This window comes from Tasmannia lanceolata, unplaced genomic scaffold (assembly GCF_043159265.1).
Source record: "Tasmannia lanceolata isolate RefF3 unplaced genomic scaffold, GAP_Taslan_0.1 ptg000003l, whole genome shotgun sequence".
In the NCBI taxonomy this organism is placed as follows: domain Eukaryota; kingdom Viridiplantae; phylum Streptophyta; class Magnoliopsida; order Canellales; family Winteraceae; genus Tasmannia; species Tasmannia lanceolata.
Genome location: NW_027518680.1, coordinates 60172841 through 60244479, shown reverse-complemented (window position 1 = coordinate 60244479; position 71639 = coordinate 60172841). Strand labels below are relative to the sequence as shown.

Here is a 71639-nt window from a genome sequence, read left to right as displayed (position 1 = left end):
CAATTTTGATTTACGTTGTCTCGTGACATTTGTACATGCAATTGGAAAGTGTCACTAGAATAGCTTTAAAACAGCACTCAATTATTGGTAACATGAGGCATCAACGAGTGCCTAAGACCCACTAAGACTGTTTACATATTAAAAACTTAATTTTCATATTCTTACAAAAAATGTCTTCAATCTACCAAGGATGCTTAGAAATAATTTTTCAGGGAGAACCAAAAGGTACTTTAGTTTCCATTCCCAAGACTTAAAAAGCAAAAAGAAAAATTCTTTTTTCCGTCCAGCTGTTCTTTCACCTAGTTTGAAATGCTTGCAAGATTTGAATGTAATCCAACTTTAATTCTACTCCGCCCTTAGATACCTTTGCTATAAAATTAATCACCAATTGTCATAGGAGACTTGACATCTTGGAAATTTAGTTTTTTTTCTCTGCTCATAGTTTCATTCTACTCTAGATTTCATTAATCTACTAGTGTCTTAAGTCATGGGAAGATCCCTTCACTGTAACTCACTGAGTAGACGGTCATCGAAAATGACAATGAGTCTGAACTGCTTGAATTTGAAGATGATTCTTCATCTTGAAGTTCTATTTCTCTTATCCTCTTCTTTGGTCTAACCAAGAATAGGTATCCAAACCCTCTTATAAATAAAGGTCAAATTTGTTGTTGCTTTCTGCTAGTGTGCGTAGATGTTACGGTGAACATGAACATGACCTCCCTAGATTCAACAGTGCATCTTCATTTCCTCTTGTTATCGAAATAATATTCATTTGAAATTGGAATGTGACTATAAGAAGGCCCATTGCAATTTTAGTACGATATAACACTTGATGTTTAAGGCAGTCTTTACTATGCAAGATACGTGTAACTTTTGTCAATGCTACCTAAAGTTTTTATATAATCCCTATATTCTTTTGCATTGAGTATGGACCTTGTTATCTCATTCTTTTGTACATTTTGAAACAGGTTCGAAGGATAATGGAAGGGAATCGTCGGATGGGAATGGTACGATATTCCTATTTTCCTTTTCTTCTTTGGTATATTAGAAGCTGAAACATCCTTTCATTGATTTCATGTAGTTTCCTCTTCTTTGTAGGTTGTCATTGACTCTGCAACAGGTTCCATAGCTGATTTTGCTTGCGAAGTGGAAATATTGGAGTGAGCATTGACCCTTTATATTATTTGCTCCAACTGTTCGTTATTATCCTTTCTATTGTTCTATTGATTGTTTTTGGTTGCTGCGGTCTTTCATATTGTCATATTTTGCCCTTTTACTTGAGCTCTATTTTCTGTTTATGTAGGTGCGAGCCTCTGCCAGATGGACGATTTTATTTAGAGGTGAATTGGAACTGCTAATCTTTCTCGGCACTCACGTTCATTATTTCTCTGTCTTAATCTTATGGCAGTATTGTTTCATCTTTGTTATGTAAAAATTAAAAATTTTGTTTCATGGTGGTATACATCTCTACTCTTTATATAGTCAATAATCTTTTGTAGATTCACCTAATCTTATTTACATATATAGTTATAGATATAGATTATCCCTAAATTCTTACATCTTTTGAAAAATAAATTCATGCATACAAATCAACAGACTGATGTACACACACACACACACACACACACACGGATATCTACATATATACACAAACTCTGACACTCACACATATTTTCATACACATGTACACACAGACATGCATTTATACATACACATACACACACAGAGACACATACACATACACACACACACACACACACAGACACACACACACACACATACACATATTTAGATGTGTTAAGATATGGTAATGTAGATAAGTAGGAGGAGAAAGAAGAGAATGCAAGAATGGAGAATCTATGAGGTTTAGAGTGCCCTATGAAAGTCCAAAAATATATCGTATATGTATTTTTTCCTCAATATTACAATTGCACTCATAAGTGATAACATAAAGATAGGACCCGTCGGTACATAATAAATGTAAGAGAGAAGTGAGCCCTACAATACGGTCCACTATACTCATGCACTTCAACACCCCCCCCCCCAGGCTGGAGCGTATGTATCACCCATGCTTCGCTTTGCACATAAAGATGAGAACAGATTAGGACCAAGAGCTTTAGTGAAAAATGCCACCCAACTGATTTTTGGACTTCACATATGGGGTGCCGGGTGCCTATCTTCTTGCTCATAGTTCCATCTTTGACAAAATGACAACCCACTACAACACAAAGATGTATCACCCATGCTCAACTTCGAACACAAAGATGAGAACGGACTACGAGCAAGAGCTTTAGGGTATGTTTGGATGTCACAAAAGAGGGAAAAAGTGGGAATGTAAAAGTAAATTTGGATTTTTTTTTGTGTAAAATGGGTTAACTGAGTATTTGGTTTACCAGGAAAGTAAATTTTGGAAATGTGCGTAATGCCTTGTCCCCTGCTTGTTGGCTGATGTGGCAGCAAATATTCCTACCATTAGTTTCAAAACTCACCCGCGTCCTCATGAACTCCCCCGAGTCGACTTCTTTTACCTTGGCCGAGCTCTTGTCTGAGTCTGCATTTTGCCTTAGAAAGTCAATCAAAACTCCTTTGACTCTCCCGAGTACTTGACAGCGTCATGCCGAGTCAACTAGGATTTGCTTTGGTTGAGTTTTGACCTGCTTCCGCATATTGAAACACCCGTATCAATCTCAAGTGCACTACTTACCCTCTACTCCTCCTTCCTCTCTTTCTTGTCATCTTATCTTTATCCTCTCTTCTTCTCCATTTCATGTTTAGCAATCTGTGAACAAAAGGGTATATAATAGTCTACAGAAGTGGCTTCTACATTTACCCAACCACAAACAATATGGGTGGAATTGCTTAGTTTTTTAGACGGAAGTAAAACTTCCTATATGTATATATAATTGTGTTTGTAATTTTTATTAGAAGAATCATGAAAGTTCTTTTTATTACTCAATATGAAATTTAGAGATGCTAATATCTTATATGTTGAAAGTCATTTCTAGTATTCTCTTGTAGGTTGAAGGTCGCCGACGGTTTCGTATACTTAGATATTGGGATCAAGATGGGTTAGTTTTTTGTTTAGTTGTTCAGTCTCATTTTTTTAATGGTAATTTTTTTGGCTAATCATATGCACTCCATTTTTCTACTTTGATGAATTGTTTTGTTGATGGACTTTGATGTCGTTTGTTTGTTTGTATAGTTATCGCGTTGCAAAAGTTGAATGGATTCAGGATAACTGTCCAGCGGAAGGGACGAGGGAGAGAGAAGATGTAAGCCTTCTTCCATCTTTTGCTTCTGTTAATTTTTTTTTTAAAATTTCCAAAAGATATTGGCAAGCCGTGAAGCAAACTAGGTGCTTTGGTCATGGATAGGGATGAAAAAAAAATAAGGATAGTATGCTTCATGTTAATATGTTATGGACTGAATATGCCTCCCAAGTGTAAGTGCGACATCCGGAGGCCTATATAAATTTTCAACGAAATATTTTAGTCTTACCACGTGCCATATGTTCCAATTTTAGATACTTCTGTCACCTGCCTACATGCAAGTGGCGCTATGTTGAAGATGGACTTACCTAGGATGAATTGTTCTTCCTAGTTCTAAACTACCTAATGGCTATGATTTGTGGACACGGACACGAGTGTCGCGTGTCGACACGGACAAGGAGTGTCAGACACGGCAAACCCCCAAACTTTAGAAATGGAGACACGGCTAAAATAGAAAGTATATGTAATCATGATTTGTGGATATGGATTCGTGTGTCCAGTTTCGGCATGCGTACGAGTTGTCTAAATGAGGTAAACACAATACTCAATAAAAAAATAGAATGTCACACTTGACACGGTACAGAAACATGTCCACACACCCACATTAAGTCTAACACTACCACCAATAGAAGTAAAAGTGCCCAAAGGAGTGTCGACACGTGTGGACATGTGTGTCGTGTCGGACACGGCAGGACACGGCAATAAATTCGAAGTGTCGGCCAAATCATAGCCTAATGGTAATTATGAAAAAGCTATGAGAGTAAACGTGCTTATTTGAGGCACTTATAAGCCCTGCTTGATGAGGCTCGGAGCTAAGATCTTTCTCATTTTTTATCTTTGTCAATGTAAAAGGAAAGAAGAAACTACTTGGAGGAGGCCACCCAAGTCGTGGGAAACAAACTAGAGAAGCATGAGAAGGAAGGAAAAGATGAAGGGAGAAGGGAGTTGATAAGATTGGAAGGTTCGTGGCGCGGCAATCAGCCCCTAAAGACGATGTTTCCTTCATTATTTAGACTAGCTGCAGACAAATGTCTTGGCTGGTCACAATTTAGAAAAAATGGTGAAATGACAGATTGGATTCCTTAGGAGAAATTTCCAATAATGGTAAATAGGAGCTGGTTTTCTTGAGGTTCTAAGTAAAATCTCCAATAATAGGAACCAAAGGATTCAAAATATGTGTAGCATGTGCTCAATCTCAGAAGAATCTCTTAATCATGTTCTCATCCGCTGTCCACTAGGAACAGCAGGAATCTGGATCTACATTTTCTCATTTTTATGTCAGTGGGTGAAGCCAGAGTCAATTTACATGTTTATTACAGCTTGGAAGGTTGGGTCTCGTTCGGCAAGGGATTTCTATTGAGTATTTGCCTTCCAGCAGCCCTTTGGACAATTTGGACAGAGAGGAATAAGGAATTTTTTGAAAGAAAAATACAGTTAATGAAAATCTAAAGAGGGTTATTGGTATATTGAGGAATGGGATGCAATGACTTGTTTATCGATTTGCAAGTTTCAGAGATTGGAAGGAAGTTGAGAAGCGGCATGCAAATGTTGGAGATTTAACTGTACAATAGTAGAAGCGTTGGAGTAAGTTTTCTCATGCCATTTTTCAGTTAAAGATTTGTACATTGGAGACTCTCCAAATGTGATCCCGATGGGTTTGAGAAGGAGCGGTCTTAGAAACTTGTGGACATGTTTGAAGAGGTGTTGGATAGACTCAAAGAACATCGCATTCACGTTGTGTCAAGAGGGAAGCCAATGCTGATAGGCTTGCAAATGAGAGCGTCTTTGGTTGAAATCATTTTAACAGACTATACAACTATTGTTCGTAGACCTTAGTAGATTCTGGTTGCTGCTAGCCTGCTGTTGCTGTTTTTTTTTTCTTTTTTCTTTTTTCTTGGGTTGATCTACTCAATTGGACCTTTTTTTAAAATTTATTTTTCTCTTTTTAATGAAGATTCCATTCCATCCTTCATTTTGATAGCTTTTTCTTTTTTACTGTTTCTTTTAATAATAACAGTTGCACCAAATGGCTAGTGGAGCAGCCGAACTGACTCGCACGTGGATAAGGCAGCTGAGAGAAGCAACAAGACCAGGTAAAACACATAATCAAGAAAACAGAAACAGTGTTTATGTTCTGTTCAGTTTTAGATGTGCATTAGCAAGATATTTATGTGGAATTGCTCTTCCCATTACATATCTGTATGCTAATTTTATATATGTTGCTTCTATCTTCATTGGTTGCTCCATGATTATCTGAAAGTAATTTCTACAGCTCACTAGAGTTCATGATAGAAAGCCTGATTTGCAGGTAGGAGGCCAAGGCGTTTGGAACAACTTCAAACTGAAGGAATGCCCCGACCGCAAGATACTGAGCGCTTTAGTTTCTGGGTATTCATTCGTTCGATCCTTCCGCTACATTTATTTTTCTGTGGACTTGTTAATTTAATCATTTTACTTGGTTGCATATCTGATTCCAGCTTGTCAATCTATTAAACTTGAGGCCATCCGAGCGATTGGAACTCCTGCGGTTATCAGATACAAGGGAGGTCTGTCTTCTCCACCGATAATTTGTTCTATTCTCTCAATTTTTACTCTCATTTTTTACACATTTGCCTTCTGTCATTTGCATTTCTAATTACAGAGGATATCCCGTGGGCTTATTCTTCTGAGAGCCGAAGAGCGAGGCTGTCGAGTCCAATAACAAAGATGCTGGTATAATTTCGACACTTCATAATCGTTAATATTCGTGAAGCTTAATTTCTTTGTAAGAAATCCTTATTCTTTTGATCCACATAATAAAGAATGTGGATGTTGTTTTCAATTGTAACTTGGTTTATACCCAGTCTATTAATGTCAAACACAACTTTTATAATGTTTTTTTTTTCAATTGTAACTTGGGTTGGGCCCAGTCTCTATTAATGTCAAACACAACTTTTCTAATTTGGCTCTTAAGGTAACTGAATTGTGCTTTCTTGCATCCATTTTTGTGATTGTGGACAAAAACAGGAAATAATACAAAAAAAATAAGCATAACCCTAAGCTTTCGAAAATCATGATAAAATCACAATATAATTAAAGTGACAGAGGTCGGGTCGGGTTTCCCAAGGCCTCAATCCTAACCCAATCCGCAATTAGATCAGGTTGGCTTTTCCCTACCATAACCCAAACCCAGCACAAGGAAATGCCAACCAAACCCAAGCCCAGATCCGGTTGAACACTTCGGGTTAAGCCGCACCCAAGTTGCACCCCTAGTACTAATATCTCTGGTGGATGACCAGGATTTTCTGTTACCTCAGGGAAGCATTGAAGACCAGAACCAGACCAAAATGTATCAGAGAATGGAATAGCGGAAAGTGTATATTTGCAGTCTTGCTTCTGTAGTCATTTGGTATTTTTTTTAATGATATGTAAAAAAACACTTTTTGTAGTCCCTTACTCCTTAAGTATTGTTTGGGTGTTCTACTAATTAGATTTTACTTTTCAGACTAATTTACGTACCAGAAACTAGTAGACAGAGTCGCACCACATAAAGAACAGAAGGGTACATGGTTGGGTCAGCCACTGGTTTTTTTTTTTTTTTTTTTTTTTTTTTTTTTGAAATTCAGAACCAATTGTTGTGTGCTTGGATCTATGAAAAAACTATGGAAAATAATATTTTCCATGAAAGAAATATTCTATGGAAAATAAAATTCTAGGATCCACAAGATTTACAGAAATTTCTGATTTTGGAAAAAAATCTATTGAAAATTTATTTTCCATGAAACGTTGGTTTGATAGTTTTCTTCTATAAAGCATATAATTAAGGCAATGTTTGGCGAGTAAGAAGGTTTTAATCCGTGGAATATTGGTTTAAAATGTGGTGGGAGAACAATTTTTTTTTTTTTTTTTAAATGTGGTGGGAGAAAGGCAAGGAAGGCGGGAGAGAGAAGCTAGTGGGCATGAACGAGGAGAGGGTGAGAAGTGGCTTGAAAACAGGGAAAAGAAAAACTACGCTCTCCCTTGCTGCCAGGAAATGTTTTTCCTTACAAATTGTCATCTCAAGTGTAAATTGAAGAGAAATCAGGAAACAAACACGTCTGGCTGCCAGGAAATGTTTTTCCTTACAAATCGTCATATCCAAGTGTAAATTGGAGAGAAATCATGAAACAAAATCCGGGAGACGACGTCTCGAGTGATGGAAAGATGCAAAAAATCTGGTAATTGAAATCTCTACTCAAAACCGATTCAATCCTTTCATGGTTTTTAAATCTCTACTCAAAACTGAATCAATCCTTTCATGGTTTTTAGCAACTTCTCGACGCCAGACTCATCGGTATTGGGATTTTGTTTGCAGATTTTTAGCAGCCTTCACCCTAATCTCCACTTGGAGATGGCGATTTGTCAGGAAAAACATTTCCTGGCAGCGAGGAGTGCCCTTAGTAAGCTAATTTTCTAAGAAAAAGAAATCATAGTAATGAATTTATGGTTTTACTTTATTGTATAGTGTGATAGGACCTAAATTGGAGTCCAATAATGATATGGATGAAGGAAATGATACATTCGCCCCTTTTTTTAATTGGCAAAGTCCCATCTAGTATAAAAGAGTAGTCATAAATATCTTAGAGGGGGCTGTCTCAAGTTTAAAAAAGGGGTAAATATATCACTTCCCATCAAATGAACGCTTTGGGTCATCCAAACAATGTGGGCCCGTACCCGAATCCAAACACCACCAAAAACACAGTGGGCCCGCATTGTTTGGATGATCCAAAGCATTTATTTGATGGGCCATGACATAGATATGGTGTGCCTAAAAAATCAGCTCCATCGGACCATCCTAACCCTTCAATCTGTAGCCGTCAACTGAGGGGGCCTACCTTATACAAATTGAAACTTAGGGGGGTGTAGTTGTCACGTTTTAAACTATAGAGGTAGAAGTGGATGTGTCAGAAACTAGAGTGGGTGTAAATGTAATTTTCCCAAAAAATAAAGCCAATCACTCAACCCTAACATCCATTGGTGTGTATTTTTTTCATGATAAATAGGTGTATCCAAGTGGTGAGAGAGGGGTAGGACAGTTGGAGGAGAGATATTGAGAGGGCATGATTGGGATGAGCCTGAAAAGTGGATAAAATCAGGAAAACGTCGTTCCAATTTGCAGTAGTGTTTTTTCTCTGTTGATTTTTTTGCCACTCCTTATCACCGGAGACATTAGTTTCCTAATTTTTGTTTCCTGATTTTTAGCATCTTCATCCTCATTTCCACTTGTAGACACTACTCAATCATGAAAAAAAAAATCCACTGTAGCTAAAATGTGCCCTTTAAGACTGCCAAATTACATGCATTATAAAGAGAACTAATATGGTGGATCGGGTGCATGCAAGTGCAGCCTAAAATTACAGCAGAGCCCACATTGTTTGGGTGATCCAAAACATTCATTTGTTACGCCTTGATGTAGGTAGTTTTTTTTTGGGAATGATACAATTCATTAAAAAAGACCGAGATGGTCAAAGATTACAAAGGAGAATTAAATATACAAATCAAGGGATAACAACATCAAGGAGGAAGAAAATCGTATTTCTCCAACGACTCCAAACCAACACCCCTCCTAGCTAGAGAATCCATCACTTCATTAGTCGACCTTCTAACATGCTTGAAAGCCATATGATTCTCTCCGATAATATCATAAATCTCGTTAAAAAAGTTCGCGAATCTCCTTGGGAACTTATGAGAGCCCGATAACATTAATGGAATCCCAATAGGACCGGCAAATGACCAAATTACCTCACCTTTATCGTCCCTTAAAACCCCTCCAATACCTGCCAGACCGGGATTACATAAGCTTGATCCATCAAAATTAAATGTCCACGAGCCATACTCCGGAGGAACCCAAGCTTGAACAATATTATTAAATGTAAATGCAAAAATGGTAAACAAAGTTGTGACGCCAAACCTGCCTCTAGAGCGGGGTCCCCTTCTCGCTCCAATACCCGCCGGACCAGGATTACCTAAGCTTGATCCATCAAAATTAAACTTCCACGAACCATACTCCGAAGGAACCCAAGCTTGAACAATATTATTACTCCTCTCAACACTTGAGCACACAGCTAACCACGCATACCATAAATCGTAGGTGGATACAAAATTAAAAAGAGGCAATGACTTAGTCAAAGATAGTCCCTAAGTCCTTTTGGGGTGAGGCGATTTTGACTTCCTGCTTCCTTGCGAATCGCCTTCCGTCATCTAATCTTCATGGTACTTCTCCATTTCAGGTCTTATACCTTCAGCAGGATCCTTTTCCACTCACACCTCGTGTCTTTGGGTGTGTCCAGTGACGGAGCTAGGATTTATACATAAGGGGGGCAAAATAAGATAATATATTCAATCCAAGCCGACCTAACCTGACCCGAGATAGTTTCTCGCGTAGGATAGGGTTTTGGAAAACCTGACCCGCCCGACCTGAGTTGCAACCCTAACATTAACATCCCCTAAAAGTTAGTAGTGAAAAAGCAATTATTTCCTTTCTTTTTTCTTGCCTATCAATTATCTGCCCAAAAACATAATATAAAATGGAAAATAAAGGTGGACCTCTAACCACCGTGGATTTTGTGGGCCAAAGTCCAAACGAAAAAATAGAGTTTTCTGGATTCTTCAAGTTTTAGGAGTAAAAATGCAGGGGCTTTTTAATCTAAAGTGCAAAAGAAAGCTAATTTAAAGGGCAAAAGAAAGCTAAATATATTAGAAAAAGAAAAATAAAACAAAAAAAATAAGTACTTGTGACTGTGAGGTTGTGATAGAGACACAAAGTCTTCTTCTTCTTCACGGGGCGGCAACGAAGACACGACAGGACAGCGAGCTGCTTCTTTCCTTCTTCTTCACAGGCCACGGGCACAACGAGGCGTTTTCAAGTTTAGCCCTTAGGGTTTTCAACTTTTGGTCGAGAGTGAGATAGAGATGAGTTTAGGGTTTTTAAGAGGTCGAAAGATGTGTATTTTTAATATTTTCACCCCCTTGTATTACTTTGGACAGCCCTCTTAACTTAAATAGTTAACCTATTCAAGTGGGCCCATAAGGAACTTTTTTGATATTTCAATATTTTTTGAAGTTTTCAAAGTATTTAAATGTTTTTGTATTTCAAATTTCTGATGTTTTTGAGTTTCAAAATTTTGATGTTTTTAATGTTTTAAAATGTTCCAATGTTTTTAAACTTTTAAATGTTTTCACCCCTAAAGGGAACATGCAAACACAACAACAAACTAGGGCAAAACCCTAAGGTTAAAGGGGAAACCTCGAACAAGCAAACTAACGTCCCAAGAACATGGAAAAGATAAGATCCCAAGTAGCTCTAACATAACAAAGTAAGTATCTCTAACACAACCAAGTAAGTCTCTAATCAAGAGGCGTGACAACAACTCTAAAGGATAAACTCGATCCCAAGCTAGAGGACAAACTAATAGTCTATGAGACAGGCTTCTAAACAAATCAGCACTAAAGAAGGGGTAAATAAGTCAAGGCTCTCTAATAACGCTACCAAAATATGGAGGCAAATAAGTCAAGGACTCGCTAATAACGCTACAAAAATAGGGGAAAAAATAAACAAGAGTGCTAGTGAGACTGAGCTAGTCTCCTAGACACTGAGGTGGGCTCCAAGTATCCCTATCATTGTCCTTGCAATGATAAATAAGGGATTAGGTAACTAACAGACTAAGTTGGTCTCCAACTAGTAGGGGGTACAAGTTGGGGTACAACTTATAGAGGGTTCTACAAATGAGGCCAAATATGCATCTTATAAGTAACTTTGCTAATGAAATCAAGGTGTACTCCCTAAGGGTAGGTTCTAAATGACAAGGCTTGTCTCCAAAGGAGAGCTACCTAACGAAACAAAGTACGTCTCCTAGTGGGGGTTCTAAATGACTCTTTCATAGCCCTTGCAATGAAATAAAGGATTCTAATATTTAAAAGTGTCTAAAAGACTAGACAAGTCTACTAAATAAAAGAAGGGAGTGCTACTAGGACCGAGCAAGTCCCCTAAGGATGGGCTTGGGCTAACGCCTTCATCGCCCAAGGGAATTTAATACTTAAAAGGGATATCTGAAAGACTTGATAAGTCTCCTAAAATAAAGAAAGAAAAAGATATGCTACATAGGACTTAAGCAAGTCTTCCTAAGAGATGGGCTTGGGATGACTCCTTCATCGCCCTTACATTGACATAGGGGATCTAATGTCTAAAGGAATATCTAAGAGGTTGGGCTAGTCTAATAACCAAAGAGGGGAAATACTAAGCAAGACCCTTAAAGATGAATATGGTTTTTAACAAAATGTAGTTATTAGGTGGCATAATCAATGATTTCAGTCAATCTCAATTATTAACTCGATACAGACAATCTATGAAATGAACATGAAATGATTATCAAACCATAAGCTGATAGGATTGTCTAATTCTTATTATAATGAACACAAGTTATAGGATTATCAAACCATAGACATGCCCATCTCTGCATACAATCCCAATTCTTATTCTAATGAACACAAGTTATACCAAAGCATGGAACTGTATATATGTTGCAATGCAAAACTGATTGGGTAGCTAACTGAACTTGTACCAGCTGATGGTGTAAAATTTTGAAAGAAAACTGAACTTTACAGCTGTAGTGCAATCATTTTTAAAGGAAAACTGAACTTGTACCAACTGGTGGTGCAAATATAACCACCACTTATGAACAGCAGCTCAAACATATTATTATTAAGCTCAACAACAATACTGATAAGATAATCCTAATTCATTTTTTTGAAAACAGTGCTGGAAATCTGAACTTTCATGTTTTTGGGGTACTTAAGCCCATAATTAGCTAGAGATACCAACTAGAATGTTGTAGATCTTTTTTAATAGATATGAATACATATAAACTTTGTTAAATTTGGATAAGAATTGAGTGTGTTATACTCATTTCAAGTTTCTGTTAAAAAGTGGGTTCAAATGGGTGGTTTCTTGTTTTTCGGAAACATCCAACTGGAATTGGACAAAGCTCCGAACATAAAAGTTTTAGGGGATGTTTTTAAAAATAATTTTTATGTTTTGTATAACTCCCAATTCTAAGTGTATAAAGAGATACACTCATTTTTTGTAGGTAAATTTACTGCGTAATCCTTTGGGCATATGAGCTAATTTTGTTGGATGCTAAATTGTTTTGATCAAAGTTTAGCAACTCTATTTTTTCTACATACCTGAATCGGATATATAATTCCAATTTTCTGTTACTGAAGTCATGTTGAGTTCTTGCAATTACAAAAATTTGGATGAAAATGTTGGGTACATGTATCGTTTATTCTATTGATTTTCCCTTTAGGTCCTGTTTAGATTGCAAGATTTTTGTGGAAAAGTTTGGAAAGGAAAAAAATTTCTAAGTGTTCCTACTTTTTTTTTTTTTTTGAAAATTGACAAATTTTATTAATATTAAGATGGCAATTGGGACCAGTAGTCCCATTTTGTAATACATAATATTAAAAAGAACTGGCTGACATGCTGGCTCTAGTCAAACCGGAAGAGCTAAGAAGTATCTAGACCATTTCATCCCAACTTTTCGGCTTCTTCCAAGTCTACCCATAGTTTCCTTTCTTTTAAGACCAAAATTCCATAGTTTCAAAAATTCCCCCAATCCTTTACCATATTCACAATTGCTCAAACCAAGCAATATTGGACTTAGCTCCCAAAAATTGTAAAACTTTAATGCCTATAGAGATGGGGCCAAAAAACTGAAGGCCAATAACTATCAAGCAAAATCAGTCAACTCCACTGATATGACACCGATGTCCAGTTCCAGCTCCATGTCCTTAGGCCAGTAGTCTGTGGCGAACTGCAGGAAGGGGACCTCTACCACCAGGTTCTTCCGAAGACAAAGGTTTTTCTTTGCTTCCCATTCTAACCGCCTTAGTTCATTAGCATAATCCAGCCAACCTTGAAAGAAGGGGAATTTATAAATTGGTATGACAATTTCCTTTAGATTATGCGTACCAGTGATAGGGAAGAATTCAGACGCAATCATCCAGTAATCTGCCTGGAACTGTCTCCACTGTCGTTTGAGAGTACTTTTAAACTGTTCAGGTATGGTGGGAGCCACCACTGAGGCCTTGGCCCTATTATAGTGCAAGCTGTGCACCCATCGACGTTGCTCAAAACAATATGAAAGGTCAGGTATCTCCTTCCTTAATCTCTTAAAAGTTCTAGGACCCGTAGAGGATGAAGAGGCCATTTTCTGAAAAACCAGCTGAAGAATACCAACAGATTCTCTGATAGTGACGTTATTCTCTGATATGTATTAAAGTATAGCCGTCCAAATCCTCTTTCTCGGGCCCCCACCCCCTGGCTACCTCAAACTAGGCCAAAGAAAATAATTAATTCTTTATTCTCTCCATAAAGCTCATCATGATTAGCCGGGAAAAATAGGTGCCGTCACCATCAATCCTTGCAACACAAGTCATCCCGGTCCATCTTCCATTCCAATCTACAATCCGCAAAATCAGCCCTACTCTCCCCAAAATCTTCCAAATCTGAATTTTATCTTAACACATTACCCTGAAGTAACTATTCATCCTTTTCTTTCCCCCAATCCCCTGATATTCCAAAAAACTATCCTCAGTGGGAGCGGGGATTAGGCTTCCACAGGAGGTCGCTTTCAACGATTAGGGATAAACAATCGGACTCAAGCGAGGGTCCGAAGAGCGGTTCCTTCCCCAAGAACCGGCTAAAAACTCATTAAAAGAAACCTAATGATTCCTTTGAGAGGAGTACCTAGAAGGGGGCCGCGCCGCTTTGTTATTGGGGGATGAACATGTGTTGCTTACATATGTGAAGCTTAGAGTTAGGGGCCTTATCCTATTTATAGACTAGGGTAGCTCACCTTGTGTGGCTACAATACGGTCCTAGTACACTCATCAGTTTGTCTGCAGATAAAAGCAAACAAGTAAGAAGTGATCCATATATATGTCTTATCAATGCAAAATACATCTCATCCCCGACTGCGGGAACACAAACAAAAAATATATAAAAAGAAGTCACTGCTCTGGCGGTGGCAAGTCTCTGGGATCCTGCTCTGGACGATCCCAAACAAAGAAAGGGGAGGATGGCATGTCTGTCCTAGACTGGGGAGCTGAAGAACCCCCAGGTCTCGGAGCCTTGAAACTTGAAAACCATCCAGCAAGCGATCTAGCGAACTGGTCCCGTCCCGATATTTAGCATGTCACGAGTCGAACCTGACTCCACCCCGGCAGCTTTGGCTGCCCTGTCACTAGGGCCAACATCTGGCTCTGGAGGAGGAGGTACATACATACCTCCAGGACCAACTCCCATCCTCACCCTCTTCGCCAGGGTGGCGCTCTGTCTCGATGGTCTCCTACCCTGCTTTGTGGTTAACCAATAAATTGAAATACATTCACGTCGAACGTTTTTAGTCACCGAAGACCCAAAGATAGGATTGTATTTGGTTTCTTTGTTTTCTCTATTATACTTTTTATGTTATGCCATTTTAAAAATGACATCTTTCTCAATTTCTATTTTCTTTTCTCCTATGATTTTTTCCAATTTTATTGTGAGGTATCATTGATTACTGAAAATCTTCAAGATAAATATTATTATTTGCAATCTTTTTTTTTCTCTCGCTAAAATGAGGTATAAAAAAGAAAATTTTGATCAGTTGCCATAGACAAATTGTTAATGTAATTTTCAAAACAAAGTGAGTTTTATAGGTATTTTATAAACAAAGTGCTTTTATTTGGTAAAAAGAGTTGCTTTTTGAGAAGAGAGAAAAGGTGCTTTTGAAAGATAGTCCCACATCGGATTGGAGAAAAGTTGGAGAACGGTTTAAATAGCTTTTCCCTCTTCTCTTTATTGTTTTAAATAAAATATGGGCTTTAGCCATTGGGTGGACCCGCGGGACGGTGCAACGCACCGTTCGCACACGCGCGCGCGGCGTGGGCAATGGGCTATAGGGCGCTAGTGGCACTTTTTCCCAGATTAGATCTAGACCGTTGGGCTGGTGTATGGGCCGAGTGGTTCGGTTGGGTTAGGTTTGGGTTCGGAGCAGATGGTCGACCCAACGGGCCCAATGTGCTCCAACGGCTATCGTAGAAGTGGGTACAATCTGGTTCGTCAGATTCTGTGGTAACGGCTAGTGATGATCGGGTGTGATGAGGACCGTTAGAACGTGTCCCACTGTCCCAACGGTCATGACCCCAGAGGGTGCGATCTGATCGCACCGTGGATGATCGAACTAGCGGTTACGGGACTGGAGGGAGGTTTTATACAAACCAACAGTCACTCCAGGACTGATCTGGACCGTAGAGTCACGGATAGGCGCGATCTAACGATCACAATTAAACCTGCTCTCAATAGATACGTTGCAAAGGTGTTATTCAAACCGATCATTGGGCTGGCGTGTGGGCCGAGTGGTTCGGTCGGGTTGGGCTTTGGGTTCGGACCAGATGGTCGGCCCAGCGGGCCCAATGTGCTCCAACGGCTAGTACAGAAGTGGGTACAATCTGGTTCGTCAGATTGTGTGTAACAGCTAGTGATGGTCGGGTGTGATGAGGACTGTTAGATCGTGTCCCATTGTCCCAACGGTCATGACCCCAGAGGGTGCGATCTGCACCGTGGATGATCGATCTAGCGCTTACAGGGCTGGAGGGAGGTTTTACACAAACCAACAGTCATTCCAGGACTGATCTGGACCGTAGAGTCGCGGATCAGCGCGATCTAACGGTCGCAATTAAACCAGCTCTCAATAGATACATTATAAAGGTGTTATTCAAACAGAACAGACACCAGAAGCTGTATAAAAACAGCAGAAATGTTCTATTCCAGATACAATGCAAAATTGCGCAGTGGGACTTCAATTCTAAAACCAAAGTTTCTCTTTTCAAATCCCTCTACAAGTTACTGTTATTTTTCACACAAAATTCGCTCTAGTATATTGTTTTCTGCAGAAACAGTAATTAGGGGTCTCAAATACTTGTTACATCCGAAGGTGATTCTTAGGTCTGTTTCCGCTTAGTGCAGAGCGTCAACAGACATCATAGTGGTGATTACATCGGGCTTCATTTTATCTTGGAGGCATATTCGTGGTACCCCTTGCACACTTACTGGTGTGGGTGAATATTGTCTTAAGGAAAGCGACATCGCGCCTTGAAGCATCTCTTCTTTTCTTATTTCCACCATATCTGGGTCTCAAATACTTGTTACAACCGAAGGTGATTCTTAGGTCTGTTTCCACTTAGTGCAAAGCGTCAACAGACATCTTGGTGGTGATTACACCGGGCTTCATTTTATCTTGGAGGTATATTCGTGGTACCCCTTGCACACTTACTGGTAGGGGTGAATATTGTCTTAAGGAAAGCGACATCGCGCCTTTAAGCATCTCTTCTTTTCTTATTTCCACCATATCCACAGCATAATTTTCCAACACAAATCATTCTTATAAATTTGTAGCCCATTCTATATGTTGTTAAATATCATTTTAGCTCAATCAACTTCAAATCATTCTTATAAATTTGTACCCCATTCTATATGTTGTTAAATATCATTTTAGCTCAATCAACTTTCAATTTCTTTCCAATCTAAATTAACTTTTTGCCCGTGCATCGCCGTATAGGTCCCACTAGTAGTAAGTTTAGTAAGCAATATAAGGAATTATATTGGCACGTTACGTTAATGACAAAAAAAAAAAACGGGTAATGTTTATATTCCCCTGTTTTAATTCGGACAGCCCCTTAGCGTGAAATATTATAATTCATAACTCATAAATACACTAGAGTTGGCTGTCGCAAGTTTCGGGCGACAGTTTCGTTCTTCTTCTCCCTCTCCCTCTGTGAAAGAATGGCTCCTCTCTCTCCAAAGGGGACGGCTAGAAATTTACCTTGGGTTTGTATAGCCTCTTGTTAATTTCTCTCCTTTTAAATTAACGTGTAGGGTTTTCTGTCGACACAGTTATCATTATTTGATGTTTGTGATTAAAAGAAATCGAAGAGGTCGAGCATCCTCTCTTATTTTTCTTCTTCTTTCCTTCCTCTAATGCACAGGACAATCTCGATGACATTTTTCAATTTTTGCCTGGCAAAAACCCATTTGCTATAAAAGTAGAGACAGGGAAAGAGAAAGTTCAAGAAACTTCGACTCACAAGCCCTTTATGCACAAGTCCTTGATTCAAAAGCCCTTGATGCAAATGCCCTTGACGTCCAAGCCCGACTGGATTGTTCTTCCTAAACAGATTGGTATAATTAACTTCTTTTTTTCTTCTCCTCCTCTCTTTCAATTTTTTTTCTCATTTTTTTTCCTTAATTTCTACATTGTGATCTTAATTGAATTGTTATTCTTCCATGAACGCCATTCCGAGAACTATTTTCTGTTTTATTAATGTTCTATGCTATATATAATCAAGGTTTTAAATTTCGGTTTGGGGGTAATTTCGAACCTAGCCGAAACCGAAATTTCGGTAGAGAGACACGAAATTTCGAATACACGAAAGCCAAAATTTCGGTAATTTCGGCTGAAATTTGGTAAAGCAATAAAAAAATTAAAAAATTTCACCGAAGTTTCCGAAATTTCGACCGAAATTTGGTATATTTCGCCAATTTCGGTTTCGGTCTTGACCGAAATCCAAAATTTGGGATTTCGCATGAATTGAAAACCTTGTATGTAATTAATCTTATTTGATTATAGTAATAGTACTTTCACTAAAAACTCTGTTCTCGGTTCTTACTTCGTCACCCCGTGCATCAAATGGGCTGTCTTGCTAGTACTTTACGAGGCTGTTTCACCTCGGTCTCTCCTAAGTGATTGGGCTGATTTTGGGCGACACACTTAGTGGGAATGGATGTGAAATCGAGTCATTTTATTGCATATAATACTGAGGGAGCTTATATCCATAACCCCCTCATTTTAATATTGACACCCTAGTTTTGCATTAAAGTGCATGGAATTTCCCTTATTGTTATGGCTTCATGTATTCTCTCTCTCACACACACTCGCTCTCTCCGCAGCTAAAAAACGAATGGATTTAATCGCCAAAGAGAGCTCCGTTGGATTCGACGAAGTTGAGGAGTTTCCTTCGGTCTGTATAACCTTTTCTTTTCTCTCTTTATGCTAAAAATTTCGGATTCTAAAGGAGAAGGAAATTCTTTTGGAAAGCAGGAGATGGACGATGCCGAGGGGGGGCATTTCATTGGAGACATTAAAAAAAGTGCATGATGTAGTGCAGAATGGAAATCAAGCTTTCAGAGAGAATAAGATTCAAGAGGTAAGTGAGGATGATGGGCTCTTCTCTTTCCATGTGTTTTCGCTATTCAATTTTTACGAATTGAATTTTTCTGTCATTGGTGATATTTCCTTTCTCTTCTATGTAAACTTGTTGACAATCCTTGTTCGTTGTTCGTGGAATAGAAGTGTCACCAAACTGACTCTTTCAAAGATCAATGCCTTCCGTTTGATGCTCTTGATTACTAGGAATTTGTTATTTAACTCGGAAAAGTTGTTCGGAAGCTGAAGTTACACTTAAATGGTTTTTGGAAAATTCTTTTTGTTGATCTGCTTGCAAGATTTTCTCTCTCATTTGATACCAAGCACATGGAGGTTATATATACATGATGTTAACTTACCAACTTCTCCAAAAGCTTAAGCTGTTGGAGAAAGGTATTATTTATCTTTTATACTTTAACACTCCCCCACACGTGTGGCCCACTTGGCAAACACGTGGCACATGTGGTCCCACTTTGGGCTGACCATCGCATGTGGATTTTTGCTATCCGGGAGGTTTGAACTCGAGATGAAGAATTTTGGAGATTTTCACTAATCTTGAATGATTTACAATAGAGCTCAAGGTGTGCTTATATTGAGCACATACATGATAAACATAGAAAGAGATCAAGCAGACTATGGAAAGAGATAATGATGGAATATTCTAATTTAATCTACTTACTAATTAAATCTAGCTGCCTATTCTAGTGGGTTGCCTCATTAAACAACTTCCCTAATCTCCCACAAGAAGATCTAACGGTGAGATCTACATCTAATCCAATGGTGGATCTCACATATTCTACCATGCCCTCCCCCCCCCCCTCAAACGTATATGGATTGAAAATCAATATACGTTTGATTACAATAAAAATCCCCAATATGAAAAATGAAAACCTCCACTTGAAATTCCCATAGGAAAATAGAATCCTATGATTTGAGCACGCTAACGAATTTTGATGATGAATATCCCTTGATGTTATAATATCCTGATGTTGTTGATGAAACGCTGCTTGTTTCGGTTGTCAGATTTAGCTAACCGAAATTTTTTCGGTTATTTCATTTCGGTTCATTCGGTTTGGTTATAACCGAATGAACAGCCCCAATTCCAACAATAAGTCATAATGCTACTCAAATAGTCATTGCCAATAAACTTCAGATCCAACAAAAATAAACATATGAACGGGTAGCAACATTTCGATGGTCTAAACACGATCTCAAAAATAATGTAATACGTTGATGACCAAAACTAGCCTCCTACATAGGGAAAGCAATGGATGGAATAAGGTAAGGATAAAAGTCTAAGGCCAAGGGTGTCGGTGATTCAGAACATAAGTTCCAATGGGTTGAATATCATAAGCTGTCAGATCTCACTAGTAGGTATGTACATCTCCTGATATCTCGCGCGAAGGGTCCCAATAGAATTTGTGCAGCACTCGGGAAGTCGATCGGTCCAAATAGATTGTAGCTGTCGCTAAATAGGAGAGCCAATGAGGGCAAAATACGGTATGGAGATTAGTTGTGCAATCTCCGGACAACATATGGTAGAACAGGATCCCAAGAAAGTGTAGACCAAAGCAAAATATTGTGGAAAAAGGGACTGTTATGATGAATAACATCTAAATCTTGGCACAGCCACCCCTAAAACTATAGGGACAAAAAAGAGGGTGAGCGGAGAGGAAGAAAAGGAAGTGATGAAAAGGAGGATCAAAGGACCAAATGTAGTCATGGATTGCAATCTGCCGCACGAATGTAAAGAGGGCAGAAGCATGAATAGAGGAGAGAATTTGGGGTGGGGAGAGAAAAGGAGATGAGGAAAAGGGAGAGGAGAACAAGGGGAGGAGAGGGATAAGAAAGAAGAGAAGAAGAATGACGGGATGAGAAAGATGAAAGGGAAAAGGAGGGAGAAATCCTTACTCTTTTTCACTTTGCATCACACGCCTGGTTGGGTGGTGCATGGTGGTGAGGATCATGATTTCTCCAAGTTGGAGATTTTTGTCCCCCCTATTGGCCTCCCTTTTATAAATTCTTTGATGGGCCTTGTTTTTCTGGGCAACTAAGATCTTTTCACACGTTAATAATGACCAACGAAATCATTTTGCTTAAGTCATTAAATGATGACTTAAATACCCCCACTTATAACTGAACCATCCGAAAATAGAAATCCCTTCATAAATATGTGCTATGCTTATAAATCATTCATAACTTCCTCAAATCATGTCCAAATTGTGTCATATTGGGCCCGTTAGGTAGGTAATCGAAAAACCTTTCTAATGACACCAAAATGAAGACAAATGGACAAGATTTGATACGTCAAAAGTTCGCTAAAGGTCAAAATGGAAATCATAGCCAAGCAAAGGGTTAGTGGTGAGGTGATGGTGTGCCGTAGGTGATGTGGACAGCCCCACATCTATGCTTAATAATAGCAATATAATGATCCACGTAGAAGAATCCAACTAGATACAGGATTAGAGCCCGGGTAGATTCCTTTTACCTTCTTTATGAATTTTTTCTAAAGGATTCATTTAGCCTACCCCAACTAGTTTGGGACAAAGGCTTTGTTGAGTTGAGTTGAGAATAGCAATATAATGAAATATAAGGTCATGCATAAATAAAAAAAATTAAATCATTGGAAAGTTTAATTATGGTAAGAAGGCAAGGCCGGATCACTTTAGTATGACCAAGGGAAGATTTGAACTACATGGGCAATTAGGCATTTCCTGTAACAGATGTGGGCCTATATCCTCTTGATTAGGAATTTAGGATCCAACTGTCTAGTGGATAGAGTCTAGGATTGGAAGATGGAATAAGAGATATGTTGGGTATATAATATAACCCATGTATGTTCTAATATAAGCCCAGTAAGATAATGGACTGGTGTAGTGGGCCTATTTGGGCTAGAGCCCACTAACCTGTTAAAACCCTAGTGTATCTAATATATATAGGGGCTGGAGGCAACAAACTTGGTATTCCAAATTAGATACCTTGGGTGTAATGCTTCAAGCAACCTCTTGCTTGACCTAATTACTCTAACAATCTTGAAGCATTAAACCCTAATTTTTTTTAATTGGTTGATTTTTCACTCAAAATCCTTGGTCGGATCTCTCTGCTTCTCTAACTACATCGGTTTTGATTGGGGCGTTGGGTAACTTCCCCCCCCCCCGGCCGAGAAACCGTTTGCTGAGGAGGGGAAATCTCGGCTTTTGTGATAGCAAATTAGGGCCGCTGTATTGGGGGATTACAACAAGTATTTTTGGGATTCCTCACAGCAACAAGAGAAAATCTTGAAGAAAATATGCCGATCTTTGCCGCCGGTCCTCTGGTTCCACCTCCGACCAGTTGATTCTCGCAGGAATCTCACGATTCAACACACAAAAGGAGATCTCTCGCTTCTTCTTCGATTTTCATTTTTGATTTCTTGTTCGAATCCAACTCGAAGCAGCAGGAAACAAAATCTTTTCGAAAAGGGTTTGATCTAATCTACGCTACGGCAGTAGGAGGAGGAGAACTCTCATCGTTTGAGTCTCTCTCAAGCACGCGGCAGCAGGTCACGTTTGTGTTGAAACTTTGAAACCTTCGAGTTCTTCTATCTCACGGGTTAGGGTTTTGACTCATTGAAACCCTCGAAAGAAAAATAGCCGCACCATCTGTGGAAGAAGTTTGTGGGAGAGATACAAGAATTTACCCTCATTTTTATCTGTTGAAGTTGGTTTGAATAAAAAACGCTCGTTGGAATCAATTTGGCCGTGGGTTTCATCTCTCACAGAAACCTTATCAGCCGTGGGATTGATTCCCTTGTTTTTAGCTTGCTTTATTGGCTGACTCGCTTCCTTCACGGTGTGAGAGAGGAGGAGAAACCACCGACGGCCATCTTCTTCCTCGGATCTGCTGTATTTTGGTCTCTCTCGTTTGAACTCACTGCCGTAGGTTGAACCTCTTGCCGCCGTTTGGATCTCATGAATTTGGAGCATCTCCATCGTTGTCTCCTTGATTTCTTGAGGAGTGAGATTTGTTTTGGAGTATCTCACTTTGGGGTTTGGGGCAGTTTGGGTTCTCACAGCAGTTGCAAAAATCAGAACATCTTGGTTCTTGGTGGTGGCAGAGAACCTTTCAAAGCCAAATTAAGTGGTGGCCCAAATCACTTGATGTCAAGTTGATATTGTAAACCCTTGTTGGCCCATTTTTTCCAAAGCTTGTCGGTTGAATAACTTTCAAAGCTTGTTGGCCAATTTCTTTTGGAGGTAGCGTTGTCTCCTCGAAAATCTTTTTTGGCCGCATCCCATGGGGCTGAATATTCAACGGAATAATTTGGTGGAGGAATCGTTGGTCCCAAATTTCTCTTGGATTTGCTGGCGGTTCACACGGTTCAGTTCTTGGATTCGACTTGGATTGGGTTCTCGCGATTCGCCAATCAGGTGCACTCTTTCCAATTTTTATTTCCTTTTAAATATACAATGGAAAAGAACCCTATGCCGTTTGAGATGGTCAAACTTCAATCCTTTGGTGGATCTGAGTTTAATTCCTGGAAGCGAAAGATTCAATTCGGTCTGACATACATGAATTGTTTTTACACCGTTTTGAGTACCTTTGCTGAGACGGATGAAGAAGTTGATGAATCTCAATGGCTTGAAGATGAGGATTTCTGCAAAGACTACTTGTTGAATTGCCTTTCAGATCGTCTTGCAGAAACATCTAGTAAATATAACACTGCTAAAGACCTATGTGACAACTTAGATGCTCAATTCAAGAAGGAGGAGGAATTGTCCAAGACCCATCTTGTGGACAAATTCATGGATTTCAAGTTTCAAGAGGACACGAAAATCACTCCTCAAATAACTGATCTAGAGAATTTGAGATCTAAGTTGCATAATGAAAAATAGTAGTCTGTGACTCGTTTCTTGTGGGTGCAATCATATATAAGTTATCATCTGCATGACACTCTTTTAAAACTGAAATGTATCGAAAAAATGTGCAAGTGGGACTGGATGATCTCAAACGATTCATTTGAATCGAAGATGAGAATCGAGCCAGGAATAACTTGGAGATGGTTAGACAGCAACAGTCTGCTGCTAATGCGGTAATATATCCCAAGAAATTTCCTCGAAAATCCAAGTCACTTAAAAGTGAACATCTCAAGTTGGAGGCCAAAAAGACTATATTTCAGAAAAAGAAGGGCAAGTGCCACAACTGTGGGAAATGGGGTCACTTTGCTGCAGTGTGTAAACACCCTAAGAAGGCTAAATCTGACACACCACAAAAGGACGCTCATATGATGGTGGGTAAGACTGCGCCTAAGAGTTTTGTTGCTATGTTGGGTAACAGTAAGGCCAGTACTTCTTCAGATTGGTGATTAGATACAGGAGCCACTTGTCATATTTGCAACTCCAAAAAACTACTAGTTGATGTTGTTGCCGCGAAAGAGACCGTTACAGTGGCCAGTGGAGTAGAGGTAGAGATGCCTCACGCTGGTACTGCGAACTTGGTCCTTTCTTCAGGATAAATACTAACTTTAAAAATTGTTAAAGTAGTTCTTGCTCTTCAAAAGAATTTAATTTCTATTAGTCTTTTAGACTATGCTTTTAGACTATGCTGGCATATGTACTTCATTTATGTGTGGTAGAGTAACTTTGATTGTTAACTCGTACTATTTTGATTGTGCATATTTGATAGATGGTATGTATGGTTTGAGTTTAGAACATGAGACTGTTAATTATGATAGTTCACCGCTCATTGATCCTAAGTTGTTACACTACCAATTGGGACATGTGCACTATTAGAAAATGGTCCACCTTACTATCACTCATAAGATACCATTATATATGTCCATTAAATTTGACAAGTGTGAGAGTTAGGGGTGATAGAGAAGGAGAAGATACACATTGACAGGGTTCAAGGAATTCTGTGCCTCTCAGGGCGTAATCCTTGAAACTACTGCTCCTCTCTCGCCTCAATCAATTGGCATAGTTGAGTGTAAGAACATGACGTTAACTTAAATGTTCAACTCCATGTTAATGTTAGCTGGCATGCCTAGTTGCATTTGGGGAGAGGCAGCTTTGACTGCAAATCACATCCTAAATCTCTATATGCTCCTCCATGTGATAGAGTACCCAAGAATTTGGTGAGGACTTTGTGACCTACCAATTGGAGAATGATCCATCATCCTATCAGGACGTGATGAGATCTAGGGACTCTATGTTGTGGGCAGAAGCCATTCATGCTGAAATGAGCTCTCTGTTAGAAAATCTAACTTGACAGCTAGTCGATTTGCCAAAAGGGGCTAAGACTACGGGCTGCAAGTAGATATTTGTATGTGATTATACAAAGTTTGTTATGGTCTTAAACAAGCACCTAAATTGTGGCATCAAAAATTTGACAAGGTAGTAAAGAGCTTTGATTTTCAGACCAGTTACTCCGATAAATGCCTTTACTTTCGTTCTGTGTCGAATAAGGTTGCGATTATTTGCTTGTATGTAGACGATATGTTAATTCTTGGTTCCGATCTCTCTGTAGTGAGTGACGTGAAAACCACTTTGGCTAAAGAATTCGACATGAAAGATCTTGGTGTGGTTGACACCATTCTTGGTATGAAATTAAGTTTTAAAAGGCAAGGGATTACTCTTAGCCAAGCCTAGTATATTGAAAAACTACTTTCTACATGGGGATACAGTGAGTGTAAACCGATTGAGACACCATTTGATTATACCAAGAAGCTGATCTCTAATGAAGGAGACAGTGTGAATCAGTTAGATTATTATAAACTGATTGGTAGTCTCATATATGCTATGAGTTGCACTAGGCCAGACATAGCCTTTACAGTTGACATGCTGAGTCGTTTCACTAGTAATCCTGGCCATGAGCACTGGGATGCCCTTATGAGGCTGCTGAGATAGCTTAAGGGTACTCAAGGTATGCTCTATGTTATAATGGCCATCCTCCTATCCTGGAAGAATATTCTGATATGTCATGGGGATCAGAATTAGGGCACAGCAAATCTACTGCTGTTGTGTGGAAGTCGAATTGGAACTTTATGCTCTCACTTCAGTTGCAAATGAAGTAGAAGAGAAAAAGAATCTAATTATGGTTATGGACATTCCACTGACCCCGTTAAGGATTAGATCCTTCAGTGTGTTCTGTGATATTCAAGCTACATCTATGGTTGTGACGAACTCATTCTTTAATGGTAAGAGGAGACATTGTAGGCTGAAACATGCCATGCTGAATTATCTCATTGAACATAGGATTATCACTTTGATTGATATGAGATCGAAGGATAATATGGCCGATGCTCTCACAAAGGGATTGACCAAAGATCGAATATTCAAAACTGTGGGGGAGATGGGGTTAAAGTCTGTATAGACAGGACTTAACCTACATCCATGTTATTTTGAATCTTCGAATCTCCCTTTTGGCCAAGATAGGCACTTGATATGTTTCGACGATGTTTACAGTTGTTGTGTGTCATTCCACATTTGATGACATGTCCTTTTTGGAAAAGGTTGTACATTCCAAACTTGATGATACAGCTTAACTCAAATATGGATAAGATGACTGTAACATTCCAAAAAGAAACATGAAATGGTTCTTTGCAAAAGAAACTATTTGGTCTTGTTCTTTAATGAAACTTGACAATTAGGAATGATTATTTGCAAAAGAAGCTGTTTAGGTCTTGTTCTTTATTGAAACTTGACAATGATGCTTATGGTGAGAGTGATACTGATACTTTTTCAGTCATTTTGAATTGTACTAAGTTCTTCTTCAGGTAGAACTAGATACTTTAGTGTTTTACACAAATGATTGGATTCATTTTCATAAAATCCATATTTGGTAATTCACAGGGATTGGCGAAAAATGAGGAGCTTATCTTGATTTGGACTTTGATGAAGATGACTTACTTGATGAGTAAATCTTCTAAAGTCATAAAGACTATGCTTACATTTCAGTATGCATAGAGTTTACTTTTTTGTGGAACTTTATTTTGGATCTCGATGAGAATCATACCTGATGAATGAATTCATCCAAGATCAGTGGGGTTGACTTATATGTGAAACTACCTTTTGGTTGAGTTTAGCTTGTTGTATATCTAAAACTCTTGGTTTGTCATAAAAGGATTCATGTTTTCAGTTGGATTACAGATCTTTTATGATATAGACCATATGGTGATGTGGATGATTCAATATTTTGTTTTGAACCTTACACTATCTATCTATTGGATTGTGCTATATGTAGAACATAGGAGGAGATTGTTGGGTATATAATATAACACATGTATGTTCTAATATAAGCCCAATAAGATAATGGACCGGTGTAGTGGGCCTATTTGGGCTAGAGCCCACTAACCTATTAAAATTCTAGTGTATCTAATATATATAGGGGCTGGAGGCAACAAACTTGGTATTCCAAATTAGATACCTTGGGTGTAATGCTTCAAGCAATCTCTTGCTTGACCTAATTACTCTAACAAGATATCCTTCCTTGGTCGTACCACTATATGTGTACATCTGTGATATCCAGTAATGAGGATGACTAGAGAACACATTCACCAAAAGAACATCTACTAGTGAAATCTCTTTTGTGTGGAAGCCGATCTTCAAGATCTGCAATGTCAAGGCACTTAGAATTTAACTTTCATGTCACACGACATTAATTTTCATGTCAAATTTCACAAAACCCCCATACCCACCAAAAAGCTTGCTAGATTTTTGCTCCATTACGCTGCAAACATTGGTCTTCTCTATACATTGGTCTTCCCTATGGACTGACGGATACAATGAAGAAATTTTGTAGTATATGGGGCTATTAAGAAAATGCCCATCTCAGATGGTTATACCACCTGAAATCCCCACACGAAGATTCCCACCCTCAAATTTACTGACGCCTCCACCATGTACTGTCACTTGCACTACTTATTCTCGTCTTTCCTCGCTTTCTCATCATCTTTTTCTTGATCCTCTTCTCTGTTTTATGTTTAGTAATATGAGAAAAGGGGTATTTAATTCTTTACATAAGTGATTTCTACATTTACCCAACCACATACATTATGGATGGAATTGCTTAATTTTTTGGGGAAATGTTATCAGCACTACTGTATTTTGATGATCACACTCCTCCGTTATATTATAAGTACGATATGGACCGCACCATAGGATGATCCAAACCGTCCATTAGATGGGCCACAGCCTAAATAGGTTGTGCCCCAAAAATCATTTCCATAGGTTGATCCTAACTCTCTGATCTGTAGAGGGACTGAATGTTAGAAGGTTCTACAATTATATATATATATATATATATATATATATATATATATATATATATATATGTGTGTGTGTGTGTGTGTGTGTGTGTGTGCATAATTGTGCTTGTATTTGTTATTAGAAGAATTATGCTAAGTTAATGATCCATTTTGTACTCAATATGAAATTGAGAGACGATAATATCTAGATGTTGAAAATCATTGTAGGTTGAAGTTCGCCGACGATTTTGTATACTTCAAAGTATGGAATGAAGATGGGTGACTTTTTTGTTTAGTATTTCAGTATCATATCGTTACCGTAATTTTGTTGGCTAATCATATGTACTATATTGTTCCATGTTGATGGTTTGTTTTGTGGATGAGCTTTGATGTCGTTTGTTTGTTTGTATAGTTACCCCGTTGCCAAAGTTGAATGGATTTGATGGGGTGTAAAACTCCAGCCTCTCAGGGGCCGCCACCTGTCCTGGAGTAGTTGAGCTCCAGCCTCTCACAAGCCACCACCTGTCCTGGAGCAGGTGAACTCTAGCCTCTCACAGGCCGCCACCCGTCCAGGACACCTGTCCTGGACACCTCATCAGGTTTTCCCCTATAAATAGGGGTTCAAAGCTTAAACCAGGGGATAATGCGAAAAACCCTCTCTCCACGCAAAACTCTTAAGACCAGCTCTGCACTCTTGCTCATACTGACTTGAGTGTCGAAGGGCCTGTCCGGAGTAAAACCCGGGTTGGTCTTCTGACCTCGGTTGCCTTGTGCAGGACTCAGCCCTCATAGCAGGACTCAGCCACTTCGCTCCCCTTCACTCCGGTCCCTCAGGACTCAGCTCCTCTGGTCATCCAGCTCAGCTCTTACGTCACTGTCGTACCTGTTACCGATTTTCGGTCTAACAGATTGGCGCCATCCGTGGGACCTCAGAACTAAAAGCCGTTCTCAGATACCTCAAAAAAATGGCAGGGCGCAAGAGTGCGCGGATACCTACAGCACGGACTACCCAAACCGTGCTGCCTCGCAGGACCCGGAGCGAGCGAATCGCCTCGCTGGTAGTAGCAGCTTCTGCTACAGCCGAGCAGAGCTCTGCTCACTCAGAACACCTGAATCCTCTGCCCACTCCGGAGCAAGTTCAAGCTCTTTTTCAACAAATGACAGCTCTCGTTGGGCAGTACCAGCAATTACTTCAGACTCCTCAGCAACCTCCTCTAGAAGCTCCGCGATCTGTCCAAGAAAGGCCAGACATCCACAGGGGAGAGTCATCACGCCATGGTGAGGATCGAACTCACCACTCCACCAGACAAGTCCATCACCCCGCGGTGAGGCATGCTCAAGCAGAGCCTCACCACCGTCAAAGGCCACGGTCCCGCTCCGCACAAAGGCGCCGAGCTCATGAAGATCGTGCACCACCAGTGAAGTCCCGGTCTCGTCGAAGGAGTCCGGAGAGCCAGTCCGGCTCCGCGGCAAGCCAATCTGTGGGAAGAATCAGGTCCTTGGAACATAGAACGGATCCGCTCCTACAGAGAATGGAGGAGATGGACCACCGAATAGAGGAACTGGCGAAGGACCAGAGCCGGCCTGCCTCTCGGGCGTTCTCGAGCAGAACGCCGTTCACTGGTGATGTTCTGGGTGCCCCAGCACCCAGAGGGTTTAAAATGCCCACCGTCCCGCAGTACGACGGGACCACTAACCCCGTGGACCATTTAGAGACATTCAGAACAATGATGCTCCTCCACGGCGCCTCCGACGGCTTCATTTGCAGAGCGTTTCCAACGACGCTAACTGGCGCGGCGAGAGACTGGTACTCCAGGATCAAACCGAACTCCATCAGCAATTTCGATGATTTTGGAGAGGATCTGGTCCGCCACTTCATGAGTAGCCGTAGGCCGAGGAAAACAACAGCATCCCTGATGGCCTTGCGGCAGGACGACAATGAGCCCCTGAAAGTATTCGTCTGCCGCTTCAACAGGGAGGCACTTCAGGTGCCAAATCTAGATCCCTCAGCAGCTATGAATGCACTCCTCGCGGGTGCCAGGTCTAATGATTTTCGTCGGGCTATAGCTCGACAAAATCCGCACTCACTGGCAGACCTCATGACCGGGGCAGAGGAGTATATAACGGTGGAAGAGACATTGGCAACTCTTAATTCAAATCGGAGGATAACCTCTGAAGAGAAAAATCCCACCAAGCAGCGCAGGGAGGATAAACCTCCCAGAAGAGAGAAGTCTCCACCTCCGCAAAAAAGAGAAGAGAACTTCACACCTCTCAACACGTCCAGAAAACATATATTGGCTGCGATCGGCGAAGAAGAATTCGTGAAGTGGCCTGCTAGAATGATCTCCAAAGGAAACAGGAGAGATCCCTCAAAATACTGTCGGTTCCATAAGGACCACGGTCACGACACAGATGAGTGTTGGCAGCTCAAAGAAGAAATTGAACAGTTGATCGACCAGGGCTATCTGAAAAAGTATATCCGAACTGACGGCCGCAGGCAAGAGCGAAGAGAAAAGAGCCCCCAAGGCCGCAGCCCTCGAAGATCACAGCCGTCTCCTGCTCGGAATAAAACCCCCCAGCCGGCCAGTACGCAGCCAGAGGCGCCACGATCTCAGCCAAGGGGGGTCATGGGTACAATCATGGGTGGACCTGCCGCTGGGGGCACGTCCTCCGCTGCTCGCAAAGCGTATGCACGACGAGTCAACGCCGTGCACACGACTAGCAAGAAGACAAGAACAGAGAATGAGATCTCCTTCTCAGATGCAGATTTGGACAACCTCATATTGCCCCATGACGATGCGCTGGTTTTAACCATGCTCCTCGCCAACTGGGAAGTGAAGAAAATCCTCATGGACAACGGGAGTTCGGCAGACATCTTATACTATCACGCCTTTCAGAAGATGATGATAGGTGACGACCGCCTGAAGCCGGTGAATTCAGACCTGTTTGGCTTCTTCGGAGAGGTTGTGAAAGTAGAAGGACAGATTGAGCTCCCAGTCCTTGTCGGAGAGCCACCTTGTCAAGCGTTCACCATGGTCAACTTCCTGGTAGTAAGGGCCACTTCGGTCTATAATGCTATCCTAGGACGGCCTGGCCAGAACCTGATTCGTGCAGTGGCTTCGGCTTATCACCAAAAGATGAAGTTCATAACCCCCAACGGTGTGGGAGAAGTTCGAGGAGATCAACCCCAATCCAGGGAGTGCTATGCGATGGCACTCAAAGGAAAAAATGCAGTGGGATCACTGCCAATCGAACTACTCGATGTCAGGGACGAACTCAGGGGGACTCAACCCGTTGAAGACCTCATCTCCATCCCACTATGCCGAGAAGATAGTGAGAAAGTCGCTCTGATCGGCTCCTCTCTCAGTAGCAGCACTCAGCACCAACTCACTAAGTCAAATTGTCCTGCATGAATGGTGATTTTGTAAATTAAATTTATGTTAATATGAATAATGATTCTTTTTGCAGATCTAGATTTTCTCTTATCACTTATCTCTGGAAACCCCAGTTCGTAAACTTGAGTACTTTGTGGAAACCCAGTTCGTAAACTTGGGTACTCTCTGGAAACCCAGTTCGTAAACTTGGGTACTCTCTGGAAACCCAGTTCGTAAACTTGGGTACTCTCTGGAAACCCAGTTCATAAAACTTGGGTACTCTCTGGAAACCCAGTTCACAAAACTTGGGTACTCTCTGGAAACCCAGTTCACAAAACTTGGGTACTCTTTGGAAACCCAGTTCACAAAACTTAGGTACTCTCTGGGGGGCAAGCTTAAGTACTCTCTGAAAACAGGGGGCAAGCCGGGCAAGTCACTCAGCTATAGTTTATCAGAGACGGAGGAGGACAGAAGAGCAAAAATATGGACAAGTATAATTTCATTGATTCAAATGTGGGGGCCTCGAGGACCATTACAGAATTAGCCTTAAAAGGCTGTCAAAAAAAAAAAGGAGGAATGGGAATCCTGGGGTCTCAAAGACCATTACAAAAAGAAACAAAAAATACTACGAGATATCCGGGACAGAGGCAGTGTCGGCAGCGGCATCAGCAGCAGTATCAGCAGGGGCCTCTGGATCCTCGTCAACAATCGTCGGCCTAGAAGGAAGAGTCAGATTAGCCATCACCAAGTTCGGGTTGCACGCCTGGAGCTCCTGGAGGCAGTCGTAGTACCCAAGACTATAAGCCTCACTCGACAGGCTGAAGAGCTCGGCCTCTTTCTCCTCTGCAGCCGCCTTCACTGCGACATTCTGCCTCTCCTTGGCTCTTTCCCTCTGGGCGCTCATGGCCTCGGCAGCCTTATCCAGCTTCTGCCTCTCTAGGGCCAAATCCTCCATCAGCAGCTTCTTCTCGCTTCCACCCGTCCGATGCTCGTTTGGAGCTCCTTGACCTCAGTGGCCAGCTTCCCGTTCACCTCTTCAGATTTGGTGATGGCTTCGGAGAACTTCTTGCTCTTCTCCTTGAGATCGTTGTAGTATACACCAATCTACAGACAGAGACAAGCATCAGTATAGGAAGAAAGCAAAAGACGGACAGAAAGTGAACAAATTCATTACCTGATAGAGTGAAGAGAACACCGCCTCTTCGCCAGTAGCCGGGGGTTCGTGGACAACCTGTTGCTTATCCTTTCCAAGGAGACACTTGCTCACAATCTCAGCCACGACTCGACTCTCGCCCAGCCCGGTATCGTCCTTCTGAACGGCCCAATTGGGCCGAAAAACATTGTCACTCGACCTCACGGGAGGACGGGCTCCAGCTCCAGTTCCAGTGGACGTACCACCAGGTTTAGAGGAACCACCTCCTTGAGCAAATGGGCCCACTAGCCTCACTGTGGTTTTTGCCCTCTGAGCCGGAGATGGCGCAGTGTCTCGTGACGGGGCCGGACTCGCCAGCTCAGCCGGCTTTCTCTTTTTTCACTCTTGGAGCGCCTATTGAGCCCCTTCTTGCGCCCTTGGTTGGGCCCCTTGCCTTATCTTCTCAAAAGTTGATTGTCTCTTCATCTCTGCAAGTAAGCAAGCAGTCAGAAGCATATAAACAAAAAGAAGCAGATTTTGAGACAAGTCTAGCAACATACGTTCCGGAGTCGCGGTACTTATACCGAGTCCGACCGGCATCTCTTCTCCCGAAAAATCCGAACAGTGGATGAAGCCTGTTCGTTCAACCTCCTTCCGCATCAAGGAGAATGTCCTCGCATCTTCACCCTCAAGAAGCGGTTTGCGACTCAATCCGGTGGTATCCGGAGTGTCCCACACTAAAGGGACCGGCCAGGCCTCACTGGCTCCCTTATCCTCGACGTAGAAGAACCTATTCTTCCACGCATGTATCAACGAGGGGATGCCAGTAATTATTTTCAAATCAGGGCGCTGGCTAATATAAATCCAGCCCCCCTCCTTGTGTCTCTTCATATGTGCACAAGCACGGAATAGCGGCAAGGTCGCGCTCCTCTCTAGCCGACCGTGGACAAGGTACAAAAACCCAGTCAGTAACCTCCATGAGTTCGGAGCAACCTGGGCTGGGGCCAGTCCGTAGTATCGGAGCACCGCTGTAAAGAACGGGTGCAAAGGGAATCGAAGTCCTGCTCTCAACGACTCCTCATAGATACAGAGGTCCTGACTCTCGTTACAGGCCCTATCTCCCTGTATAGCCGCCCTCAGCTCAAATCTTGGAGGCACACAATATTTATCTCTAATGTCCCCCAGCATGGACTCGGTGAGGTGATTTTCCTCAATTAAAGCCCGCATGTTATACTTAGGGTTGGCCTCCATCCGTGCTCTAGCGATGACCTCCACGGCCCGGCTAGGGAGAAACGTTGTCGACGCTTCAGCAGCATCACTACCCCCACTCCCCCCTACTCGGTGGATACTATCAGTCGGGAGTGGGGTGACGTTCAGATCTAATATCACTTCGTCCTTGTCCCCTCCGTCGTCGCTGTCTATAATATCTACTCTAGTGGCCGGACTAGCCATCCCAGGCTTCAGAATCGGCCTAAGTTCTGAGCTACTACTGGTGGAGGACTCAGAACCGGACTCGGAACTCGAACTACTATCAGACATATAGAAAAAAGAAGGGCTGAGAAGAATACCGATGAATAGAGAGCTCCTAGATCCACGCGCAACTCCAACCACGAACTACGAAGCCGAACTCACAGAGCAAGAGAGAAGAAGAAAAGATGAAAAGTGAAAAGTGAAAAATGAGAGGTAAAAACCTCCTTTTATAACTTTTCAAAGGCGGTGGGGCATTAAATGCGAAGCACGCATCTCGAGGGCACTCAAATGACGCCACGTGGCCCTTATTAATGACGGACACATTCTCCCAGGCAAAGATGTGATTGAGCACGCGCGTATGGATACGCACCTATCCCCAAAGGACTCCGGACTGGATAACCGCACTCCGGACCGGATTCTGTACTCCGGACTGGATTGTGTACTCCGGACTGGATATAACACGTCTCTACAAGACGACAAAAACCAGTCCGGCCCAAGCCGGACTGGATATGATGCGTTTCTACAAAACGACAAAAACCAGTCCGGCCCAAGCCGGACTGGATATGACGCGTTTCTACAAAACGACAAAAACCAGTCCGGCCACAGCCGGACTGGACGCAAGACGACAAAAACCAGTCCGGTCCAAGCCGGACTGGATATGACGCGTTTCTACAAAACGACAAAAACCAGTCCGGCCCAAGCCGGACTGGATATGATGTGTTTCTACAAAACGACAAAAACCAGTCCGGCCCAAGTCGGACTGGATATGACGCGTTTCTACAAAACGACAAAAACCAGTCCGGCTCCAGTCGGACTGGACGCAAGACGACAAAAACCAGTCCGGCCCAAGCCGAACTGGATATGACGCGTTCGCTAAACGACAAAATCCAGTCCGGCCCAAGCCGGACTGACGAACTCCGGACTGGACCTCCAGCCGGACTCCGGACTGACGAACCCCGGACTCACCTTCAGCCGGACTCCGGACTGGACCTCCAGCCGGACTCCGGACTGACGAACCCCAGACTCACCTTCAGCCGGACTCCGGACTGACGAACCCCGGACTCAATTCCAGCCGGACTCCGGACTGGACCTCCGGACTCAATTCCAGCCGGATTCCGGACTGGACCTCCAGATTTATCTTTTTTTCGGACTCTGGACTGGATCTCCAAACTGAACTCCCAGATTCATTTCCACACAACACCTGCCTATCCAGACGCGCGATCAACCACACTTTCCCAAGTCACTCAATGACTTGGAAAACTGGGCGGCAACTGATGGGGTGTAAAACTCCAGCCTCTCACAGGCCGCCACCTGTCCTGGAGTAGGTGAGCTCCAGCCTCTCACAGGCAGCCACCTGTCCTGGAGTAGGTGAACTCCAGCCTCTCACAGGCCACCACCTGTCCCAGAGTAAGTGAGCTCCAGCCTCTCACAGGCCGCCACCTATCCTGGAGTAGGTGAACTCCAGCCTCTCACAGGCCGCCACCCGTCCAGGACACCTGTCTTGGATACCTCACCAGGTTGTCCCCTATAAATAGGGGTTCAAAGCTTAAACCAGCGGATAATGCGAAAAAATCCTCTCTCCACCCAAAACTCTTAAGACTAGCTCTGCACTCCTGCTCATACTGACTTGAGTGTCGAAGGGCCTGTCCGGAGTAAAACCCGAGTTGGTCTTCTGACCTCGATTGTCTTGTGCAGGACTCAGCCCTCATAGCAGGACTCAGCCACTTCGCTCCCCTTCACTCCGGTCCCTCAGGACTCAGCTCTTCTGGTCATCTAGCTCAGCTCTTACGTCATTGTCGTACCTGTTACCGATTTTCGGTCTAACAGGATTCATGATAACTCTCTGCTAGAAAGGACAACAAAGAAAGAAGTAAGCCTCCTTCCATCTTTTGCTTCTGTTATTTTTTTAGAATAATGATATGGTAGCCGAGTTGGTGGCTGAGAGTGGAACCAAACAAACAGCCTCTTCACACGTTAGCAACCTTGCCATGTGCCATGTGAGGCTCTGTTCAGTTCCACTCTTGGTCAGTTTATGTCGCTAGCTATGTAGTGCACTTAATTTTTTAATTTTCAAAAGATATTGTCACGTCCTGAACCAATCTAAGGTGCTGTGATCGTGGATAGGGACTAAAAAGGATAATATGCCACATGCTAATATGTTGTGGACAGAAATTGCCACCTAAGTATTGGATCCTGCGGGGTAAAATAGGGAAAGTTGCTTATTCGAGGTAGTTATTAGCCCCGATGTTTTGAAAATCGGAATCGAATTGTATATCATAATCGGGATCAAATCGTATAATAAATTGTAAGATTCACACACACACACGAGGAAATGGTTTGTGTACAGATAAGCTATCTGTGCATGGATGCACAAACCGTGGGGGGCCACTTTTTTGGGGGGATCCAAAGCATTCATTTGGAAGGCCCTTCCATGGATAGGGTGTGTACCAAAAATCAGCCCTTTAGGATCATCCTAGCCCTGCCATTTGTGGAGGGAAAAAAAGGGCAAAAACAGTGTCTGTCCATTTTCCCCTCCAACTTTGATTGAGTTAGGATGATCCTATAGGGCTGATTTTTTGTACACACCCTCTCCATGGAAGGGCCTTCCAAATGAATGCTTTGGATCCCCCAAAAAATATGGCCCCCACTATGGTTTGTGCCGCCATGCACAGATTGCTTATCTGTGCAGCTGCACCCAAACCATTTCCTCTCTCTCTCTCTCTCTCTCTCTCTCTCTCTCTCTCTATATATATATATATATATATATATATATATATATATATATATATATATATATATATATATATATGAGCGATACCTCATATAGCTAAAGATATTAAAAAAGCATAACCAATCAAAGAAATATAAAATAGGGAAAACACTTTGGAAACGAAATCCCGTCTAGAAAAGAAAGACAACAATGGAAATGATCGTGGATTTAGTCATTTTCAAGGCATTAATGTGTTTCACGGGGATTCGGGCTCCCTTTATTGCCTTTTTTGTGAACAAAACGGATTCCCATTTTCCTAGTAATGCTCATAAAATAGCCATTTATTCTTTTTTCTTCCAAATTTATTAATTTAATTATAAACTAGCCATAAAATAGTCATGATAAGTGCATGGGTTTGGATGGGAAAGAGATGACTAGTACGTGACAAGTTAGTTAGCAAACAATGCATATTATGATAACTCAACTCAACAAAGCCTTTGTCCCAAGCTAGCTGGGGTCGGCTAAATGAATCCTTTAGAAAAAAAATTCATGAAGAAGGTAAAAGGGATCTACCCAGCTCTAATCCTGGTTCTAGTTGGGTTCTTCTACGTGGATCATTTTCTTCCATTCTATCATATCCAAGGTTATGTTCTCTGTTATGTTCCTAGCTATCAAGTCTTTCCTCACTGTTTCTACCCATGTTATTTTCGGTCTACACCTACCTCTTTTTACTCTCTCAATTTGGCACGAGTCACCTCTTAAAAATAATAAAAGACACAAGATCATATTAATTCTCCAAAGTCTCAAACATTATGACAATTATCAATTATAAAATGTCATATTGGTTAGTCATTAACTATGATTTGGCCGACACTTTGAATTTATTGCCGACACACGTGTCGTGTCGAACACGACACCCATGTCCACGTCTGTCAACACTCCTTTAGACACTTTCAAGTCTACTGCTAGACGTGTCGGTAACTTTATATGTACGTATGTATATGAGTGTGCCCTTATTTCTAGATTTTTAGGGGTTTCCATGTCAGATACCTCGTATCCATGCCGAAACTCAGCACACCCACAAATCATGATTATATGTACTTTCTATTTTATCCATGTCCCCATTTCTAATTTTTGGGAGTTTGCCGTGTCCGACACTCTGTGACTGTGTCGACACGCGACACTCTTGTCCGTGTCCACAAATCATAGGTCATTAATGTTCTCCTTATTATATTGCCTCCCTCATCAAGTAACCAGGTAGGTTTGCAACTTCCCGACCCAAAAAAATCATGGTCCGGGTTTAGGAATCTCTACTTTTTTTTATTAAAAAGCCCCAACCCAACCCGAGCTAGCAAGTAGGGTAGGGCAGGGTTCTGGAAAAACCTGACCCGCTCGACCCGAGTTGCAACTATAGTTTTTGTGCCTTATGGTAAACTATTATCTAGCAATAGTTTTGGCAATCCTAGCAAAACTACTCCTCTATATATATATATATATATATATATATATATAGAGAGAGAGAGAGAGAGAGAGAGAGAGATTTTATATCGTTATATCTTCTCTCTCTAAATGGAAATCAATTAAGAAATACATACATTATGAGAGAGAGCAGATGGATCCTATCCCATATATCGAACACTCATTCCTTTCCTATCTATTGATAGAAAGATCTTTGTCAAATACCGGACTTTGCCTTTTTTTTGTTTGAGGAATTCCTCGGATAGAGAGAGAGAGAGAGAGAGATGTGTGTGTATAAGATTTGACGGTCATGAGTCTATCCACAACAGAAACTATGCCATGACATCATTCATGCGTGGATATCTTCTCCATTTGAGTGTATGGAACCATTGGAATGTAGCAATATCAAACAAGAACTGGCTGACTCAAATGGACTTGAGTCATATATTGCAGACCTATAGTTGGGGTGTAAGGAAGAAAAATAGGTAACAACATATACAACAAAGGTCTTATTTGGAGGCAAATTGGAGCAACAGGCAACAACTATTCAAAGAAATTGGAAAACTTATCAGAACAACCATGCAAAAAAGATTTGTAAGTTCCCTTATACTAATAAGATTGGTTTCCTCGTTGCATCTAGTCATGCCAACTTATCCATTAGTATCTGCACATACACGGGTTATGATCAAGGTGATGATGTTGAAAAACCCGACCCGACCCAACCCGAGAAACTATCTTGCGTATAGCCGGATTTATAAATCACGGGTTTTCCAAAAATAAAACCCAACCAGACTGGATCCTTGATAGTTTCTTGCAACCCTACCCTGCATTGTGCGTGACTAGTTCAAGGCTTCAAGATGGCTCGATTCATTCAAACTCCTCTTTCTTTGTGTTGTTCATTCTGATGAGCAATGTTTGAAATTTCGTTTTCAGTTTCAGTTTCGGCCGAAATCCGACATTCTGGCTGGGCTGAAATCCGAAATCGATTTCGGCCCGACATTTTGAATTTCGGTCGAAATTTAAAATCATGCTAATGAGATGGTTTTTAAAGGATTCTTCTAATGCAAAAAAGGAAAGTGAGTCTTTTGAAAGAAAATCCTATTTTCTTTGATAGAAAACTTAATTAGGATAAATCACATGAATCGTATAAATCATGCGATTTACGATCGAATTGTAAAATTTGTACAAATTAAGATTCAATCATGGGATTCTAATCGTAATCCATAAGATTTGATTTGAATCATTAATAGTAAGATTTTCAAAACAATGATTTGCGCCTGATGGGGGCCAGAGCTAACATCTTTCACATTTTTTATCTTTGTCTACGTAAAAGAAAAGAAGAAAATACTTGGAGGCCCCTAGTCGTGGGAAACAAACGTGAGAAGCATGACAAGCAAGAAAAGATTGGCGGGGGGGGGGGGGGGGGGGGGGGGGGGACTAAAATCTTTATTCGACGCTACAGCACTGGTAGGAGGATTTGGTCTCAGACAGCAGATGCCGTTTTTCCGTCATCTCCATGGACCGTGCTCTCATAGGCAAGGAACCGGGAGATCCAATGGTTGCATACTTGCATTTCACTTAGAAGCACGAAGTGGGGGCGGGAGCGGGAGCGGGGGCGGGGAAGCGTGGGTTCTAGAAGAGTCTAAGTTTGGGAGCGCCAAGGGAGCGTGTATGTAATATTTTCTTTATATATCTTTCAAAATTCAAGCACATCAAAAAATAATAGTTTCTAACCATTTTCATATGTATCTTTCAAAATTTAAGTACATCTAAAAGCTAATTTTTAACCATCTTCACCATCTTCATTTGTGTGCACTCGTTCCTTGCCTATGAGAGCACGGTCCATGGAGATGACGGAAAAACGGTATCTGCTGTCTGAGATCAAATCCTCCTACCAGTGCTGTAGTGTCGAATGGGATGTGATGACAACTATTTATGGATTTGCAAGTGTCAGAGATTAGAAGGAAGTTGAGGGGGGCGTGCAAGTGTTGGATATTAACTCTACAATAGCGGAAGCGTTGGCCCTTATTCCAGGAGTTCAGTTTCTCGTTCATTTTTTGAGTTATAAGTTCTGTTGTATATTGAATGAGACTCCCCAATTGTGACCCGATGGATTAGAGAAGGGTCTGTCTTAGAAACTTGTGGACATATTTGAAGAGGTGTTAGACAGACTCGAAGGACATCACATTTAGGTCAGGTCAATAGGAAATCCAACGCGGAGGCTGATAGGCTTTCAAATGAGGGTATCTTTATTGGAAATCTTGTTAATAGAGATACATGCCTGTTGTTCGTAGACCCTAGATTCTGGTAGCTACTAGACTGCTGCTGCTGTTTTTTTTTTCTTGGGCTGCTCTTCTCGATTGGGCCTTAATTTTGTTTCTTTATCTCTTCTTAATGAAGATTCTGTGGGTGGATGGGTGGGTGCCCTAAGGCATTCGACCACAGCGTACCCGCTGGCCTATCTTTCTGGTTCAGGGTGTTTTATTGTAATGCCATTGTGAACCCTAAGTATGATGGGCCCTATACTAATTTCATATGAATAAAACATATCAACTAGCCTATCTTAACATATTTTCCTTGGCTTTTCAACCATTGGTCAAATGATGGTAGGTGTCACGGTGCAACTCACACAAAACCAAAATTTCTTTGATAGAGGGGCTGTCCGTGATGGCCTTGCACTCTACAAGTCAGCCACACAAGATTGCATACACAAAGTATACACAAATCAACAACAATACACACACCAACACAACACAAGAGACTTTTTAACGTGGTTTGGCCAATCTTTATCAACTCCACGGATTTCACTATTGCCATAGTACAAATCAAAGGGAATTCTCACCACAATGCATATGTTGAATTGGGCATTGGCACATATATGCCCATTACATTCGAATTTCCACAATCCATGTGCCTAAGCAGTTACAAATGACAAGCCAACATGTGGCATAGCAGTTGCATAACCATCCAGCCATGATGTGTGCACAATTGCCTTAAGTGGTCTTCACAATGTGCATGTGCAAGCCAATGCCTTGCTGCCATGTGTGCAAGCCCGTGCCAAAACCGCCCACCAATAGCCTTTGGTTTGCCTTCCTTTTTCACAAGCCTTTGAACACGACCAAGCATGCCTTGGTTTGATTTTTAACCGCTTGCAACCGTTTCCTTCATGTGCAAACACGCCCAAGCGCTTGCCAATTGTCACCCGCGCACTGCTGCATTCCATGCCACGCCTTGGCCAATGCCTATTGTGCATCTGACCCATTGTGTGCCGCGTTTTGCCTCTCTGTTTAGCCAACGCCCACCAATCAGTGCCGCCCACCAGCTAGTGCCTACCAGCCACATGCTATGTGCCATTCGTGTGTCCCATCCATACTAGTGTGTTCCCACCAATGCTTGCCTGTGCAATTCGTGCATAGCCCACACCTATTCTCTTTGACATGCCAAAGCCTTGGTCCCATTGCCTTCTTCCCACCTTGATGTTCCAAGTGCACATTGGCAAGGGTGCAAGATGCCACCACAGGCCAATGTGTGTGCCAACACTTTAAAGGCCGACAGTAAGCCATATTGTGGAGAAAGTGAGAAACTGTTGTTCTAGAGGCTTGCAAGTTGCAGTTGCTCTGTAAGCATTGGTTATTAGTAATTACTCTACCTTTGATGAGTCTATCCATGGCTAGCATGGTGCACAAATCAAATAAATATACAAGCATGTTTTGCACATCAACACATTGAAGAAATTGCACAAATGCATCTCCATCCATCATGGTGATATTTTATTTGTTCTTTTTTTTTTATACTAACAGATGCACGACATGGCTCGTGAAGCAGCTGATCAGGCTCGTATATTGTTAATGCGGCGGGAAGAAGCAGTAAGACAGGGTAAAACACTAAATCTGAGAGTATAGAAACAAATTTTACGTTCTGTTCAGTTCTGGATCTGCGCTAGGAAGATATTTATGTGGAACTGCTCCTGTTCTTACATATCTGTATGTTTGTTTGTTTTTTTAATGGTATATGTATATTAATGTTGTATAAGTTGTGTGTGCCTTCATTGGTTGCTTCATGATTATCTGATTAAGTTTTCACCTTTTACCCAATTATTTTGAGTCGGAAAGGAAAGTAATTTCTTTCATTTGCTAGAGTTCATGATAGAAAACCTGATTTGCAGTTAAGAGGCCATGGCATTATAGGCGTGGAATGCGGATGCCCCGACCACATGATACTGAGAGCTTTAGTTTCTGGGTATTCATTCGTTCTATCTATTCTTCCGCCGCATTTTTGTTTTTCTATGGACTCGTTAATTCAATCATTTTACTTGGCTAAATATCTGATTGCAGCTTGTCAATCTGTTAAACTTGAGTCTGTCCGAGCGATTGGAACTCTTACGGTCAAGAGACACACATGAGGTACATCTTCTCCTCCCATAAGTCATCTATTCTCTCAATTTTAACATATTTGCCTTCTCTCATCTGCATTTTTAACTACAGAGGTTATCCTGTGTGCTTAGTCATCTGAACCGAAAAGTAGAGGGCAACGATCTCAAGCTGAAGGATGTGATCCCTCTTGCCATTCTTCTGTCCCGAAAAGTGGAGCTCATGCCTCATCATCTGTCCGAAAAGTTGATTTCATGCCTATTCATCTGTCTGGAAAATTGGAAGTGGAACTTCATCTGGTTGGAAAAGTGGAAGCGGAACTCTTGCTATTTTCTTTTCTCCCGGAAAATTGGAGCTCTAACGATCTTGCTATTTTCAACTCTAACTTGGATGAGACCTACACTATTAATGTCAAGCACTTTTAATTTGGCTATATGATGAATCCTGAACTGTGCGTTCACTTTCAATGTTGTCTTGCATCCATTTCTGTGATTTTGAGCAATTGTTCTTTCTTCATATCATAATCAAATGCAGAACTGTATTTACCAGCATGCCCAATAGGGTTCAAGATTATCAAAGAATCTGCTCACCTTCTACATGTTTTCACATTGTGTTGTGATCATGAAACAGTAATCATGGTTTCTGTGGCATAATATGCTTCAATAAGATGGTTTTATCTCTGCTTCAGGTTGATTTCATTTTTTTTAAAGCAAAAGCTCAACCCTACCCGAACCAACCTGAATCGCATCCCTAGCTATAGCAAACCAGATTTGGGGACTAAAGAAGCAACCCGATGAACAAAATTAACACGAGCACAAACATCCTACACACCAGAGTTGCACCATATTGACTAGTTCATGTAATAGATTAGCACAAAGTCATGCAACTATGCAAAATTTGCTGATTTATTGTGCGGCAATGGGTGATGTCTCTACAGGAATATGTGCAATGGATACCAAATCACCAAGCCCCGTTTTAGATTTTGAGAATAGATTCTGAGACCAAAACGGATTAGTGTACTCATAATTGAATGGGATTTTGATTCCAAAAATCAGTTGTGGACTCAATCCAAAACAAATAGAGCATAAACATTTGACCACTTCATATGGAACTCATGAATGATGTGTTGCTTCTGCAACTGATACTATCAAAGAGGAATAAGGCTGCAATCACATTAGCATATTTGGTTTTATTTAAGCTTATGTATGAAATGTGAAGCTAATTGCAGAAAATATAAAGAAATTCTCCCCCCCCCCCTCCCCCCCCTCTCTCTTACTTGGGACAGACTCCTCTAGTGTAAAAGAGTAGTCATAAACACACTAGATGGGGCTGTCAAAAGTAAATAAAAGGGGAGGCAAACATGTCACTTGCCTACAAATCAACTTCAAATCAGTCTAACCTACTAAAACTTCACAAATAAAAATGTTACGATAGCAGCTAGCAAAATGAAAATCCATTTGGCTAAAACAGCGCCATTGTAACTATGGGTGAACCTACTGAGACTAGCATCTTGTTTGGATGGTAGAAAAAACATTTCTTGCAGAAAATTGTCCTTTGAAAAGTTTTTATTTCCAAGATTTAGAGGGCATTGTAGTTATGACTTATTTAGAGGGATATCATTATAAATTGAAGGTCCTTCTAAAGAAATCTTGAACTGCAGTCGTTAGACTCTCTCTCTCTCTCTCTCTCTCTCTCTCTCTCTCTCTATTGAGTTACTTTGAACTGCAGTAGTTAGGAGATCACCGTTATCGTAATCCCAGCACCCCTGAAAAAAATGCTATACAAAATCCATCAAGCCCTGGAGCGTTATCTCTGCCTAAGGCAAACAAGCCCAGTCTTATATCTTCTTCGTCGAAAGGTTTTTCTGAAGAGACTCTCTCGCCTTCCTCCAACATGCTGAAGGTCACTCCATCAGGATGTTGACGGGCGGGTCACCTTCTCAGAAGACTATAGGCCCGAGCAGAAGCTAACAATGTCCTCTACTATGGCATCCTTCTCGTTCAGGTTTCCATCCACCTCCAAAGATGAAACTCGGTTCCCTCGCCTTCTTGCACTAGAAATATGGAAATAGGCTCTATTTTTGTCTCCTTCTTTAGCCACTCTACGCTTGATCTCTGCCTCTAGAAAATCTCTTCCTGAGACACCACCCGATTAAATTCTATTTTTAGAGAACCCATCTCCTCGAGTTCATCCGATGAGGCAGCACCCTCCTCATCAGCTCCAGATATCTCTTGAATTCTAGAAAATAGTCTCTTCTTTCCTTTCCGCATCTCCTCTCTGGGTCTGCTGGTTCCATTCATTCAATTTCTTCTTAATGTAACACATTTTTTTTCCAATCACTACATCCGCCGGACCTGAAGCAGTCACTTCATTCCACCAACCCCCTAAGATGAAAGATATGTAATTCTGTGTGGGTTTTGTTTTCTTTAATCATCATTAGGCAGTATGGGCCTAGATTCTAGGTCCAATTGTAAATCAAGCCATGCTTGATGATAGGGAATTTTATTATATTTAATAATAATCACAGTGCATTAGCTCCTATTTTAATAATCTTTAGGAAATGATATATTCACCCCTTTTCAACCCCAGGCCACCCCCAGTGTTTTTTTTTTTGGAAAATGGTGGAGATGTATCTATAACTACTTTCTACTTCCCTAATCTTATATCTATTAGCTCCTATTCTAAGGAGAGAGACATGTTTCCCAAAATTTGAAATTGACATAACTCCAAGCTTAAATACAAAAAGAGAGAAAAAGGAAAAAACCTCACCTTAGGATGATCTTGACCCTCAGAACTGTACATTATAGAAACATCTATAGGTCAGATGGTTACGATCATCCTATGATGATGATTTTATGAGTACAGCCTATTTAAAGTTATGGCCCAACAAATGAACGGTTTAGATCATCCTGTGAAGTGGGCCCTACCGTACTTCTTAAAAATACCAACTCCATGGTACTCACCCTATTAAATCTCTTCAAACAACAGGTAGTAAGAACATCTACATCAGATCATGGCAAATGCGGTGCTCGTGGATTTGGACATAGGGTACCCCATTGAGGGTAGATCTGACATTCCAATAATTAAGTCACTTCGAAATGGATGGTTAAGATCTTCCAATGCATTTTTTTGGCTATGGCCCATCATCAACGGATCCCACATTTTTTACGATAACCGTTTAAGGGCAGTTTCGTAGTTTCGGAGGGGAATAAGGGCATCTGAGTACGAGAAAAGGAAAGTAGATGATATTGCTGCACTAGAAAATCAAACTTCCGGATTCTACAGTGCGTAGGAAAGCCGAATTACAAGTGGAGTATTCCACTAACGTGCGCAATGTGCGCCTTTTACTAAACGGCACCCTCTAGTTTTACTGCTATCCCTTTATGCTCTGTAAACCCGTATAGTCAAGTATTTTTCGGAAAGTACTGTGCGGCTTACACCATAGGATGATCCAATCCGTTCATTTGATGGGCCACAATGTATTTACCGTGTGCTCCAAAAATTATTTCCGTAGGATGATCCCAACCCTTCAATCGATAGAGGTTCCTTCCATAATATGCAATTCGAGTAGGGTTAGGATCATCCCATGGAAATGATTTTCAGACATAACCTATTTGCGTTGTGGCCCATCAAATAGACGGTTTGGATCATCCTATGGAGTAAGGCGTACAATACTTTTAAAAAAATACTAGACTATATATAGGCTTACACCACATAGACTATAGTTTAGTAATTTTCAAAATGTACTCTACGCCTTACACTAAAGGATGATCCAAACCGTCCATTTGATGGGCCACAAAGTAAATAGGTTGTGCTCCAAAATTCATTTCCAGAGGATGATCCTAGCCTTCCAATCTAAAGAGGAACTACAGTTTATGGAAATCTTTATAGATAGGAGGGTTGAGATGATCCTATGGAAATGACTTTTGGGGCACAACCTATTTACGTTGTGGCCCATCAAATGGACGGTTTGGATCATCCTACGGGGGTAGGCTGTACATTATAGAAACTCTCAAGTTACATTTCTCGCTGACCTCACCTAGCTGCTCACGTTAGCATCCACCAGTACATGATCCGTTCACGGATTCCTCCATCTCTCTCCATTCCAGTTTACCTGTCTATATCAAGGCTATTCAAATCCGCCAAACCATTCTATTTCTCTCTCTCTCTCTCAGAAATAATATGCTTTCTCCCGCCTTTTTCATCAAATTCCGCTTCAGATCTCCTCAAATAATCAATTTCCATTCCTGTCCTTTCTCTCTTTTTTTAACTACCTGTTTCCCCCCTTCTCCAGGGTTTTGAATCTCCAATCCATGGACTCGGGATCCGGACCGTACAATCCTCGAACCGTTGAAGAAGTTTTCAGAGATTTCAAGGGCCGGAGAGCCGGAATGATTAAAGCTCTCACCACTGGTACTTTTTTTTCTACTTTTTTTTTTTTTAAGGGTTTTCGTTTTTTCTTTTTCTGTAGGGTTTTTTTTTTGAATTTTTTTGTTTCTGATGCAGACGTTGAAGAATTTTACCAACAGTGTGATCCAGGTTAGGGCTTTCACCTTATTTAATCTGCATGTCTGGTTTTCTGTAGGGTTTTTGATATTTAGATTGAATGTTTTTGTATTTTCATAGTGTTGGAGGTTTGATTGTGGTGGTGTTTTCATATTAGGGCATCTTTGTGACAACTTTCTGTTTTTATAATTCCGAAAGACGACACCGGGTGATTTCAATTATTCCTTTTTTTTAAAATCTTTTTTTCTTGAATATTTCTACTTTTAAATTTCAGGTTCTAATCTTCCATGCAAAAACGCTGGATTTTGTTTTTTTTTAACTCTTATTGTACTTCGTGCGTCGTGTTTCAGAAAATGGTGGTGATTGGGAGAGATCCATCTTTATGTTTTAATTTAGTTCAAATTATGTGCATTGTGAATATTTTTTCTACTTGTTTTGCAAATAAGCTATGATTTGGCCTACACTTTAAATTTATTGTTGACACACGTGTCCGACACTACACCTGTGTCCACACGTGTTGACACTCTTAAGACACTTTTAAATGTACTGCTAGAAGTGTTAGTAACTTTATATGTATGTACGTGTATGAGTGTGCTACTATTTCTAGATTTTTAAGGGTTTCCATGTCAGATACCCTGTATTCTTGTCGAAACTCGGCACACGAATTTGTATCCACAAATCATGATCATAGTTGGCAAAACGTGATTCGGCAAAAAAAGGGGCGGCAAAAATTTGAGTTTATTACGCCATTGGTTAAAAAAAAAACGTAGTAAAAAAACGGAAACACAAGAAAATGAGTTTAGAATTTTGTCATTTACAAAATATGGTGGGGGTAAAATTGGAAAGTTAATAATAAAAAAAAAAACATCTGCAGTTGAATCTACCAAAGCTTACTAAAAATATATATTTCTGGTGGCTGGAATTTTAGTACCTTTATTTTCTAAATGAATGAAATATCTTGTAATTGATTATTTCCTCTTGTGTGTTGGAACGCTATCTGTTTGTTTTTATTACTTTAATTGCTGGTATTCGTTTATTCTTTATAATCATCACATTTAGCTATCCCTGTCGTTTCAACTCAATTAATGCTATACTCTTATGATTTTTGAACTTAGTAGTTGGTGGGTCACCTTGCAGAGAAAGAAAAGTTGTGCCTTTATGGTTTTCCCAGTGAGCAATGGGAAGTCAATTTAGCTGCCGAAGAGGTACCTCCAGAGCTCCCTGAGCCAGCATTGGGCATTAACTTTGCTAGAGATGGGATGCAAGAGAAAGACTGGTTATCTTTGGTTGCCGTCCACAGTGATGCATGGTTACTCGCCGTGGCATTTTATTTTGGTGCCAGATTTGGATTTGATAAAAATGAGAGGTGATCCATGCTACTCAAAAAAGTTTTGAATCCTGTTTAGTGGAGATTTAGCTTATGGGCCCTATCTTGCTTCCACCCTTTACCATTTCTAACAATTTGACTGCCTGTATTTTTTGATTCATTTCTTTCACCAGTCATTTGTTTAAAGTAGTATACTGACATTCTTGGTTTTTGTCCCCTGGGCTTTTCTTTTTTATTGTTGCATCTATGTGGTTTCAATACTTTCTCTATTCTGGTTTTTATTTGTTGCTCATGTTTTATACTGGTTGTGTGCTGTAGTTGATTGTTGTTTCTCTTATCTCATCAGACAATGATCTTTGGATGCAACATGCATTAAATGGATAGTGTAATGGAAAAATTGGAATGTAACAAAAAATCTTTTTTTTAACAGTATGTAACAAGAAATCTTCTATGTGCAGCTGATGTCATCCTCCAACATGCCCTTCGGAACATAATAAATTAATAAGTAAAGGAATAATGATATGGTAACCAATTTGGGGACCGAGAATTGAGTCTTTACACGTGTGGTATTGTGTTCTTGATAAGATTGCAGAATCCTGGGACTATTTTCACACCTCTAGTCTATTCATTTTGTTAACAACTTTGAAAATTTTTCAATGAACCAAACTGTTTTCTGTGTACCACGTGAAAAGATATAGCTCATTGAACTTTCTTCCACATCATTTATTGTAGTGCAGTATTATTTTAGGTTCAATGCATATAATTTGTTGAATATGTTTGCTCCGTGGCATCTCCTTTGAAAAATGAGACATGAGGAGCACTACAGTGAATAAGAACTATGGTGTATAATCCGCTGGTCTGATATTATTCGGTTACTCTTCCGCTGAAATCTTATATCCAACAAATCAAGTCTTCAAGCATTGAGCAAAGTCCAACAGATCTCAGTAGATTATTTTTATTAATTTTTAAACAATGTTACATGTCTATTATCGCCATATTGAGCATACACAATGCTTTAAGATTCTGATTGAACTGGCAGTCCAACCGGGTTCAACCAGAACTGGCCACTCATTCGGCCCAATTCGAACAACTGGCCCGTGTTTTGTAAAGACCAAATGAATCGGTCTGTTCAATCGTTAGGCCTTTTGACTCGCATGAATCAGACATTCCCTTTGGAACCATTTTGTCGACCCTCGTTAAAAAAAAAAAAAAAAAAACCATCTGCTGTGTACAGGATCGGTGCACGTTTGGTTCAGAGGTACCTAAGCTAACAAACACCCACAGCCAGACTCTGGTTGAGCGACAGATCTGCGGGTCTATTGCAGTACACAAGGGCACCGAGTCAAAACAGCTCAGGCAGTAACTCCATCACCCAGAAAATTTCTCAACTCTAATGAACATGGAGAAATCCATCAACCGCAGTTCATCACTGCCGGCAACTCGATACCCAATAATCATCCTTAGCCTTTTCTTACGCTTACCAGCATTTGTTATCTTCCGGGTCGAGGCCATGGCCATCGCTAAAGTGGCCGCGGCCACCTAGATATCCATGGCCATAGACATGGATGGCCACAACTTTCATGGTCTGCCATGCATTGATTCTTGTAATGAAAATGGGCAGACAATTGCTTTCCCGATCTGCCATCTTCTTGCCCACACTCCAATCCACAGCCAATTGCATTTTGCAGATACCCTCTGCTGTTTTAACTTTATTGAAGTCACCAGATTGTTTTACCTTAATACCCTTTACTAGTGGCAGTGGTGGTAGCAAAAGATGAGAAGGGTGGCTGCTGGTGGTAGGACATGAAGAAGAGGAAAAAGACTAAGAAGATGAAAATGGAATAAAATGGTACTATTAAAAAGAAGCACAATTCAGTTATTCTGAAAACACAATCTTAACATACAAAAACCCCAAAACCAAACAATCTTAACAGACAAAAGGACAAATAAAGGGGGGATATATTTATTTCCCTTTTAAAATTTTAAGTTGCACAATGTGATAAGATTGCTCTTTTTATTTTCATTTTATATTATGAAATGTGCTTTCTTACTTGATGGAACATGTACATAATGGAGAGTGGGAAATGATAGGATTTGTTGCAAGATGGAAAGTTTGTACTGTTGATGATTCTTATCCTTAATACCATTAAAAAAATGATGCTTATCCTTAAGTACAACCTTGACCAAGGATCTAATTTATTGGATTAAATAAATTATTCCTCTATATTCATGTCATATAATTTATTGGATACAACAGAACCCGAAAATTTCTAGTGCGATGGAAACAAAGCTGAATGCTACAAATGGTTATAGGAGAAATACAGTGGAGTTGGTATTACTCATAAACAATCAAAATCTTGTCACTTAACCTTCTTAAAAAAGATATGAGTAATGGACTAATGGAGGCCTTGAGATTAGCCCAAAAGTAGTTCAATTGATAAACCCACTTCGTGTTTGTTCTCGACCATGTGAGATATAAGAGTTAGGATATATGCCAATTCTTGAAAAATTTAGCGTCATGCACCATTCAATTAACCTTCTAAAAAAGATATGAGTAATGGACTAATGGAGGCCTTGAGATTAGCCCAAAAGTTGTTCAATTGATAAACCCGTTTTGTGTTTGTTCTCGACTATGTGAGATATAAGAGTTTCATTTTTACAGTTAGGATATATGCCAATTCTTGAATAATTTAGTGTCATGCACCATTCCACCATATCTTGGTGGTTCCCATGTTATCAATGTATACCTCATTTGTGCTTGACATTTTGGTACTTGAGCTTGGTAATCACCTCATGAATTGCCAAGTTACCAGCCATCTCTTTTCCATAATGGACTCATCTTGCCTCTGGTTACTACGAAACACTCCCCACCTTTCGTTCGATGATTAGGTCGGGTTGTTGTGTTTGGAATGTTAAACTTAATGCTCCATATGAATACTTGTTGAATGCCCACGATTCACAATGATGCTGCTCTAAAATATTCGTTCATATTAAGTATTTATGAAATCAAAATTTCCCAACATTTTTAAAAATCCTACACTGAAAATTTTGGAGGATGTTTCTAATTTTCCATCATTTCATTTGATAATTAAAAATGTATCAAATTTACAAATTTATAACATTAGCTTATCATTGCTTCTAGTGGTGTGTATATAGGAACAACACAAAGGAACCTCCTCTAGTGTATCACATAATAGAGGAGAAACCTGAATGAGCCTACCCCAATGATGTAGAATAGGTCACAAGTGGACTAATCGTACATCTTTTGACATTAAGAACCTAAGTAGGACTGGTGTCTACTATTGGGAAAACTTTGGGTTTGAGACTCCTAAAGAGAATGTTTAATAAGTGCAGCAATATAATCTTACACAAATAGCATGCTGGAACTAGGGCTGCAACTCGGGTCGGGCGGGTCGGGTTTTGGAGAACCCAACCTTACCCGAGAAATATCTCGGGTCGGGTCGGGTCGAATTTTTTTTCGGAAAACCCACGATTCCCAAACCCGGCCCTATCCATGATAAATCTCGGGTCGGTTCGGGTCGGGTCTGGTTTTTTCACGTTGACGCAATTTTTTAAGGAAAATTCTTGTTTCGCAAGGCAACTCAACTCATAGAAGCAGAAATTACACTCACATTACACTTGAATCAAACAATGATGTAATTACACTCACATTACACTTGAATCAAACAATGTTGTAATCAAACAATGTTGTAATTACAATCAAACAATGCTGAATCAAACACTCGAACCAACTCAACTCATAGAAGCAGAAATTACACTCACATACAATAACAGTGGGTGCGTGGGTTTTCACCTTTAACTTTTAACTAATAATAGAAAAAAATGTACATACTATAACTTATGTAACTCGGGTCGGGTCGGGTCGGGCCCCTTCAAACCCGGCTCGAACCGAGATTCATGCGGGCTTTTGAATGCTGAACCCGGCTCGACCCAAAACCCATGAAACCTGAACCCAACCCAGGCTATTTTCGGGTCGGGTCGATGCGGGTCGGGTAAAACCCGGCTCGAGTTGCAGCCCTAGCTGGAACCATAAGTTTAATCAAACAAACAATTAATCATTACAAAAGAACTGCAAAACATTAACACCTACAATTGGCACCTTAAGAGCACCAAGGCTCAAGTAGAAATGGATTGGAACCTTCATTGCTGTTCCAAACCTGCATTCCCCTTTCAATAGTTGAGCCAGATTAGGCTTGCTGTCCACAACACCAAATGAGGCGCTACCAACACCCAACAGAGAGGATTTGATCTTTCAAGGCCAAATTCCAAGGAAACTAGTTAAAATTTGAGGGTTTTAGGGATTTAGACTTGAATGCAATCAATTAAAAATAGCAGTAGGCTTTTAAGAAGGCTAAAGAGCAATCCAAAATTTAATTTTGAAATCTGACGCAAATTGGGCAAATGAGCATTTTGGACTTTTTTGGAAAAAAGAAGGGGGGACTAAGAATATTAGAAAAAAAAGGATTTAAGGCTGTATGAATGGATTTTGATCAACTTGTGAGTTTGAATTCAAATATTCAAGGAAGAGAAGATAGACTGAGACAGAAAGAGAAGAGAGAACTGATTGAAAAGTACATTGCTTCATACAAATGACCTTGATCTCTCACACCAAGGAATTTGGAAAGAGTACCCTACAACTACAAGAAAGTGAGAGGATGATCCAAAATTCTACATTCATTCCATCTTCCTTCCAAAATGTACTAGGCTTCTCTTTTAAATCATGGTCCAAAAAGGATATGTGTACAATACAAGGACTGCTATCCCAAGTGGTTAACCCATCTCTAGAATCTGACAATTGTAGGATTTGAAAGCAACCTAAAAGCATACTGTGTAATACGTAGGTAACAATTTAGTGAGCTCAGTGATATTATGAATGCAATCTTATTGCTTTCTAGTAAAGAGGTTCACTGTGTGACTCCTAGGTCGTATAGTATTTTTCAATCCACTAAATTTGATTCTATAATGAGCTAATAATCTAATATGAATGCAGGCTTATAGCTTTCTAGTAAAAAGATTCACCGTGAGACTCCTTATTGGTTGTGTAATATGTTTCACTCGACTAAAACGTATTGGATTCTACCATTCAAAAAAAAAAATTGTTTTACTCGACTAAATTGGATTCTAAATTCTTCTAAAAACTTGAACTTGCATTTTCTAAAATTTAATGTCAAATTGAAATTGGGGTTATGCAAAAAGTGGTGGCAGTTGGTAACACACTCTGTCTATAAAGTTTGATAGAAGCTTTGATTGATACTATGGAAGTTGTTTGACAGAAGCTTTGATTGGTACTAAGGAAGTTGTTTCTAGTCTCAAACTCCTCTAGAGGACATCAACCTTGCGTGGCCTGCTGTGCCACTTCCGTATCTGTGTTGTTAAGTAAACCTTGGAAGCTTTGCATGAGTCATTCTTTCTTGCATTAACATTTTAATTTAACTGCATGGGTGATACTTGTTTCAAATTTGAGCATGTGTATTCAAGCCAGTTTTAACCCCCTTAATAAGTCTGCATAATGACTTAGGCACTGAATAATTTCATTTTGATACATTAAGCATGGTCCATTAGTTTGTTGTCTGAATTTATAAAATAGATCTAATTGCTGACTGTTTCAATTAGTATTGTTTTGGTGTCTAGAGATTCCTGGCTACAGATACATTCGATTCCATCATTTTTTTTCTCATATGAGTCTGTTTTTCTGATTAATTGATTGATGATTATCAAAAGTAACTTTAGTAAAATGGTTGGAAAAACAGTAGAATTATTGTACCATTAAACATAGATTTGATGCTTACTGGGAGACGAAGGAGTCAATTTTTGAACTTGGGCATGTGTCTATAGTGTTTTGTGAGGTTCATCTAGAGGATGTGATTGGGCTTGCGTCTAAAGTGATAAGTATGAAGAGATCTTTTGGGAGCATGTAGAAACCTAAGTTCTTAGGATTAATGGATGCATGTCATGTTATCCAACTAGATTTTCTTTATTTCCTTCTCGAATCTTCTGGAGCACTAGCACGGAAAAACATATAGGTCAAAATACCTCAAAAGAAAGTGCAAAAATCAATGCATTGAAATAGTGTAAGCCTTGTAAAATGATTTGGGTATTTATGCTGAACATAGGATATGCTACCTGATTCACTTGAGGTGTTCTTTGCAGCCTTTTTTCTTGCATCTCAGTTGCTCAAATTTGTTGGCAGCTGAGTTGAGTTTAAAGTTGTGACTATATTGATGGTTGTGCACACTTGTGCGGAAAGGTAAATAGGTTGCTGGATATGTCTTTAATTTACTGTGGTAGGTTTCATTGGTTACAATATGGATTATTTGTCTAACCATTCCAGATTGTCCATATAATCTGGAGGCATATAACACCTGTCGTGGTCTCCCTTAAGCTGGACTTCTTATTTGCAGGGTTTTCCCTGTTAATTATCGTTAACAGATCTCACAGTTTATATCTTGTTGTAGCTTCCCATTCCCATAGATCTTTCTTTTTGTGTGTGCGTGGATATTCTTTTAAGGCGAAAGCAGAGCTGAAGTATAGGAGATTACTTATTTTCATTATTGAAAACATTCATCTGAACCCATTGTGAAATTTCCTCCGTTAATGACATTTTAATTTAAAATCTATTTCAATATTTATTGCATCCTCAGTGAGGAAGATCTTGACCTCCTAAAAAATCTTAAATACAACAAAAAGCTTGCGAGGAAGGAATCGCCTACCCCGGGTGAGGTGCTACTTTCTCCTCTCCAAAAAACAGTGGATGAAAGAAAGGGCAGAAGCCAATCGAAGTTCGGGATTGTCTCCCTCACAGACTACCATGAATAGTGAGGAAGAACTCCACACGCCTCTTCATAATTTGCCCATTTTGAACAAGATGTTAGAAAAGGAAAGGCGAATCCGAAGGCGTTTGTGGGAGGAGGACAAACAGTTGGCGATCTTAAGCCTTGAAAATAGGCGTGAGACCCCAAGTACTGACCGAGGTCTGGGGCGTGGTAACACAACGGTGGAAGACGGTCAACGATTGGTGACTGAGTCCAGTAGAAATGATAAAGGAAAGGGGATATTGTTATCGTTGAGTGAAAAGGAACCTGGGCACCCAGAGTTGGAGGATTTTAATGATTTTTTTAGCAATTGGAGATGTTTTTGGGATCTCTTATCAAGAGGATCTCGGAAAGACTAGAGAAATGTTCCTAGCAATGAATGCCAGAGTCGCAGAGGAGAAAATAGAAAGAGTCAAAGAGGCAGGACCAGGAGCTGGATTACGAGATTAAAGGATCCCATCTTGAGAGGTTGCTGAGATGTATTGTTTCAGGGAGTGCAAATTGACTTCCACAGAATTGACTTAAGACGAATTCATTAGTTGAGGAGCGGTGTCCCTGATTTTAGGTGGAACCCCAATTAGATAGGATGCTTCTGCTTGTTTTAATTAGTAAAGGGAGGTTGGGAAACAGACGGTTTCAGGAAATCGGAAATTCAGTACCGAGGTGGTGGAATATATGACACTGGTTTTCCATAGGTTGATGGTAAGGTAACTTGCTAGAATGTTAATAGGAAAAACCGCAGGGTCGGTTGAGCGGAGAAAGGATTTAGCACCTTAATAGCTTGAGAGACCATGGTCTTTCGCTTTCTAAGGCAACTTTGTCTGGAGGCCCATGTTAATGCTATTAGTCAAGGGAGACTCCGTCTCTTGCTTAGTCTTACTTTTATGGATTCTCATGTCTTGTTATAATTTCTCTTGGAGGAATACGATTGCTTTGGAATTTTAGAGTTTCAGCTTGGTTTTGCTATGAGAATAGATTTATACGCAGCTTTTGAAGGGGACAGGTGAAGGTGTACAAAGAATCTTCTTGAATTTGTAAAGGTACCTTGTAGATGAAAGGAAGACAGGACGACGTGTTAGGATATTGTATTTTGATTTGTACTGCTGTATTTCCTATTTGGTTTCGGGAATGCCCGTGCTGGCACTCTTTAATATTTGTTAACGCAGGATGGGACTCCTGGTCCCGAATGCTACCTTAATATTAATGAAAGATGTCAACTTTAAAAAAAAAAAAAAAAAAAAAAATAAAAATAAAAAAAAAATATATATATATATATATATATATATATATATATATATATATATATATATATATATATATATGAGGAAATTGTTGGTGAGCTTAAGCGCACCAAACTTATGGTGCGCTTAAGCTCCCCAATCACATGGGGGCCCACTTTGTTAGGTGATCCAAAGCATTCATTTGCAAAGCCTTATGATAGATAGGGGGTGTACCAAAAATCAGCTCCATAGGATCATCCTAACCCCTCCATTTGTGGAGGACAAAAATGGGCAGATGTGCGCTTAAGCTCCCCAATCACATGGGGGCCCACTTTGTTAGGTGATCCAAAGCATTCATTTGCAAGGCCTTATGATAGATAGGGGGTGTACCAAAAATCAGCTCCATAGGATTATCCTAACCCCTCCATTTGTGGAGGACAAAAATGGGCAGATTTGTGTCTGTCCATTTTTGTCCTCCACAAATGGAGGGGTTAGGATGATCCTATGGAGCTGATTTTTGGTACACCCCCTTTCTATGTAAGGGACTTTAAAATGAATGCTTTGGATCATCCTAACAAAGTGGGCCCCCATGTGATTGGGTGCTTAAGCTCACCATAAGTTTGGTGCGCTTAAGCTCACCAACAGTTTCCTCATATATATATATATATATATATATAGAGAGAGAGAGAGAGAGAGAGAGAGAGAGAGAGAGAACATTTCCTACACACTTGTGTAGGTAAGTTACCTACACACTACCTTAAAATACAGTGGGGGCCCACATTGTTTGGGTGATCCAAACAATTCATTTGAATGGTCCTCACATAGATAGGGTGTCCACAAAAAATCATATCCATAGGATCATCCCAACCCTACGATTTGTGGAGGTAAAATGGACGTGTATAAACCTTCACAAATTAGTCCATTTTTTGCCTCCATAGTTTGAATGGTTAGGATGATCCTATGGATCTGATTTTTTGTGGACACCCTATCTATGTGAGGATCATTCAAATGAATGGTTTGGATCACCCAAACAATGTGGGCCCCCACTGTATTTTAAGGTAGTGTGTAGGTAACTTACCTACACAAGTGTGTAGGAAATGTTCTCTCATATATATATATATATATATATATATATATATATATATATATATGTTTTTTTTTTTTTTTTTTCGGTTTGGAGGGCCCCCAGATTTATTGCATAAGATGAGAATTACAATCTAGAGTATTTAAATCCATTACAATCATTATATAGAATTTCAAACTTTTGTATAAACTAGGCCACAGTGTTCTTTGATTCTTTCCCTCAACTCAAAATTTCAAACTTTTGTATAAACTAATTATTCTTTGTTCATTCTACTTGAATTTGATATTCCATCTCAATTTTCAATATCTTGGGGATTGTTTGCTCGGACCTGGGTGTTATTTGGGCTGGCTTAACCATTCATTTCAGGCAATTTTTTCATGCAATGGTTACATACATTACGTGTCTTCATATAGAACAGTAATGTGTTTTAAGGACTGCTTATGTAGCCTTTATAGTTTGCTTTGAACCTTTGGTGTACATCTTGCATGGGTTGCATGGCTTTACTTTGCACAGTTGCTGGGTTTTTCACTTTTTCATGCCTAATAAAATTTGAGTGGCTGTTATATATGTGATTCCGTAGAAGACATATATTGCACTCTAATAGATCTTTAGAATATAATCAGAGTTCTTTCTTCTAACAGTCTTGTATAGTTGTTTCTTGAAGATTTTGCCACATCTCTTGAAGTGAACCGAATTGCTTTATTTATCAGAGTTCTTGCTCTTATCAGAAACTTTAGTTATACTCTTCTTGCATAAAATCCATGGTTTGTGGTTTTATCTGGATCATACATGATCGGATGGCTCTATCTTGATAATCACCGGCCCAAAAATCATATTGATACGACGATCTTAAACTTTCCAACCAACCAAAAGTTGTGGTCCTTAATATTGACTATTGCATATGAACTTTTTGATTGTTTATTGTTTCCAAATTACACACACACACACACAAAAAGGTTACTGATATAGTGATATCTGCACGGCCATGCTTTTATAATGGGACAGACTCACCTTGTTTTACATTTTTTTAACCAGCTGTCAAAGGCTATTACAATTCTCAAAAAGCTCACAGTAGCAAATCAGAGAAGTGTAAAACAAATTGATCCTTCCAATTATCAGAACATGGTCATGTGGATCTCAGTAGCCTATGTGTGTATGTATGTATTTCCATATGTGTGTGTACTAGTAAAAAACCCCGTGCGATGTACGGGCCGACAAAGAACTGTACAGACCACATCATAGGTTGATCCAAACCGTCCATGTGATGGAAGACAACATCAATAGGTTGTGCCCGTAAAATCATTTCCATAGGCTGATCCTAGCCCTCCAATCTATAGAGGTTTCCATAATTAAAAAAGCATAAAGGAGAGGGGTAGGATTGAAATTAGGTGGCTTTAATGGGTGCCTTTGTTAAAAAGCATAAAAGAGGGGGTAGGATTGAAAATATGTGGGTTGAATGGGTGCCTTTGTTAAAAAAAAGTCAAAAAAAAGTGATGTGTAATTCTCATAGAATTTTGGGAGAAATTCAAATAATTCTCTCCTTTTCTCTTCTGCTATACACACACACATATATATGGGCAGTGATAAATCCACTCCCATCTCTCTCTCTCTCTCTCTCTCTCTCTCAGCACTGCCCTATATGATATATGGGGGTCGATTTATCACTGCCCTATGAGTGTGTGTGTGTGTGTGTGTTGTCTTGATTGTTCATATGTAGGTTGCTTATATGATAATTACTTATGTTACCATCTGATCAACATGTTTCCTGATAATGTCTCATCCGATAGTTACTTGTTTGTGGGATTGTGATATGAACCCTAAAATCCAGTGAAGGAGCATGATGTGTTAACACAGAGAATGAGTATGGATAAAATGTGTAAATGTTTCGGTAGCTTCCACCTATACATAGTAAGGAGCCTCGTAAGCCATCTACGATATGGCTTTTGTGTTACTAATAACTTTTTTCCAGATACATAACATTAAGATGGAATCTGAGTTGAATTTAACCTGTGACTCATTCCTTTTTTTTTGGCATGGTAACCTGTGACTCATTCTGTTAAAACTACAGAAGAAATTCTAAGCAGATCTAATACATATGGTGATGTGCAAGCTCTTGGTGGCATCTTTGTGTTACTTACGCATGGTTGGGCTGGGTTGTGTGCTGCACTGCTGCATCAGATGTTCACATTTGTAACTTGAGCAGAGATGATTGCTTATATTGGTAGTGGTTGAACTTTGATGAATGTATCGTGTCGTGACTTAATGTTTCACTTGCATCCAATAAATTCCCTCTATTATATGTGATGCAGGAGGCGTCTCTTTGGTATGATAAATGAGCTCCCAACAATATTTGAGGTTGTGACTGGAACTGCAAAAAAGCAATTGAAGGAGAAGTCATCAGCTACCAATCACAGCAGTAACAAATCCAAACCAAATTCGAAAGTGGTAAAAATCACTGCATCACTGTCTTATTTTGAGCTGGTAAAAGTTTTCGTAATCATGCAGTTGAGACTTGAGAGTAGTGGCTTGAGTTTCATGTTTGTTACCAATCAGTCAATGACTTCACTAAAGTACATGACCTATGATAGTGGGACCAATGGGAATTTCAGACCCCAGAATGCATCTGTTGTCACAATAATTCTTAACCACTAACCCTGTTATTTGCACTTGGATGGCTGAATTATTATCCTCAGCTTAAATATCAAGACATGCTTTCTTTCAGAAACTTCTAGAAAATGATTTTTGTCAACTTGACCTGTTTACTGACTGCTTTTTCATTTCATTGGTACATACTTGTTAATTCTGGTTTACCTTCTTATTTATTTTCACATTTTATTTTCTGAAAGCGTACTGCGGTTGGGGAATCCTACATGGCCTTTTAGGACATGCCAATTCCTATTAATAGTTTGAAAATAGTTACATTTCCACTCTTTAAAAAATAAATATCATGTTTCCTAGTCATGATAAATCCCATTGATTCATTTTATCATTGTGCGGGTTATATCTATTAATCATCGGCTATATTGTTTGTGTATCATTTGGCATTTTGTTTTTCTGTTCAACGAGCAGCGTGGTTCTGAATCTCTGCCCAAGTATCATCAAGTAGCATGGCCAGAGATGGTGGGCCCTACCTAATGCAATGTTTAAGATGAGTCGGTGCTATCAAAATCCGATGTGATTTGGAATGTTAAATAGGTTTCCCTATAATGTTTACTGAACGATGACCAGGAGCCTATATCGAAAGGATCATTCTTTATATAATAATAACTTGTTATAATGGTATGGCAACCAAATAAGGATTCCATACTAATAGAATCCTAAACAACTCTTATTTCTCAAAATAGAGAACAACCCCTCATGCTTAAAATTGAAGCAAATAAATTCCAATAGGGACAAAATCCTAATTGAACTAAAATAAGTAAGTTATCTAATCCTGGAAACTTACGCCCAAAAGGTTCCGATTTATGCGTGGAGTCATTTGATAACAGCACCCGCTAGTGCCACAATACTTGCTGAAGCCAACAATGGAAAAGCAGGGAATTCTGGGGAAAAATTCCTGCAATCCAAACAAGGCCTAAGTGAATCCTACTTTAAGCATTCAACAACTTCAGCCGCTTTTGTAACTTGTGTTCTTGTTTACAGGTCAAGTAATAGGGTACAGTAAAAGTGAGGTAGCTGTTAGTAGAAAAACTGATGATAGAGATGCAAAAATTCACAAAAAGAAGACATATCTATAATTTGCAAGGGCACGCCTTTGAAAGTTGCTGATTTGCATCATATCACTCAGCGGGAATTTGGAGCTGTTGAGAGAAGAAGAGATTAGAGAGAAAAGGAAGAAGTTAAGACCACTCCCCGTTACTTGGTATATATATAAAGAGAACATACATATGACTACTATGCCCTTAAGGCTACATGATACACCTTCTAACACTCCCCCTCAAGCTGGAATGTATATATATTGTACATTCCAAGCTTGTTACATATGTCACTCAATTTTGTATAGCTTAAGGGCTTTGTGAACACATCTGCTAACTGATCAGCAGATCTCGTGAAAGAAACATGAATTTCGCCTCTTTGTATCCTCTGGTGAATGAAGTAGCAGTCAACCTCTATATGCTTGGTTACGCAGAATCCTTCTACCCTTATGTGACCATGCTTCTTGAATAGGAGGCATTTCCCTGGCGCTCCTTTCAAGTAGAGAAGAATCTGAATCACTACTGCCCAATGAGAAGTACGGGGTGAGCTCATATGTTGGCTTACTGCTCCAACAACAAATGATATATCTGGACGAGTGACTGTAAGATATATGAGCTTACCCACCAGCCGTCTGTATCTGCCAGGGTCATCTAATAAATCTCCTTCTTCTGGAAGAAGTTTCCCATTTGGATCCATGGGAGCAGATGCAGGTTTCATCCCCAAGGTGACTTGTCTCCTCAAGAAGATCTAGAACATATTTCCTCTGTGAGAGGGAGAGACCTCTAGTAGAATGTGCAACCTCAATGCCAAGAAAGTATCTGAGGCGACCCAAATCTTTGGTTGAAAACTCTTTCTGCAAGAAGATTTTCAGCCTGTGTATCCCCTATGAATCACTTCCTGTAATGATGTTGTCATCGACATATACTATCAATAGAACACAACTAGCAGTAGAATGAGAACTGAAGACGGAGTGATCAACTGCACATTGCTTCAAGCCATATCGCATGATAGCATCACTGAATCGTCCAAACCAGGCTCTAGGGGACTGCTTGAGGCCGTATATAGACCTCTGTAACCGACATACTGAGGAGGACATCTCCCCCGAGCAACATATCCAGGAGGTTGCTCCATATACACCTGCTCAGTAAGCTCACCATGTAAAAAGGCATTCTTGACATATAACTGATGTAAAGGCCAGTCATGTGTAACCGCAAGAGATAGAAGCACTCCAACAGACGGAATCTTGGCAACCGGCGAGAAAGTCTCTAAATACTCAACACCAAAGGTCTGAGTATATCTTGGCTACCAACCACGCCTTAAGGCGCTCAATAGTACCATCAGGTAAGTGTTTGACAGCGTAAACCCAGCGGCAACCAACCGGTCGAGCGCCAGAAGGAAGAGAAACTAACTCTCATGTCTAATTGGCCTGTAGGACCTCCATCTCGAGATCTATGGCCGCATACCATCTCGGATGATCAAGAGCTGCTGGTAAAGACTGTGGCAAAGAAACAGAGGACAAAGAGGAAACAAAACTCTGAAACATAGGAGTGAGAGAATCATATGAAACAACAGAGGAAATGGGGTGAGCAGTACTGTGAGAGCGAGTACGAGAAGCGATGAGAGAATCAGAAGTGGAAGTTGAAATAGGTACCTGAGATGTGGAGGCTGGGAGCTCCGGCTGCAAGGGTGATGGCGCAGGCAGAGGAGGATGAGCTGTAGATCCTTCGACGAGGATGAGTTGTAGATCTCGACCGACGAGGATATGTCTACGTAGGAGCGGGAGGAGAAGCCTCAGGAGCCTGTAGTGAAGAGGAGGGATCACAGATAGGAGTAGTCTCAGGAACCAATACAGGAGGGGAGAGGAGATGGGCGGGAAAAAGAGGGCTGGGGCGAGGGTGGAGAGTCAGGTAGGGTGGCGCGTGGTGGAGGGAGGGAGGAGAGAAGAAGGAGAAGAAGGAGAAGGGGAGCTTCTCCAATGGTCCCTAGGGCACAAAAACCCCTAGGGCTCTGATACCATGTTGAGAGGAGAAGAGATTAGAGAGAAAATGAAGAAGTTAAGACCACTCCCCCTTACTTGGTATACATATAAAGAGAACGTACATATGACTACTATGCCCTTAAGGCTACATAATACACCTTCTAACAGAAACTCTCGAATACCTTCACAAACCTAACATGTTATAATTTAATAGTCATTCCAAACAAAGAGGCGTCTCTTTAATTGTATGGATGAATAAATTCATGAGCCTAATAACAACTAAAGTAGTTGTATTTGGTACATGTGGGAGGAGGATTATAATGATTTCCAATAAATAAAAAACAGTTCAAAACTCAATATTCCAAAACTCCAAAAACATCAACCTTCTACTTCCTCAAACCGAATAAAGCATAACCAACTGAGCAGTAGTGAAGATAAATGTAATGAAAAATCAGTACCAAAGAAAAAAAATTGTTAGAACTAGGTTTCCTTATTTATGTTTTTACATATTCTAGTAGGTTTCCTTAATTCTCTTTTCCTATTTTCGTGATTTATGTTTCCTAATTTACATTCTCCATTTTCTATATAATGTAGACGTTGTGTGGCTTTTGAGTGAGGAATAATCACAATTAGTGCAGTTAGCGTATTGGAGGTCAAGTTTCCTCGAATTAAATCGTTGTAGGCCTGAGTTTCCTACCCTTTTCGTCTTTCCCTATCATCTTCTTCTTTATTTTCTTTTTTGAGAGAACTGTTTTCTAATAAGTTGCTATCAGAGAGGATTCATGTGGATGCCTGTTACACACCGTCAAAAGAAATAGATTAGTATCTATGATCTAAAGGCGTATTCCATGACTACAGGAAGTAAGAATAGATCGTCTTCAAAAGAACAAGCCTTGGAAGCAAGGTTGGATGTGAGGCATAGGAAGTTCAAATCACGAATTGAATAAAAAATCCAAACCCTCGAATCGAATATATTAAAGATCTTTAGAGAATTTTTCTCTCAAAATCCCAATCCTCCCCAAGCGATGGCACTGTCACTTGGTGTGAGGTTAGAAGAACCTCCATATCTGAAGAAACTAAGTGAAGAATTCAGTGAGAGCATTGTCGAGAAGGCTTGCACAATGAAAGAAAAAAGAAAGACTAAACAGAAAAAGGGGATAGAGGAAGAAGACAGAAAGAAATCAGGTCGAAGAAAAAGAAAAGGGTAAATGATTATCATTGTTGTCGAGTCCGACAAAGTCGATGTCGAAAAATCTTCAATTCCTCGCAACCCGTCCAATTCCATAGAAAAGATCTTCATTTGCAACCATCTGTGCATCAACATCACAATCATTCCAAAAAATACAGCAAAGAAGCTTTGAAGAACGGCATGATGAGATCGGTTTGCAATTAGAGTAGCCTCACATGCAAAATGATGATTGATTACATGACAAAGAAAAGGAGAAAAGGAGAAAAGGAGGGAGAATGAAAAAAGAAAACAGAAAGAGAGAAGAGAGAAGAAATTAGGAAAGTCTTACACCATACCAACTCATCTAACTGTCATCTATTAACCTTTAACCTTGTGGACAAGGTTGAAATTAAGGGCGGGAAATGTTGGAACCATATTTCCTAATTTAGATTGCTTTCCTTATTTATGTTATTTCCATATTATATTAGGTTTCCTCAATTTCTTTTTCTATTTCGCTTATTTATGTTTCTTATTTTACATTCCTCAATTTCTATATAATGTAGATGTCGTATGGCTATTTAGAAAGGAATAATCACAATTAGTGCAGTTAGCACATTGGAGGCCGTGTTTCGTCGAATTAACTCATTGTAGGCCTGAGTTTCCTCAAATTCACTCAATCTTTCCTTCTTTCTCTATCATTTTCTTTTCTATTTTATTTTTTGATAGAATGGTGCTCTATCCAAAAGGGAAAGAAATACCTTTCTATCGCTGCAAATCTGGTGACCCCGTTGATCGTCGTTGATGACAAGGTGAAGCGAAAGCTGGCTAATTAATATTGGGAAACGACACCTCCCATTCGTTTACGCATACAGGTGTGCAGTTTATTGGGGGAGAAGCAGGTGGCAGAAATGACAATAATGCCCTGGAGAAATTGGAGCTAATGGTAAGCTTAATGAAACTAAGTGCAGAATGTAAAGGGGATACAGGAGGAATTACAAAAAGGTAAAGCACCTGACAATTTTTGCACATTCTTGTCTAGATTGCACTATGTGATTGTACTCAATTGATGGATGGCAACTTGAAAATATAAGCAGTTAATATATATATAGCAAAAAATACAGCAAAGAAGCTTTGAAAAATATAAGCAGTTAATATAAATAAGCAGACGAAAGGGGAGGCTGACACGTAGGCTTGAATGAACAGTAAAATAGACGTTCCTCTTTATTATATATAGATATATACACACACACTAGTGGGACACCTCGTGCGATGCACGGGAAGACGAAAGACAGAAATGATATACAAAAGAATGAGTTTAAACTGTTTTTAAAAAGGAATACATTCCTAAAAAAATTGATATTAGAAACGCAACTAGTGCCTAAAATTTTGGGGAAAAGGATCAAAGTTCTTATAGAATAAAACTTAAAAAATAAAGATAAAAGGAATTGATATTTCCACCCCTGTATGTGTTTCCATAAAAAGAGATGCATTGCGACCCTATCTGTTGAGAATGAGATATTAGAAGCAAAAGAAAATCATTTCAGCAATAATTTTAGTGTGCTGGGATGTTCAGTATCCATAATTAAGATTGGACTCGGATAGAGGTAAAGATATGCACATTAGGAATGGAGTTTCAAATCATTTAGAGCGAAGGGATATGATTATGCATAGTTTGAAGTAATATGAAACATTTTTTAGAATAAACTAACTTCATGAAAGAAACATCTGGTTTTAGAGTGAAGTATGTAAGCATGATTATCAAAACCATACAACATGAGGAAACATATAAATAAAGACAAATTGTAGATACCATCACTATGAAGAAGCACGTCTCTTTGACATAAATTCCAATTAAATTTGTAGTAGATTAACTTGATCAACATGACAATTACAAATATAAACATTTCCATGAACAACATAAACTAAACTCTTGTAATTTTCAAACAAAATTCCTGTAATCCAAACAGGGCTTAAAAGTAAAAGCTTCCAAATCCTTTACTATTCCTAAAGTCTGAATGAGAAAAAATTTCATGAGCTTCTTCCTCTCTAATTCCCAGTGTGTCATGCCATCCAACACCTTTGATTCCTCGGTTCTTGGATAAAAGCAATCCCCTTCGTCGACTACCGCATCCTATTTTTGTCATTGAAACAAAAAAAAAAATTGGTATGGATTGTATGTACCAATTAGTCCCATACAGCAGAAATGAACAACAACAAAAACACAGAACTCAATATTACAGATTCAAGATGGCTAAAACATATATAGCAATATGAACCATGTTCAGTCCAAAAACATGACCCAGTATAAGGATAATGAGAGAACTGCAAACCTTGGAATTGCATAAGCAGAGGCAACCCAAACACAAAAAACACAAACAAAACAAACCTTGTATCAAGAAATGATCAGATTAGAACTATTTCAAACACATGGATATGATGTTTACTTGGGTTCTAATGAAAGAAATTAATCCAATTCACAACAATTGTAAATTGAACAGCCAATGCTTTTCAATGCTAGATCCCTTGTTTGAATAGTCCCGTGCTATTCTATATATTATATGCTTATATGATCTTTCTTAGGCAAACTTTGGATGATTCAGATTGTGGAATTGTTTGAGAATGAACTCTTTTTGTGTATGTATTCTTTATATTCTTTTTCAAGAACTCTCTTTGTTTGTATATGATGGTTCCTTTTTATTTTTATTGATGTATTTAAGTAATCCTTTTGGCTCCCTTGTTTGATCGTAGGAGGATAACATGCACTACTGGACAACACAATGGGGAATCTATCCGGGCGGGCATTTCAAGGAGAAGGTGATGGAGAGTTCATGGAGATGCAGGTGGTGGATCGGAGTTGGTTTTTTATGTTGGTTTTTAGTTTTTTTCTATGACAAATGGGTACGTTAGTAATTTCTCATGATACAAGGTTATTTTTGTTATTTTTCATTACATGTGTATTGTGGTTATTTTGTGAGGAGTATTTTGTTTTTTTCCCATGAAACAGGGATATTTTGGTCATTGCTTATGGGATAACAATGTTTTGACAATTTGTTATGAGGGGGGTAATTAGGTCATTTTCCTTAAGACAGATATATTTTGTTATTTCCCATTAAATATGACTTATTTTTATTTTTATTTTTATTTTTATTTGTGAGAATTGAAATTCAAATCCAAAGAGTAGCCAAACAATAGATTAAAAATTTCGGATTTGAAATTGGCAGCCCAATGGTTCCTACCTTGGCATTATTTTCTTGTTTTGATGATTCCATACACAAGTGATTTTGTATCACTAATGTGTTTTTAGTTGTCTAAGTTGTAGATCTCATTAGTATGCAATCATGGAAGCTTGGATCAATTCATTAAAGCTATCTTGGAGTGATTTTGGTGTGCCCCAAAGCTAGGAGGATCCAGGAAGTATGGTGGACTTGAAGTCTAGAGGATAAAGTGAAGATCTAGTTGAAGTCCAAATTAGAATGTATTTGTCCATTCTTGTTATGGTTGTTTGAGGCACAAAAATAAGTCATAAATAAGGTAAAAATATATGCTAAATATCTTGGGACAAGCATTAGAGAACACACCCAAAAGATAGACATCATTGGCACTTACTTAGTTGTTCACTTAGGGATCATAGACCTTAATTTGATAATAATCAGTTCAAAATATTTTCAAATATTTTTAAAAATATTTTTAATAGAAAGATCTCGTCGTTTCCATTCAAATCGAGTACAAGAACGTTGAAATCCGATAAGAAACGAAGGCGATATGAATTTTACAAGTAAATGGGTGTAACCTAGAAAACCTGCCCAACAATCTCTCTGAATCCAGACGTCTGGTCACAAAAATATAGCCGTTGGACTCTAACGGCTAGTTGCTGGAACTTTGTAGTATTTACTGTTTTACCACTCAAACGGCTAGTTTTGACTTTCCTCTCTATATATATGAGTTCCCAAAGGTTTCAAAAGCATCCAAGACACTCTAAAACTTATTTAGAACATCTTAAAGAGTGATTAAACCCTATTTAGTGCCTTTCATTGAGCAAGAATTGGACATAGGCTTGATTTGTAAATCCATTCTACATATGTTGTAACCCTCTTTGAAGGGATTTGTTTTTCTTTCTTGTTTCAATCATTGTATTTGGCGAGTGTGGTGGAGATGCAATAGCCATCTCCATAGGGCGAGTGCAAGGAGACACGTGTAGCCTTCTCAAGAGCGAGTGTTGGAGACGCGGAGCTTTCTTTGGGTGGGAATCCGTTAAGGGAATCCGTAGTGAAATCACCAAGAAGTCTTGGTGGAGTGGAGTAGGTCCTTGGTAGTGACCGAACCCCTATAAATCTCGGGTGCACTCTTTCTATCTCTTTATGCATTTGTGGTTTGTTTTCATTTTTGTGCTTAAGGTTTTAAATTGCCATTTAGTTTTTTTAATTCTGCAATATTCTTGGCAAAGTTTTTAAACCCAATTCACCCTCCCTCTTGGGTTGCCATTCCGTTTTTGGGATTTCACTTGGTATCAAAGCAGGGCTCTTAATTAGAGATTTTTGAAATTTTGATTTGAAAATTTAAAAAGAGTAAAAGATCATGGCAACCTCATCCGGTAATGCCGTAGGCCAATCAGTAACTAGACCTCCATTTTTCAATGGATCTAACTACGGTTATTGGAAAACCCAGATGGTTTTCTTTCTTCAATCTCATGATTATGAGATGTGGGAGGTAATGGAAGATGGATATACTCCTCCCACTAAAGAAAGAAGTGAGTGGTCCGCGGCCGAGAAGAAATTGGCCGCTTTGAATTCTAAAGGAGTAAATATACTTTTTTGTGGTCTTTCTCCCGAAGAATTCAATTGGGTCACTACTTGCAAGACTGCTAAGGATATTTGGACTACCTTAGAGACCACTCATGAGAGAACTTCACAGGTCAAAAAATCAAAAGTTAGTCTTCTTGTTAGTGATCTTGAAGCTTTTAAAATGGATAAAAATGAATCGATTTTCGAAATGTATTTGTGTTTTACTAACATTGTGAATGAGCTTGAAGGTCTAGCTAAAACCTATGCAAATTTGGAATTAGTGACAAGGCTTCTCCGGTGTCTTCCAATTAGTTGGGACCCCAAGGTCACGGCGATTGAAGAATCCAAAAATCTTGACAATGTGAAGCTAGATGAGCTTGTTGGATCTCTCATCACACATGAGATGAAGATGAAGAGAAGGGAAGTCCAACAAATCCAAGCTTTGAAGAATAAAGAGAAAGACAAAGGAAAATCCATTGCCTTCAAAGCCAAATTTTTTTCGTCGTCTTCATCATCTAGCTCGGAGAGTGAGAAAATTGAAGCCTTTAGAAAATTCAAGAAAATGTGGAAGAAAAAGAAAGAAAAAAAGAAGAAAAGAAGAAAGAAGAAAAGAAGAAAGAAGAAAAGGAGGATGATCCTATAAAGTGTTATCAATGTGGAAAGATCGGACACTTAAGGCCCAAGTGCCCCCTCCTCAAACACAAGAAGAAGAAGCATGGGAAGAAGAAGCATAGAGCTCACACGGCAAATTGGAATGGTCTAAGTGGAAGTAGCTCATCATCAAGTGAGAGCTCAAGCCAAGGAAAAGAAGCCAACATTTGCTTGTCGGCCCATTTCGATCCGAGCTTATGTCTCATGGCTAACATCGAAGAAAATGAGGTATGCTCCCATCCATCTTCTAGTTCAAGTTCTAGTGATAATGAAATATCTTATAATGAAGTTTGTCAAACATTAGATTTGCAAATGTCAAAAAATAAGGCTTTAAAGAAACATATTTCTCATATTAAAAAAGAACTTGAATCTTTAAATCAAAACTTTTCTTCTAGGTTTCAAGCCCAAGCCAAAATGGAAAATGATTTAAAGCTTGAAAATGAAACCCTTAAGGGTCGCTTGAGTGAATTTGAGACTCAAGTTTTGAGCTTTCGAAACTTGGCAAGTTCATCCAAGTCTTTTGAAGATGAAAGTTTTGAGTTTTCAAACCACTTAAACCATCTTCAAAATGAACATGAGAGGCTAAGGATGTGTCTCTATGGATTTATGAATGGAGGTAAGATCATAGATATAATCCTTAAAAAGGCTAGTGTAAGATCTAGAAGTGCATACCATAATGCAACTAGCCTAGCTAACCCCTCAATTCGATGCAATTATTGCGGCCTTCATGGGCATTATCAATTCCAATGTGCATCAAAATTGAGTAAGGATAGCATTGGGACCAAGAGATCTTGGGTTCCCAAAAGTCCCGCTTGATTTCATTTTGAAGTGTAGATTAAGGGCTTGTGCTTAAACTTGAACATCCATTGTATTTGATGAATTGAAGCCCGAGGTTCAAATTTATTCTTGGTTATTTGCTTACCTTGGCATGTTTTTTTTTTTTTAAATCCCTGTTGTTTTGAGTTTTTGTCTTTGATAGGGGGAGTTATTTTCACAAAAGGGGAGAGCTTTAACTTATTTTGTATATCTTTTTTACCATCCCCCATCTATTATATTTCTCAATCAAACAGGGAGAGTTATATGTTTGCATGATTTCCTTGATTTAGGGGGAGTTTATAAATTGCATATATTTTTCCTTGTTTTACTCTCTTGCCCAATTCTTTTTGTTGATGCCATAGGGGGAGAGAATTGTTATGCTTATTGGAAAATCTCTTGTAAATGTCATCATCAAAAAGGGGGAGAATGTAAGCCCAATGGTTCCCACCTTGGCATTACCTTCTTGTTTTGATGATTCCATACACAAGTGATTTTATATCACTAATGTGTTTTTGGTTGTCTAAGTTGTAGATCTCATTAGTATGCAATCAAGGAAGCTTGGATCAAGGCATTGAAGCTATCTTGGAGTGATTTTGGTGTGCCCCAAAACTAGGAGGATCCATCATGGTGGACTTGAAGTCTTGAAGATAAAGTGAAGATCTAGTTGAAGTCCAAATTAGAATGTATTGGTCCATTCTTGTTATAGTTGTTTGAAGCACTAAAAATAAGTCATAAATAAGGTCAAAAAACATGATAAATATCTTGGCACAAGCCTTAGAGAACATACCCAAAAGATAGACATCATTGGCACTTGCTTAGTAGTTTACTTAGGGACCATAGACCTTAATTTGATAATAATCAGTCCAAAATATTTTCAAATATTTTTAAAAATATTTTTAATAGAAATATCTCGTCGTTTCCATTCAAATCAAGTATAAGAACGTTGAAATCCGATGAGAAACGAAGGAGATATGAATTTTACAAGTAAATGGGTATAACTTGGAAAACCTGCCCAATAATCTGTCTGAATACAGACATCTGGTCATAAAACTATAGCCATTGGACTCTAACGGCTAGTTACGGAAACTTCACAGTATTTACTGTTTTACCACTCAAACGACTAGTTTTGACTTTCCTCTATATATATGAGTTCCCAAAGCTTTCAAAAGCATCCAAGACACTCTAAAACTTATTTGGAACATCTTAAAGAGTGATTAAACCCTATTTAGTGCATTTCACATTCATTGAGCAAGAATTGGACTGTAAATCCATTCTACATATGTTGTAACCCTCTTTGAAGGGATTTGTTT

General features: G+C 39.8%; 4 protein-coding genes across 9 annotated transcripts in view; all 4 read left to right on the top strand.

Moving 5' to 3' along the window:
• The window catches only part of LOC143857518 (zinc finger (C3HC4-type RING finger) family protein), a 16150-nt gene extending 9415 nt beyond the window's left edge, over positions 1-6735 (top strand). The window contains exons 10-19 of one of the 3 annotated variants that reach the window (XM_077367967.1): positions 969-1007; positions 1099-1160; positions 1304-1340; positions 3019-3068; positions 3203-3272; positions 5287-5362; positions 5578-5657; positions 5747-5815; positions 5911-5981; positions 6566-6735. In XM_077367967.1, coding sequence (XP_077224082.1) covers positions 969-1007; positions 1099-1160; positions 1304-1340; positions 3019-3068; positions 3203-3272; positions 5287-5362; positions 5578-5657; positions 5747-5815; positions 5911-5970 — 543 coding nt within the window. In that variant the 3' untranslated portion in view covers positions 5971-5981; positions 6566-6735. Of the gene's footprint in view, positions 1-968; positions 1008-1098; positions 1161-1303; positions 1341-3018; positions 3110-3202; positions 3273-5286; positions 5363-5577; positions 5658-5746; positions 5816-5910; positions 5982-6547 lie in introns of those variants that run through there. The other 2 variants (XM_077367960.1, XR_013238689.1) reach the window with 2 other exon arrangements.
• A 10292-nt stretch (positions 6736-17027) lies between these two features.
• On the top strand, positions 17028-34094 carry LOC143857491 (uncharacterized). The gene is made up of 6 exons (XM_077367923.1): positions 17028-17157; positions 17316-17508; positions 18277-18347; positions 18428-18533; positions 27984-28017; positions 28168-34094. Exon 6 carries the CDS (start codon positions 28721-28723, stop codon positions 31166-31168), a length of 2448 nt encoding a protein of 815 aa, XP_077224038.1. The 5' UTR covers positions 17028-17157; positions 17316-17508; positions 18277-18347; positions 18428-18533; positions 27984-28017; positions 28168-28720; the 3' UTR covers positions 31169-34094.
• A 503-nt stretch (positions 34095-34597) lies between these two features.
• On the top strand, positions 34598-42736 carry LOC143857499 (uncharacterized). 3 transcript variants are annotated; one of them, XM_077367940.1, is made up of 5 exons: positions 34598-35601; positions 41700-41775; positions 42065-42138; positions 42234-42302; positions 42384-42736. In XM_077367940.1, exons 2-5 carry the CDS (start codon positions 41700-41702, stop codon positions 42705-42707), a joined length of 543 nt encoding a protein of 180 aa, XP_077224055.1. In that variant the 5' UTR covers positions 34598-35601; the 3' UTR covers positions 42708-42736. The 3 variants fall into 3 exon arrangements, with proteins under 3 accessions (XP_077224055.1, XP_077224064.1, XP_077224049.1); XM_077367949.1 differs by lacking the exon at positions 34598-35601 and adding an exon at positions 40026-40096; XM_077367934.1 differs by lacking the exon at positions 34598-35601 and adding an exon at positions 40672-41518.
• Positions 42737-46414: 3678 nt separating this feature from the next.
• Positions 46415-67216, top strand: LOC143857481 (PHD finger protein ALFIN-LIKE 5-like). Of its 2 annotated transcripts, XM_077367911.1 has the most exons (6): positions 46415-46682; positions 46776-46808; positions 47913-48141; positions 59549-59684; positions 60309-60413; positions 66830-67027. In XM_077367911.1, the coding sequence occupies exons 1-5, from the start codon at positions 46583-46585 to the stop codon at positions 60372-60374; spliced, it is 564 nt and encodes a 187-aa protein (XP_077224026.1). In that variant the 5' UTR covers positions 46415-46582; the 3' UTR covers positions 60375-60413; positions 66830-67027. The 2 variants fall into 2 exon arrangements, with proteins under 2 accessions (XP_077224026.1, XP_077224017.1); XM_077367902.1 differs by lacking the exon at positions 60309-60413 and having other exon boundaries at positions 46416-46682; positions 66830-67216.
• The last annotated feature ends 4423 nt before the right edge of the window (positions 67217-71639 follow it).

Excerpts from the sequence above, each read along its gene's own strand:
- LOC143857491 (XM_077367923.1), top strand. The coding sequence starts at position 28,721 with ATGGCAGGGCGCAAGAGTGCGCGGATACCTACAGCACGGACTACCCAA.
- LOC143857499 (XM_077367940.1), top strand. The coding sequence starts at position 41,700 with ATGCACGACATGGCTCGTGAAGCAGCTGATCAGGCTCGTATATTGTTA. Across the intron at positions 42,139-42,233 it reads CTGAGAGCTTTAGTTTCTGG|CTTGTCAATCTGTTAAACTT; the intron begins GTATTCATTCGT and ends ATCTGATTGCAG. Across the intron at positions 42,303-42,383 it reads GGTCAAGAGACACACATGAG|AGGTTATCCTGTGTGCTTAG; the intron begins GTACATCTTCTC and ends TTTTAACTACAG.
- LOC143857481 (XM_077367902.1), top strand. The coding sequence starts at position 46,583 with ATGGACTCGGGATCCGGACCGTACAATCCTCGAACCGTTGAAGAAGTT. Across the intron at positions 46,683-46,775 it reads GATTAAAGCTCTCACCACTG|ACGTTGAAGAATTTTACCAA; the intron begins GTACTTTTTTTT and ends TTTCTGATGCAG. Across the intron at positions 48,142-59,548 it reads GGATTTGATAAAAATGAGAG|GAGGCGTCTCTTTGGTATGA; the intron begins GTGATCCATGCT and ends TATGTGATGCAG.